We start from the raw sequence: 70,137 nt of genomic DNA on the forward strand, positions 1-70,137 counted from the left end.
CACTACTCAGACCAGTGCATCGGCAGTAGAGGAAGCGAAATTATGAGTTCAGAGTCATCGACAGCTACATAAAGAGTTTCACACTAAAAATAATAGTATAATAATAATAATAATAATAATAATAATAATAATAATAATAATAATAATAATAATAATAATAATAAATAGATAAATAAACTTTGAGACTAGCTTCAGCTACATCATACTGTCTGGGAAAACCAAAAAGGAATTTTTATTTATTTATTTATTTATTTCATTTATTTATTTTTGGTTTTTTGAGACAGGGTTTCTCTGTGTAGCCTTGACTGTCCTGGACTCACTTTGTAGACCAGGCTGGCCTCGAACTCACAGAAATCTGCCTGCCTCTGCCTCCCGAGTGCTGGGACTAAAGGCGTGTGCCACCACACCCGGCCCAAAAAGGAATTTTTAAAAGTTATTGCCAGGCACAGCAATGCAAACCTACAATTATAGGTACTGGGGAGTCTGAGTTACATTAGTCAAAGCCGAATTGCACAATTTAGAAGACTGTGATAAAAGGAAAATGAAAACCAGCTCACGAGCACATTACTTATCTCCATGCACAAGGTCCTAGGTACAATTCTCAAGAGTCCCAAGAAAGGGAAAAAATCTATTTCCATTTTTCCATTTTCTTTTCTTTCTTTCTTTTTTTCTTTTTTTTTTCTTTTGTTTTTGTTTTGTTTTTTGTTTTTTGTTTTTTGTTTTTTTGTTTTTTTTTTTTTTTTTAGTTTTTCGAGACGGGGTTTCTCTATGTAACTCTGGCTGTCCTAAAACTCACTTTGTACACCACATTGGCCTCGAACTCACAGCGATCCACCTGCCGCTGCCTCCCAGTGCTGGGACTGAAGGTGTGTGCCATTGTGGCCGGCTTATTTCCATTTTCTTAGACTTACTGTTTGCATGTTGTATTACTGAACATTTCTTAACATCATCCCATTAGAATCTTTTAATTGACTCTAGGAGAGACCAGGGTTGTGGGGTTTTTTGTTTGTTTGTTTGTTTTTGTTTTGGTTTGGTTTTTGTTTTTTTCCCCCTACCTTACTGAACTTTGGATTCTTCTGCTTCAACCCCAGAGGAGCTGTATTTACAGGCTTGTACCATGACACCTGACATTATAGGTATGTTATTTTCATTTCTTTCTTTCTTTTTAAAATCTCTTGTCCTCTTAACTTTCCAGAATGGATAATTTCTCTTCATCTACATTCAGGATTTTTAAAATTCTTTTTTCTGTGATCTACAATCTGCTGGAATGAGCATGTGAAAATTACACTATAGTTATTTTTTTCCAATTATGGTGTCATAATTAATTCTTTCTTCTTCAGCAGGATGGATCGTTTTAGGTAGGCTCTCAGTCTACACTCCTCAGATATTTGTAACTCACTATACAACCTAGCATGGCCATGAAATTGCAGCTTTCCTTCCATCTTGGCCCCTGGAGTACTGGGTTTACAGGCATGTGCCACTACACCTAACTCATAACTGCTTCTTTTCAATACTTTTTCTGTGCTCCAGCCACTCAAATCCACCCTTGTAACCTCCTATTAGTCCCTTTTCCTCTTCCATGAACCAATACTTCATCCTTCTTTCTTTTGGGGGGGGGGGCAGGGTTGAGACAGGATCTCTCTAAGAAGCTTTGCCTGTCCTGGACTCACTTTGTAGACCAGGCTGGCTTTGAACTCACAGCGATCTGCCTGTCTCTGCCTCCCGAGCGCTGGGACTAAAGGCGTGCACCACCATGCTCGGCCTACTTCATCCTTCTTATAACTTATTTTTATCCTTTTATGATCTACTTTCTAGTTGTTTTTAGGTTTTACCTATGTTTATACTTTACTTTTATATGTTTCATGTATATTGTACAGGTTAGGTACTGAATATGAGAGAAAATACAGTTTAACTTTCTTCCCCCCCCCCCCACAGAGCTGAGGACCGAACCCAGGGCCTTGCGCTTGCTAGGCAAGCGCTTTACCACTGAGCTAAATCCCCAACCCCAGTTTAACTTTCTAAGTTTGAGTCACATAACTTAATATTATACTTTCAAAATCCAACTATTTTCCTGAAATGTTCATTTTTTACAGTGATATAAAATTCCCTTGTGTATCCGTCATCTGTTGATGGACATTTAGACTGTTTCCTTTTCCTTTCTATGATGGATAGAGCAACAATAAACATGGATGTAAAAGTATCTCTATAGTCGGATATTGAGTTCTTTGCATATATGTCCAGGAATGTCATAGCTGTGTCATATGGTGGTTATATTTTTTAATGTTTTGGGAAAGCCAACATACTGATTTCCATTAATAGCTCTACTTGTTTGCACACCAAACAGCAGTGAATAAGGGTTCACGTCCCACCCCACCATCCTCACAAGCATTTGTTGTCAATTTTTTTTTTATAATAGCCATTATGACTGAGGTTAGGTGAAATTTCAAGGTAGTTGTAATTTGTGTATCACTAATGACTATGGATGTTAAACGCTTTTTTGAGAATTGTTTATTCATTTCACTGGCCTGTTTGTTAGTTGATTATCAGGCGATTTGTTCAAATGTTCAACTTTTGCCATTGTTTTTGAATTCTGGATATAGCTGTCTGAAATACAGCTGCTGAAGGTTCCTTTGCTGTGGAGAAACTTTTAAATTTCACTGTTTTCATACTTCTTTTAGTATTGTGTCTTTGTATTTTCTGCATTTTGATATGATAGAGTTTCCTCTTTGATCATGTCTTTGGGGGTTATGAATTCTCTTGTTTGTATTTCTACTTTAATCTCTAGATTTGGGGACTTTTCTGCTGTAATTCCCCAAATGATCTGTCTATTCCTTTAGACTTTATCTCTCAGCATCTTCTACACAACAAATTTGGCCTCTTGAATGTATCCCAGATTTATTGGAAATATTGTTCATATTCCTTAACTTTTATCCTTTTATCCTGTTTGTATTATGTCTTCATTATGTCCTTCACCCTGAAATTAGTTCTTCGCTGTGGTCTTGTGTTTTCACAATGTTTTCCAATATGGCTTTATTTGTTTAGCCATTTAGTTCATTTCCAGTATTTCTGCTTGGACCTTTTAAAGTATTTCTGTTTTCCTGCTGAAATTTTCCTTAAAAGTTTCTCCTCAAATATGCAAGCTATTTAGTTAACTTTCAAGATACTCTGTACATTTTCTTTATTGAAATTTCTATATAATCCTTAATTCTTTTTTAAAGGACTGAATTTTTTTCTCAGACATTTATTTCATCTATCTCTGAGGGTTTTAAAAAATTCCATTGGGTGACTGTGACAAAATACCGTGACTGGCTTCTAAAAGAAAGAGTTTAACTGAGCACACAGTTCCAGAGTGTTTGGGTCTATGGTGACAGAATGAAGACATGGCGACGAGTGACTGGAGAAGCAGCTGAAACTTACATATTGATCCATAAGCAGGAGGCAGAGAGCACACTAAGAATGGTGTGGGCTCCCCCCGCCCCAATGACACGCCTCCTCCAACAAGGCAACACTTCCTCACCCTTCCCTAACAACGCCACTAACTGGGGACCAAGTATTCAAACATATGAGCCTATTGGGACCGTTGTCATCCAAACCACCACATTTCACTCTCTGGACCCCATATTAGAACACAGAGTGCATTTAGTCTACTTTCAAAAACTCTTACAGTCTTTCAGTCTTAACACCGTATAAAGGTCCAAAGCTCAAAATCTAAGACTCTAAGCAATCCCTTAAGTATAAACCCCTCTTAAATCAAAATATAAATTACATATTTGCAACACACAATGTCAAAGAATATACACTACCATCCCCAAATGGAAGAATTGGAACACACTGAGGAAATATTTGACCAAAGTAAGATCAAAATCTAACAGGGCAAACTCCAAATTTTGTAGCTTCATGTCTAATGTCAGATGACTAGGTATTTCCACCCTTCCAGCTTTGCTGCTGGCAACATACTTCTCTCTCTTGAGCTGATCCCACTCCCTGTCTGTAACTGTCCTTGGTCAATAGCTCATGGCACTGGAATCTTCAACTTCTTAGGGTCTCTAACACAGTCTAGGGTTCATTTTCACAGCTTCGCGAAATGCCAGAACCATGAACCACATGGCAGATGCTTCCGCATTCTCCGGCCTGTTTGGGATGGCTCTTTGGCTCCTTTCTTGAATTATATTTGCATAAGCTTTCATTTGTTGTTGCTTTTTAGGAATGGAAAATTTCTCAGGCCTTTTCTTTTCACAAGCTGGAAGCTTAGCTGGATGGGGTTTTGCCCTGAGGTCACCACTCTCTTTATTTCATTTTGGATCAGAACTTTCCTTATCTTTTTCAGTCCAAGCCTTAGTTCCAACAATAAATTTCCTGATGCTCTTTTTCTCCTCAAACTGGACATTTTGTGTTTCTTATTGCTTCCCTTGCTCTTTTTTACTGTAGAACTCTGCAAGTGTGGTTAGTAATAATCAGGCAACAGGGTCAATATTAGACTGTCTTGAGAGCTCCTCTGCCCACAAAATGAGTCCAAAACTTTTCAGTTTAGCCTACAGTATCTTCTAATGTCAAGAGCAGAAAGCAGCCATATTCTTTGCCAAAATATCATGAGAATAATCTCTAGATCAGTTTCTGATATTGCTCCCCTTTGAAATTTTTTAAACTAAGCCTCCATAATTTACATTGCTCTCAGCACTATTGTCTTCCAAGCTCCTATTTGGATGCCCCATTATGCCCTAGTTACTGCGTTTAACCACCTAATATAAAGTCCCAAAGTCTTCCACATGCCTGCCAGAAACATTATGGTTAGGTCTGTCATAGAAATAGCCCACTCCCTGATGCCAACTGCTGTCTTAGGTTTTTCCAGCTGTGACAAAACACCATGGCCAACAAATGAAAAGCTTTTTTAGGGTTATGGTTCCAGATGGCTGGGGTCTATGATGGCAGAGTGAAGGCAACAACTGGATTGAGCAGCAGCTGAGAGTTCACATACTGATCCACAAGCAGGAAGCAGAGAGAAAACTGGGAATGTCATGGGCTTTTGAAACCACAAAGCCCACCCCAGTAACCTATTTCCTCCAACAAGGCCACACCTCCTAATTATTCCTAACCAGCTCCAGCAGCTGGAGACCAAGCATTCACACATATGAGCCCATGGAGACCAGGCTGCTGAAGGAGGAAAACAACACAGATTTAATAAGTTTCATTTCTTATATGTTTGTTTATTGTTGTTTTCAACAGTCTTGCTTTAAAGCCGTGACTGGCCTGGAGCTCACTACATAGCTCATGCTGACTATGATCTCTCGGCTATTGTCTCCTTCTTCTGCCTCCCAAGTATTAAGATTGTCAGCCTCTGCCACCTTGCCCAGCTGTTATTTAAGTTTAACAAGAACAGTTGGGCCTGTACAATTGCAAGAGCGCACAAACTGTGACGGGTTGAGTGAAGAATGTTCCCCATAGGCTCTAGTATTGAATTGGTCCCAACTGGTGGCACTCTTTGTGGAGGTTTAGGTGGTCCAGTAATGCTAAAGGAGGCATGTTGTTAGGGGTGAGTTTTGAGATTGAAACTTTCATGCTGCTTCCAGTTCATTCTTTCTGCTTCATGTTTGCAGTTGAGGCGTGTAAGCTTTCAGCTTTTTGCTCCCATCCCCATTCTTTCCCACTATGGTGGACTCTTACCCCTCTGCAGCCATCAACCATAATAAACTCTTGTCTTCCATCAGTTGTTTTTGGTCATGGTGTTTTATCACAGTGTCTTAGTGTCCTATTGCAGTGAAGAGACTCCATGAGGAGGGTGCTCTTATAAAGGCGAGCATTTAATTAGATCTAGCTTATCCTTTTAGAGGCCTAGTGCATTATGATCGTGGTGTAAACGCGGCAGCACTCAGGCGGACATGGTGCTGGAGACGCAGCTGAGAGTTCTACACCCAGATGCACGGGCAGCAGGAAGAGAGGGACACTGGGCCTGGCTTAGGCTTTTGAAGCCTCAAAGCCCACCCCCAGTGACACAGTTCTTGCACCAAGGCCACACCTCCTCCCAATCCTGCTCGAGTAGTCTGATAAGCATGTATTCAAATCTATGAGGCAGCGGGGGCATTCTTACCCAGGCCACGGCATTCCGCTCCCTGGCTCCCATAGACCTGTAGCCATAGCAGAGCGCAGAGTGCGTTCACTCTAGCTTCAAAAGTCCACATAGTGTACAACAGTCCCAACACTGGTTAAAAGTCTAAAGTCCAACGTCTCTTCTAAGACTCACGGCACTCTCTTAACTTTAACCCTTGTAAAATCAAAATTAAAAAAGAAAGCAAATCACACACTCCCAACATACACTGTCACATTACCATTCCAAAAGGGAGGAAAAGGAGCGAGGGGAGGAAATGCTGGACACCAAAGCAAGACTGAAAACCCGGCTGGGCCAACTCCAAACTCTGCATCTCGGTGCCTGACCTCCAGCTCCTCCAGCTTTCCAGGCCCAGCCTGCAGCTCTCCTTGGCGGGTACCCCACAGCTCTGGCATCTCGGGATGTCTGACAGAATCCAGGCCTCCCCTTCACAGCTGCGCACAGTGGCCCCTCTGGGCCTCCATGCAGGTACACTCGTGGTGTATGCCTGGCCTCGGGGGCTCCCTTAGTCGCAGAGGGAGATTCCACAACTCCGTTCTTGTGTCTTTGACTGTAAAGCCAGAGCCATGTGGCTGAGGTGGCCAACTTCTTCTGCTTGCTGGGGCTGGAACTTGGCCCTCTCATTCAAATACATTTCCACCAGCTCTCTGGTTTTCATGGTTTCTTTCACTGTTGGAGCTCTTATTTCCTTTTCACAAGTTGGAAGCTTAGCTGTGCAGGGCCTTTCCCTGATGTCACCACCCTCTTTATTCTATTTACCATCGGGATTTTCTTTAAACTTTTATCTCCCTGAGTACTGAACTTAGCTTCATTATACTTTCTGGTGCTCCTGTTCTTTTAAAAACTGTACATGTTTTAAATTTTCCTTGCCCAGCTTGCTGCTTTTCAATATAGATCTGCTTTGAAATCTTCTCTGCCAATATCATTAATCAAAAAAAAAATCTTTATTTTACCCTCAGGTAGATTTTTTGAGGCAGAAAACAGCTACATTCTTGACCAAAATATCACAAGAATGCTCTCTAGACCACATATTAATTTTATTCCTGTCTGAAACTTTTTTTTTTAAGTTTTAGTTTTTCAAGACAGGGTTTCTCTGTGTAGCCTTGGCTGTCCTAGAGTCACTTCATAGACCAGGCTGGCCTCAAACTCACAGCGATCCTCCCGCCTCTGCCTCCCGAGTCCTGGGATTAAAGGCACGTGCCACCACGCCCGGCCCTGTCTGTAACTTCTTGAGCCAGGCCCCACAGTTAAAATTGGTCTCAGCACCACTGTCCTCACACTCCTGCAATGACGGCCCATTAAGCCGTCATTCCTCCAAAAAACAGCAATATCCCAATCTCTAGCATGAGCCTCAGTCTCAGTTGGTGTTCTATTGCTGTGAAGAGACACCAGGATCACAGCAACTCTTTTATTTTTTTAAGATTTTTTTTTTAATGTATACAATGTTTTGCTTGCATGTACCCCTGCAGGCCAGAAGAGGGCACCAGATCTCTTAATAGATGTCTGTGAACCACCATGTGGTTGCTGGGAATTGAACTCAGGACCTCTGGAAGAGTAGCCGGTGCTCCTAACTGCTAAGCCATCCCTCCAGCCCACAGCAACTCTTATAAAGGAAAACATTTAGTTGCAGGTGGCTCAGTTTCAGAGGTTTAGTCCATTATCATCATGGCGGGAAGCATGGCAGCACGCAGGCAGACATGGTGCTGGAGAAGGAGCTGAGAGATCTTCTACATCTGGGTCCACAGGCAGCCAGGAGGGCTGGATTTGTTTCACATTGGGTGTGGCTTGAGCAGCTGAGACCTTAAAGCCCCACCCTCAGTGACACACTTCATCCAACAAGGCCACACCTCCTAATCCTTCCCTGATGACTAAGCGTTCAAATCTATGAACCTATGGGACCGTACTTAGTCAAACCACCAGACACAGCAACAGAAAAGTAAATAACACATTGGCTTCAAGTATTATTTCTTCTAACTAAATAATGGCACCTGATACAGAAATTTCATATGTGCCTAAAAGTGCTATTTTAGGAGATGAGCAGGCCCTAGAAGGGACCTGGCTCTCACAGCTCCAGAGACCCAAGTGTAAAGTCAGCGCACGCACTGCTTCAGAGGGGCCGAGGGAGGACCCTTCCCTCCTCTCCTAGCAGCTCCAGGTGTCCTCGGCTATGGCCACACACCCTTGCCACCTTGACTTTTCCTTCTGTGCGGCTCTGTTCTGCCTCTTATGGGGACCTCTGTCACTGGACTTGAGGTCACCTGGATGATCAAGGTGATCTCATCTCTCCATCTTTAATGGAGCAACATTCTCAAAGATCAGTGTCTCTTAGGCGGAGCATGGTGGTACATACCTTTAATCCCAGCACTTGGAAGGCAGAGGCAGGTGGATCTCTGTGAGTTCAAGGCCAGCCTTGTCTACAGAGCCAGTTCCAGGACATCCAGGGCTACACATAGAAACCCTGTCTCAAACAAACAAACAAACAAACAAAGTGAAATCTGTCTCTTGTGTGCAGCCACATTCACAGACACTGGGAGTCAGGAGGTGCACACATCACTGTGGGGGCACAGACCTGGGTATGCCTGTCCAGCAGCCCCACTGAGCAGACATCTCTTCACCAAAACCCACAAGTGAGGCTCCATGGGGCCTCGCAGCCTGTTCCAGGAAGGGGGCTCCAAAGTCAAGCTCGCCTTTGTCCCCTACAGTCTCCACCCTTCACTGCCCCTGCTCAGCTTTATAAGGAAAGATACAGCCCAGGCCCCAGCAGCCATGGTTGGGGGGCATTGGTAGGACCAGCAATATGGTTGGTTTTCCTTATTCTTTATCTTTGCCTGGTTTTCATACTGACTCTTCTTGGGAGATCCCCTAACTTTCCAGAGAGAAGTGTACAAGTTCAGCCCTTGGGTTTACATGTTGCTTACATGTGGATGGTGATCCATGGGGGTGCTGGCTTTCTGCACATAGAGTAACCTGAGAAAAAGACCTTATTGTGATAGCAGGCTACCAAGAAGAGGCTTGATACCCTATGAGCATATACAGGGGGAGGAGGTCCCCCTCAGTCACAGTCATAAGGGAGGGGAGTAGGGGGAAATGGGAGGGAGGGAGGAATGGGAGGATACAAGGGATGGAATAACCATTGAGATGTAATAAGAATAAATTAATAAAATAAAATTTAGAAAATTTTAAAAAGACCTTGTTGTGTTCAGTAGGTTGCCCCCACTTCTTGCACATCCTCTTTTCTCTTTGCCTTTCCACCTTGCCATTCCTTAAGCATCCCTTCATGCCCTATGCTCCCTTTGTTGTCCTTGCTTACCCTTCCTGCTCACAAGAATGGTCTATGGCCAAGCCTCTTGATGCTAGAGAAATAAATGGATGCATGCATGTCTGCATGGATGCATGAAATGCTCAGTGGTCTAAGTCATGGGAGGTGCTTCACCAATGATGTGGAGTCAACGGGGGTGGGGGAGCTTCTTTGTTTGCTTCCAGACTTTGATATGGTGACCATTACAACCCAACTGCTTCAGAGCAGCCCCAAAGGAAAAAGGAAGTGTCAAGGGTGTGTGGGGAGAGAGACTAGGCGCCTGAGTGAGGCGGGAGCCTGCCCAGCCGCCCTCCCGCAGCGCCGCGCATGCTCCTTGTTCCCCCTTGCAACCCTGTTCCCATGCCGCCGCCATCGCCCCCGCCCCAGCCCCGCCTGCTTGCGCGCACCCTGGTCCTCCGCAGCAGCGGCAGACCTGGGCTAGAGACCACAACGCAGGACGAACCTCTTGAACAGAGGTGAGGTCGGACAGCTCTGAGCCTCTCTGGGACGCCTCCCCAGAGAGCTTCTCAGTAGCAGCATCCTTGGCCTCGGTTCTGCCTGATGTAGGGGTGCAGAGAGGAGGCCAAAGCTGCCTAGCGTGCAGGTACACAGGCAGGCGGGAGAAGGGAGGCGCTGAGAGGTCGCTGGCCTATCTCAGCAGAAGTGCAGAAGGAAGGGCACAGGTGGCTAGAGGGTGGGAGGAGGAGAGGTGGTGGTGGCGATGCTTGAATTAGTCCTGGGCGATAGCCAGAGGTGGAAGAGCTGGCCAGGGTCGCTCAGTGATGCCCTTTTCTAGGGCCTGGGAAAGGAAGAGGAGCCTGCCTGAGCTGGGCTCTGGGAAACTCAAGCCTTGTTTGTTTTCGTGTTTCTCTGGATTTTCAGACGCTAATACTGGGGCACTGCACAGCTGATTTTCGCAGATAATTTCATTTTGCACCCCTGGATGTAGGAACTGGCAGGCTCGAGCTGTGAGGTCATGGCACTGTTACCCAACAGCCCACAGGCACAAGTTCTGAGGGTCCCCAGACTGGGACAGAACTTCAGAATCATGAACCTGTGGCTCTGAGAAGTGGAGAGTTGTGTCTGTCCACTGTGCTGACCAGTGTCCATTGCAGGGAGGAGCAGTAAGCTTAGCCAAGCCAATGCCTAGGGAGGTAACTCAGCGTGAATGGTGGGAAGGGGGTTAGGAACTGAAGAGCGCTGAGCAGTGCTAGTTATGACAAGCTCCATCTAACAAGGATCTGCCGAGACCCATTATGAGCCAGGTTGTTACAGACTTCTCTGAGATCTATCAAAGAAGGAGATGGCAAAAAATCCTCTCCTCTATGGCTGCAATTCTAGTGATGGAGCACAGGCCATAAGTCCTAACCCTTTTAAAATAACTACCGGGTTGAATGGAAGACAGTAAGAGCTGAACGAAGGAGGCCCAGTTGCAAGTTTAGGTGCTGTGACTAGAAAAGGTTTGTGTTTTCAAAGACAAGATTTCTGCCCAAAGTTGAAGGTGATGAAAGAATAAGCTGTGTGCTTCTGTTTTGGAAGAATATTCTAGGCAGAAGAAATAGCTGGTACCAAGCGCTGGGGTAAGAGTGTTGTGACTCATGAAAGGCAGAGCTCTGCACCACGTTTGACTGCAGCTGAGGGAGGGATTGGGAAAGGAGGGGCCAAATGGGCTCGTGGGTTTGTTCTGAGTGACAGCCTGGGTGAGAATGTGAGCAGAAAGGGGCAGGATCCTCGCCACTGTTTAGAGGATCCCTCAGCAAGCATTCATGTTTGGTGGTCCCTACCTGCACTCTCCCCCTCCTGGAATTAGTTAAGCCCGGAACCAGTAATTGCAAGGGAGATCTCTAAGGACTTTGGTGGCCAAGCTCCTCAGTTGGCCCTCTCTGGCCATTCTACCTGTGGAGCATGAGGAAGACAGGCAGGTAACTCGAGGTAGTTGGGGTCTAGAGCTGTTAGACCCCAAAGAACGTTCTACCCTTAAGTAACCTACATACTCCATCCTTGTGGATGAAAAGGCCCAAATTCCCCCTTGTGATGTGACTAAGGAGGATTCTGAATGTTTTCCTTGCTGTTTATTTGGTGGGTTTCTGGTTTCTTTGTCTGAGGAAAGCACCCCACCTTGTGGTAGCCTGTAGGATGGCTCTCCGAGTGCCACAGGTCCTGCCCTGCATTAGCTAGGTTTCTCCTTATCACCCTCCTCCCCTCCTGCTCCAGGCAAGCAGGGGTCAGGGAAACCACTATGATCAAGACCCCTGGCAGGACCAAAGTCTAAGGGAAGGTGTGCCTGGGTTTACAGGATGATCTGTTTCCAAGCCTGCTGAATGCCTCAGGCAGCCCCAACCTTATATGGTATCACCCTTCAGCTTATCCTGTGTTCAGGAGGCTCACGGGCTCACGGGGATAGGCAGGCCAGTAGGAGGAAGATGTTTTTCAGTTCCATCAAGCGTCTTCCAAATGCTTACACACACACACACACACACACATACACACACACACACACACACACACACACACACACACACACACACACACACACACACGCACACGGGCACACCTCCCAGAAGACTGGAACTAAGTTATCGTATGAGGACACGGTTTGCTGCGTCTTTGCAAGGCCTGAAATCATGACTGACTTTCAGAGAGGAGGTCTCAAAGCCAGACACGTCCCTTGTCTGACAGTCACCTCTAATGGGTCTATCCTTCCACGGGTAAAATCCTGTCCATGGGTCTGGCTCTGGGGCAAGATAACAGCAGTGTACCACATCAAATGTGGGGAGGAGTAAGCTGCTACTTGCTTCTGACATCTCTGAAATGAATAGTGTCATGGCAGTACCATTCTTGTAGTGAACAAACAAATTTTTGTTGTTTTTGTTTGGTATGTGCGTGACACAGAACGCACCATGATGAACACAAGATCAAAGGACAATTTGGGGAAGTCAGTTTCACCTACCATCTTGCTGAAGGTGGTGTCTCTCCTGTTTGTGCTGAGCTGCATACTCCAGGCTAGGCTGCCCCCCACGCTAGCAGCCACTCCTCCTGTCTCTGCCTCCCATCTTACCTTATGGGTACTGAGCTTAACAGCTTCACACTGTTGCGTGTTTTGTTTGTTTAAAATCTGGATTCCAGGAATTCAATCCAGTTCTACCTGTTGAGCTGTCTCCCTGGACCATGCTGTTGTCTAAAACAATCATTTTAATCCAAAACACTTGTAAATTTGGATCATCTCCTCCACACCCCTTTAGTGTTACAGAGTGCCCATAATGAAATGCACATGTATCCTGTGCACATACAAATGATGGAAGAACCCCTTTTGTCCTTGTCTGTGTGCGCGTCCATTTTTGTGTGAGGTCAGGTGCGTGTCGGCTCAGGGAGGCCAGAAGTCAGTGCGGGGAGCTCTCAACCTCAGGTCCTCCTACGTACTGAGGAAGCACTGTATCAACTGAGCCACCTTCACAATCTCCTTTCCCTCCTTTTTGCTTTAAGTGAGGCAAGAGTCATTTAACATAAAGGGTACCATTTCCAGGGCTAAAAAGATGGCTCTGAAGTGCACTTGTTGCTCTTCCAGAGAACCTGGATTTGATTCTCAGCACCCATATGGCATATCACAGCCATCTGGAACTGCAATTCCAGGGGATCCAATGGCCACTTCTGATCTCTGTGGGCACCAGGAATGCACTGATATGCAGACATAAATGCAGGCAAAACACCCATACACTTAAAATTATAAAATAATTTTTAATTAAAGGCACTATTTTAAAGGAAACTATTCAGTGATAGTCAGTTTCCCTGTGCTGCCCAGCCCTGCCTGTATCTAGTTCTAGAACGTTTTCATTGCTCAATGAGGAAAATCCTGCATCCACTAAGTCATTCTTTCTAGTTGGTTTATCATCCCAGCTTTATGGCTATGAATTTGCCTGTTTTGAACTCATTATCCTTTATAAAGATCTGGAGGATGGTGGTTCACTATTCAGTGACATTGCAGATTAAAGGAGACAAAACAGCCACATGGGGCCACACAGAGATGCAGCTAGGAACCAGGAAACTGTAAGGATAGCTTGTACCTTATATAACAGGAATTGGGCCAGCTCCCTGTGGATTTCCTGGTAGGAGCCCCCTAGTTTTCTGGGATCTAGTCGCTGACTGAAAACCTGAGGGAGCAGATGGAAGTACGTTTTTAGTGGCCTAAGACACAATAGGGATGGGGGCTTAGCAAACTGCGTAGAGAAGACAAAGATTTTAGCCACAACTAAAAACTAGGTCAAGGCAGCTCTTGTGAAATGTCATGGTACATCATATAAATGGAATTGTACAATATGTGGCCATCTGTGTCCAGCTCTGACATTTTTAACTTAGGAAAATATCCTCAGGGTTCATCCATGTTGTAGCATACATCAGAATTTCCTTCCTTTTCTGGTCAAATAATACTCTATTGTTTATATATAGCACATGTTTTTTATCCATTTGTGTGCTGGTGGATGTTTGTTTAGTCTGGTTCTGCCTTTTGGCAGTATGACTGCTATGAATGTGGGTGTATAGGTTTTCATTTAAACACCTGTTTTTAAAATTGTTTTGAGTACGCACTTAGGAGTGGAAATGCCTGGTCATGTGGTAATTCTGTTTAACCATTGAATATCCACTCAAATGGATTTGGTTTGCTCGTGTTGGGGGGAGAGTGGGCATTGTGGGTATGAATGCTTTGATCTATGAGGACTGTTGGTGTGTGTTTAAAATCTATTCTTATTTTGGGCTCCTTAAATCCCTTTCTCCCTTCTCCACCCCAGTCCCTTCCAACACCCCACCACCAGGTAGGAGAGAAAGAAGGTGAGTGGGGAGAGGGGGCGTGGTTTTCCTGAGCTGCTTCCTGCTGTTCAGGGTCCTTGGGTTCCTTGGGGCGAGTCCAGTCCTCCTTTCAGGTCGTCTCCAAGTTCTTCTCGTCCAAATGCATCAGCAGCAACCAGGAGCAGCATGGGGGAAGCACCAGCAGCCCTCTTCTTTCTCCGAGCCCCCGGTCTCTCTCCCCACTGACAAATATCACCACGTGCCCTCTCAGGAGCAGTTCTCAGCTGTGGAAAGACTGGAGCCGCCCCCCACCCCCATATCCCACACCTGGGATTAAAACAAAAACATGTTTACATGTCATAAACCAAACCTTCCACAACAGAGGACACACATGCATGACATTAAGTGTCCTCCTCAACCACTCTCCATCATATATATGGAGAGACAGTTTCTCACTTGAACCTAGAGCTGGCTAATTGGGTTAGTGTAGTTACTTGCACTAAGTAGTTAGTGTAGCTAATTAGCTTACTCCAAGGATCCCATGTCTGTTTCCTGCATACTGGGATTACAGATGGGCCACCACACCCACCTGGAATTTACATAGGTGCTGGAAATCCAGTCTCCAGTCTTGACACTTGAACTGTCTCCCCATTAGGCGATCTCCCCAGCCACACATGGTGTGTGTGTGTGTGTGTGTGTGTTCCTGTGTGTGGAGGCACGTGTGTGCATGCGCATATGAAGGGAAGAAGAGCACCTCAGATGTAGTTCCGCAGTAGCCATCTACTTTGTTTTTTGAGACGCCTCTCATTTAGCCTGGAGCCTGGAGCTCACCTAGTTGGCTAGGCTGACTGAGCAGTGCGCCCCAGGAGTCCACCTGTCACAGTTCCTCAACACTGGAATTATTAAAATGCACTGACAGGCCCAGGTTTTGCTATTTTAAAGGTTTGGTTATTTTACATGTATGAATGTTTTGCACATGCATGTGAATGCCTGTTGCTCTCAGAGGTCAGAAGATGGCACCACATCTCCTGGAACTGGAGGTATAGATGGCTATGAGCCAACATGTGGGTGCTGGCAACTAAGCTTGGGTCCCCTAAAAGAGCCCATTCTCTTACTCATTGAGTGATGGTTCCAGCCCCAGCCCTAGCTTCTTTGTATAGACTTTGGATATGAAACTGAGATTCTCATGCTTAGAAGCCAAATATATTACTAATGAACCATTCCCCAGCCCTAAGCAAATGGCTTCTATAGTTCTTTTTTTTTTTTTTTTTTTTTTTTTGAGCATTGTTATTCAGCTTCCTGTTACAGTAAGAAAATGCTTTATACAATCAGCTTATATAGAGAAACGGCTTGCTTTGGCTTACAGGTTTGGAACTGTCAGCTTGCTAATTGGTTAGCCATGCCTTTGGGCCTGTGGCAGGGCACATCAATGTGGTAGAGCAAAGCCACTCACAGTATCACAAAGAAGAAAAAAGAAGAGACCAGAATTCCACTCTCCGCTTTGAGGGTACACTGACAATGACATAAAGACCTCCACTAAGCTCCGTTGCCACCTGTGCTGGTTCATCTTCACTGTCGAATGGGCTGGATTTGGGATTACATAACAGATTCTGGGCATGTCTGTGAGGATGTTTACAGTGAGACTAAACTAAGGAGGGAGAACTCACTCTAAATTCAGGTGGCAGTGTCCCATGGGCTGGGGTCCTGAACTAAAAAAAAAAAGGGGGCGGGGAGAAAAGAGGAGCTAGAGAGATGGTTCAGCAGTTCGGAGGAGTGCTTCCTCTTTGTCCAGAGGACCCAATTTCAGTTCCAGTGCCCATATCAGGTAGTTCACAGCTGCCTTGTAACACCAGCTTCATGAGAATCCAAAGTCCTTTCCTGACATCTATAGGCTACTGCACTCGAATACACATACATTCCTCCCACATAACACACACACACACACACACACACACACACACACACACACACACACGGAGAGGGAGGGGAGAAGGGAGAGAGAGAGGAAAAGAATTTTAAAAACTCAGCAGTAGAATTCATCTGTCTCTGTTTCCTGGATGTGGACACAAGTAATCAGCTGCCTTATGTACTTCAAATTGTAGGTGAAAACAAGCTCTTAAGTTGTGTTCATCAGTTACTTTGTCACAGCAATGAAAAAAGCAACTCATGCTTTTCCCAGTATCTCCATCCTGAGGATAAGATGGTGATAATGGTAATACTTGGGCCTTTGTGTACCTTTCATATCCAGACTAGAGAAAACATGGTCAAGTGTACAGAGTGTGATGAAGGCCAGGTTTATCAGTGGTCACCATCTTGCCTTATTTGCTTCGTTGTTGTTGTTGTTGTTGTTGTTGTTGTTTCATGGAATATTTTAAATTGAGCAGCATACCATGTTTGTCCTCAACTATTTCAATATGCAAGTTTCTTTAAAAGGATATTTTTTTCCTGTGCCTCAGTGCTGTTATCCACCGAACACACGAACACTAGTGATTCCTCCTGCCTCATCCCCTGGTATCAATCTCACAGTCTCCATCATCTTCAGATTCCTCCTGCCTCGTCCTCTGGTCTCCACCTCACAGTCTCCATCATCTTCAGTGACCTTGATGACTTCATTCTTCATATCAACATCTTAGGACTAAGTCTTTTATCATCTATAGAAGTGCCTTCCATACATGATACTAGTTTGTAGAGACCTGGAGCTGGAGTTGCAGATAGATGTGAGATGTCTGATGTGGGTGATAGGAATAGAGCCCAGGTCCTCTGGAAGAGCATCAAATGCTCTGAACCACTGAGCCATCTCTCCAGCCCCTTAAATAATCTTTTTGTCTGATTCATAGAAACTTCATCAGAAACTTTATAATGGGTCATTGTTGACTTATCAGACCTGGGGGCAATTTAAACGCTGGGTAACTATGTGGCTTTCCATGTGTTCTCTGTACTCCACCCCCTCTTCTCTTGTGTGGACTTCTCACTGGCAAACAAACAAGCTGTAGTCATCCAACAGGGTATAATGAAAACTCTTGACCCACTGCCCCTCTGGACTTCCTCCTGGTTTCTCTTCTGCTCCATTCAGGACTTTCATGTTGTCAGTTTCAAGTCTGATAACAGCATTCTTGAAGCAAATGGTCATTTGCCTAACTAGCTTCTTTATAAGTTAGCTTTGTCTACTCTGTCAATCCTAAAGCCCTTGGCACAAGAACCATCTCCCTGCAGTCCTCACCCCGTCCTCGCTTCTGTCTGCTGTCTCAATTCTTAACACCGTCACTGAGGGAGAGTGATGTGTCCTGGGCCTTTTATTGCCTGTGTTCCCTTGCAACCACATTGCCACTCTCAGCCCAACATCATCTCTTCCGAGAGACCCCACCCACCCATCTCCTGTAGACCCCACTGCTCTGTGCCTCACAGTGGCCCGCTCTTCTCTTTATGCTTACTAGCAACTCTCACTCTGCACCTGGATGGTGTGTGTGTGTGTGTGTGTGTGTGTGTGTGTGTGTGTGTGTGTGTGGTTTTTTTTTAAGATGGATCAGACACTAAAGGAAAAGGAACCATAAATGGAGCATCCAGGAATGTCTGGGAAATTGGAAGAATAGGACGGTGGGCAGAAAAAAACAGATTTAAGAAAAAAAGGAAGTGAGAGGGGTTGGGGCGATGGCTCAGCAGTTTAGAACACTGACTGCTCTTCCAGACGATCAGGGTTTGATTCCCATCACGAACATGATGGCTCACAACCCTCTGCATTTCTAGTCCCAACTGATCTGACTTCCTCAGGCACCAGGCACATACATGGTACTCAGACATACATGCAGTCAAAATAAGATAAAATTAAAAATATTTTTTAAAAGAAGGAAATTATATATATAAAAAAAAAAAGAAAGAAAGAATAGGCTCTTTTGGAAGGCTGCTCAGTGGTCCCTGGCATGTGTGCAAATTTAGTGATGCCTGGATCTTGGCCCACTGAATGGGAGATAGAAAACCTGGAAGCTAAGTTTGAGAATGTGTTCAGGGCTAAATTGCATTGTGTCTGTAAAAATGATAGCTTGATGTCTTATCCCTAGCTACTTAGAAGTGGGTTTTTGTGAGTGTGAGTAAGGTTACAGTGAGGGTATATTGGAGTAGGGTTAGCCAAGACAAGGGAAATTTGGATCCAAGTGCACATAGAGAAGTCAGCCCTGTGAAGATTCAGGCAAAGATTGGAAGGATGCAACTGTAAGTCGAGGATCACTGGGTACCACCTGATGCCTGATAGAGGCAAAAAGAAGCAGTCTTCAGGAAGGAGGAAGGATGCACCAGCACCCAGATCTCAGGCTGCCATCTTCCAGAACTGATCTCTTTGCACTTCTCTCAACTTGTTTTCCAGCTGTGCTGTGCTTGGTGCCCTGACTATGGCAGCTATTCTCCTGAGTGCAAAGCCCAAGGTAAACCAGCCTCTCCCTCGCTGTCCCACAGTTCTCCCTGAGCAGCTTCCTTCTGCTGCTCTGCATGGCTCCTGGACCTCTCAGGCCAGGAGAGAGCTTTGCATGCTGCTTCCTGAGTTCCCTTTGACAGCTTTTCCGCTTCTGTCTGTTCCTCTTCCCCGAGATAGTGCTTTTGCTGCTGAGTCTCTCCTGGGATAGGGGACCCTGTGTTTCATTGTTTGCATCTAGGCTTAACCTGTAATTTAATTCCCTACTACATAAATGGCTTGTTTTAGGTGCCAGTATCTTTTGAGGATGTGTCTGTGTACTTTACAAAGACAGAATGGAAGCTTCTGGATCCCAAACAGAGGAACCTCTACAAGCAGGTGATGCTGGAGAACTACAGCCATTTGGTGTCCGTGGGTAAGTGACCCTACCGTGTGCACACACCCAGTCCCACCTACTCTGTCTCTGGACTCCAGGTCTGAATTTTTTTGTTTGTTGGTTGCTGTGAACCCAAAAGCAAGCACATTTCTTTATCTGACCCATACATACCTTATAGGCCAGCTGCCCTATCAAAAAGGCGTTCTTCTAAATAGTTGGGGCTTTTGAATGCGCAGGATAAAATCAGCAAGGGCCTAGTCAGGCTCATTCTGCACTTAAAGTCATAGATTGCCAAAACTTCTCTCTATTGAGAAACAGATGTCAATTACGATGGGATATTTACTTGTAGCATTTTAGAGGCATTTTTACAGAAGATGTATTTGACATTCAACCTGCTGTATAGAGCTTAGAACATGTTCCACTTCCACTGGCCATGAGGCCGCATGCTAAAGGCAGTCAGTGCACTTGGTTTCCAAGGCTGGAGAAATCTAGGCAGATGCTGATGCAACATTCTGCCAGCTGCTCTCTCCTTATTTCAAGATGACCCACTCTCCTATCTTTTTGCATCTATACGAGGATGTCCATCTTGCCAATTCCAGACAAAACCAACATTCATAGGCTTTATGGATGTGCTCAAAACCCCTGAGAAGTGAGTGACAGGAGTAATATGTCCCAGCTTCTTCCTCCAATAAACAGTGTCTAAGCTGGGGCCCTATTACCCTTTGCTGGCATCTTCCTAGCTGAGACAGCTCCCTGACCATGCCTAGCATCTGGCTCCTTGGATGGAGACTGGTTCTTTGCCTGGGTTCTCTCTGACCGTCAACAGAAAGTTGTGGCCATATCTTCCCAGAAGACTTATGGAAGTTGCCTTTGAGCTTAGTGGAGATGATCTTTCTTGGGAGTTCTTGGCTCTCTAAAGAACTGAAGTTGCCCGTTGTGGTGATTTTTCTGCCTTTCTATGAACAGGACTTGCTTTCTCCAAGCCGAAACTGATATCCCAGCTGGAAAAAGGGGAGAAGCCCTGGATTACAGAGGGCACAATGGATCTGACTGAAGAGCCCTGCACTGGTAAGCAAGACACCCTCAGTCAGCTTGCTGGAGTCAAGGGTAAAAAGTAAGAGCTGGCCTAAGGAAGGCAGTGTGGACTGGAACTTTAGTGCTCCCCTCCCTTGATGGCGCTGGCTCAACAGAGACCCATCTTTCCTGGTGTTTCCCAGCAGCTCCACCCTACTTTCCAGTATACCCTCTTTCAGCAGTCCCTTCTGCTTGCCTGATGGGTTGGTTGGTTGGTTGGTTGGTTGGTTGGTTGGGATTTTTTTTTTTATTCCCCAGTTCCTTGATGGGAAGATGAAAAGGGGATAAAACGCTCCACAGAAGCCCAGGGAAGTGACAGTTTGTGGCTGTGCCATTACAGGTAACAGGATAAAGAACAAGACTTTGACTACAAAGCCCAAACTTTTTGGAAGAGGGCTCCTCGGAGACACCTCAGGATTTTCTTTTCAGAGGCGTCCTCACGACTTCAGGCCAAATCCCATGATAAGGTACCAGCACTCCAGAATCGCCGAGAAGCGGTATCTGTGTCAGCAGTGCGGAAAATCCTTCAGCCGCAGCTCCAATCTCATTAAGCACCGAATCGTCCACAGCAGCGAGAAACCATATGAATGCAGCGAGTGCGGGAAGCTGTTCAGGCGCAGCTTAGCATTGCTAGAGCATCAGCGCATCCATAGCGGCGACAAGCCCTATGAATGCGGGGAGTGTGGCAAGACCTTCACGCGCAGCTCCAACCTCGTCAAGCACCAGATCATCCACAGCAGCGAGATGCCATTCGTGTGCCGCGTGTGCGGAAAGGTGTTCCGGCGCAGCTTCGCACTGCTTGAGCATGCGCGCATCCACAGTGGCGAGCGGCCCTATGAGTGTGGCGAGTGCGGCAAGGCATTCAGCCGAAGCTCCAACCTCATTGAGCATCAGCGCACCCACAGCGGCCGGAAGCCCTACGTCTGCCAGGAGTGTGGCAAGGCATTCAAGGGCATCTCGCAGCTCATCCACCACCAGCGCAGCCACCGTAGCGACAGGCCCTTCACATGCCCTGAGTGCGGGAAGGCCTTCCGAGGCCACTCCGGGCTCAGCCAACACCAGCGGGTGCACAGCGGCGAGAAGCCCTATGAGTGCAGCGAGTGCGGCCGGGCCTTTGGTCGCAGAGCCAACCTCTTCAAGCATCAGGCGGTGCATGGTGGGGTATGGCTTGAGCGCCGCGGTCGAGGGAAGGGGCTCCGTCGTGGCTGCATGCTCCTGGAGCATCGGCGGGGCCCCCGCGGGGCCCGGCCCCAGGAGGCTGGGGAAGGCAGCTCCGCCGACCCCCAGCATATCGACACCAATGAAAAGCCCCAAGTGTGTGAGCGCTGTGGCCAGGTCTTTGAAAACAAGTTGCTGTTGTGTCGCCACTTGCGCATCCACGACGACGAAGATGACAAGAAACAGAAGCCTATTACTGCGAGCGCCTTAGCTTTGGAGGAGGAGAAGTTCAGCCAACATCTGAAAGCCCAGCCCGAAGAGGAAAGCGACAGCGAAAGCAGTGAAGTTTTCCTGTATGGTGAGAGGGCCCAGGGCCCATGTTCTCCTTGAGGCTGGAAACAAGGCAGCGATTCAGAATGGCAGGGTGGCCCCTTCTCCCCCTCCCCGGTGTGAAACAGAGAAGCAATTCATAATGACAGGGTGCACCCCTCACGCAGAGTAGTCTGTCCTATTCCTTTCCCACCATGGAAAGGAGAGCTCCCTCCCTAGTCCTTGATGATATAATTGATGCTTAGAGATTGCACAGGAAGAAGTCTCAAGGCGCCTAGGCAGGGTTCTCCTGTGTGTGCTTGGGTGTGTGAGTGCCTGCATGCGTGGGGTGGGGTCTCCAGGTGAGCTGTTTACATAATCCAGAGTTGGTCTCCCCCAACCCATGAGAATTGCTTGATGTGGTTAGGAGGGAAGCAGCAGTGTCCAGCCAACTCTAGGCACCTTACCTTGAAGTTTACAGAGGGGTGGCCCATGTCTTTTCCCTTGTTTCATGTTGGGTGGCTCCCTCCTCTTAAGAGTTGTTTGTGTTTCTAGGTAGACTATACTAAACGCACTTTATTCTAGTAAAAATGTATAAGTTGAAGGGACTCTAAAAGTAGCCTGAGGTCCTGGAGCACAAGCTGGACCATGTGGGACAACTTGGACCCTATGGATGCGCCCCTGCTGCTCCTTGAAGGGTGTGTACTAAACCTGTCCTCTTGCAGAGAGGTTAAGCCCAAACACCCTGAGGATCTCCTTTTTTGGGAAAGGAGCCCGTTTCCTCTGGTCCAAATAGGAGAAGGGTCTAGGAAAGCCATGGCAGCATTTACAACCCCAACCCCTTGCTGGCTTTAGTCTCCTCCCTTCCTGCTTAGTGAAGGCCATACTGGCCTCTTCCTGCCACTCCTACCCTCTGCCCCAGTGCCTAAAGTTTCTCTGTTAATCCCATTGTGTGGTAATGACAGGTTAGGAATTTGCACTTAGATGGCCCTTAAAATGAGTCTGGCCAAACAGTTATCTTTCAGATAGATGACATTTCTTAGACTATTAATTGCCATTATTTTAATATGCTTTTGTTTGGGGTAACAGTTGAAAATGGAGCTGGATGTTCTTGTTCTTGTCGTTCTTGTTGCTGCTGCTGCTGCTGCTGCTGCTGCTGCTGCTGCTGTTGCTGTTGCTCTATGGGTGTGTTAGGGAATTGATCCTTTGTAAAAATTCCTCAGGCAGAGGGTGTGTGGCTCAGAGGTGGAGTATACGCCTAGCTGAATACAGGCTGTATGTTCCATCCTGCCCCTACCCCCAGAAAAGTTCAGACATGAGAAAGGGGTCTTCCCAGGCCATGAGCGATGAGTGTGGTGGCAAATCTGGCCCTCGGGGTCATATCACATTCCTTTCTTCTCTTATGTCTGGCTGACTTTTCAAATGGCACTTTACTGAGAACTGGGGATGGGGGAGTCATAAGGAAACCTGTGACAGTTCTATTCCACCTGTGCTGTCCCCAGAAGCCCTGAAGATCTGTCCCTTGGTATGGTCAGCTCAGCATCCTAGTCAGCAAGCTACTTTCCACGAGGAGAGAAAGATTTTTGTCACAGAAGCTACATGAGGGCAGGTTGGTGGTACAGGTTAAGTAGAGACTGCCCCTGGGCACTCCAAGGAAGAGTAAAGACATCTTTCCTGCCAGGGGAGAAAGGCTAAAGACAGTTGCCTCCTGTCAAGAGAGTATGGGAAGACCTTGAAACTCGGATGCTGGTCACAGAATAACTTGAGATACTCCCATGCACACACTTTATGTATATAAGATGTTTTGGGTAACGTTCTAGTTTGTGACTTGCTCTTCTGTCCGTGTCCTCCAAGAGATGCCCATCTTCATGTCCTGTGCTTGCTTTCTTGTGGTGAACCTGCGGCTGTGTGTCATGCTGGACACTAATGAAAAAGCCTTGAAAAACAGACAGCTACTTAAAAAGGAGCTCCCCCATGTAGAGAAGGGACTGACTCCAGAATTAAAGTAAACAGGTAGTGGGTTCAAGGTCACAAGCAAGAGTCAACTCTGAGCTAGAAAGAGCCTAAAGTGATGCTAGGATTAGTGGGGAGGGTCGTTTCTCGTGTGGGAGGGGCTACTGTTTCTGGGGTCTTTCTTTCTTATTTTCTTTTCTTTTTTATTTATTTTTATTTATTTTTTCTGCTACCAAGCTTCAGGCACCAACTCTTACAGTTTTACAAACAGGAAGTAAAATATAGGGACTTCATGTTGGGGGGAGGGGTTGCTGAAAAGTGCCTTGCTTAGGAGTGGGGAGGGTGTGGTGTATTAAGGAAGGCCAGAATTCACCCAGGTTTCTCTAGGGCAGTTCTGAGTCAGGATTCTAAACTAATCGAGCTGTAGAAATTCAGACTCTAGCTGGTCCCACATGAGGAGCAATTTCGCTAAACATAAAATGAAGAAAAGTTAGCGTAAAAGAGAATGGATATGAGGTGTGAGTTCTCTCCTCCCAGCCACTATGGTCAGAGATAGAAGAGGTGGTGTGCAAGAAGACTAAGGAATTTGGGGATCCTACCTGCATTTCTCCGAGTCCGCACTTGCGCTGGAATTTGTAGCTGGCTTCATGTTTTTGTGAGCCCCAGTTCATCTGTGATTCCACAAAACAACGGCCCTCTGAGACTCCTGGACACTGTTTGTGAGGGGATTTCTTTGGAGGGTGGTAGTGTTTTAAGCCTGTGTATCAGGGCTGGCCTTTGACTCTTCATTTTCCTGCCTCTACCTCCTAAATATTGGAATTACAGGTTTGAGCCACAATGTCTGACTTCTGCAGATTCTTATGTTTTTATATGGAAAGTAACATGAGGTTCAAGGTCTTGCATGTTGATGAGAACAGTGCCTCCTTTTGTGCTCAGCAGGGCTAAGCCTGGTCCCTCTCCACCACCTGGGACTGATGAAAACAGGACTGAAGGCCTACTGTTCATTTGGAAGCTTCTGGTGCATCAGTGTTCCTTGGCAGATTGATGGGGGTATAGGTTATACAGTTTAAAATGTACAACTGTGGAGGAGTTGTGACAGGTGTCTCTACCCTTAAAATCATCCCTCCTGTCAAGTCAGTGAACCTTCAGCATCTTAGCCGGAACTCCTCCTTTCTGCTCCTCCCTATCCCCTGTCCTTACAACTACTGCTTCCTATCACTAGTGATTAACTTCTGTATAAGTGGATGTCCACAGTGTGTATCTGGCCTCTCAGTGCCATTTTTCAGAGTTTCCAGGTGTTTGTGTATATATCCAGACTTTGTATTTATCCCGTCGTATAGATGGCCTCCAACACCTGTTGATGCCTGTTAATTAATATTTACATTCTTTCTAGCTTGAGACAAATAAAGCTGCTATGAGTATTTGTATGCACATTGCAGTGTGAATGTGGTTTTATTTCCCTTGAGTATGTAGGAGTGGAATAGCTGGTTCATATGGTGACGCATTGTTTAACTTTGGGAAAAATTGCCAAACTTTTCCAACGTAGTTGCATTATTTCATATCCGCAATAGTTGTTGTATGAGAGTTCCAGTTTGCTCCACCCTCACCAACACTTGTAGTCTGTCTAGTGTAGCCATCCCAATGTGTGGGGTGTTGTAGCTTACTGCGGTTTTGATTTGCATTTCCTTCATGACTAAGACATTGAACATCTTTGCAGGTACTTGTTGGCCTTTCATGTTTCCTTTGAGAACCGTGTGGATCCTTTACCCATTTTAACTGAATGGTTTGTCTTCTTACAAAGAATTAGAGTTCTAGACATCAGTTGTCATCAAGTATGTTTTTAACAAATATTTTCTTTCAAACTATATATTTTAAATTTTTAGTTTGTATTTTTGGGTTACAATGAACAACTTATTTTTAAAAATCACTGACACATTATCTTATGTTTGCCTATTGGGTGTTTTATGACTTGGATTTTGTTGTTGATAGACTTGGGGTTTCGTTTCGTTGGTTTGGGTTGTGTTTTGCCCTGTTTTATTTTTCAATTTCCCTATGTTACCTGGCTTGTTTTGAACTTCTAGAGTCAAGTGGTTACCCTGCCTCCAACTCTGGAGTGCTGGAATGTGCCACCACACTCAGCTTCAAACTCCTGGTGCTGTAGAACATTCTCCCCTTTGACTTAAAAGCTGCTATTTAAAATCCTGCATGAAGGAAGGAGGTCCTAATGCTAACCAAGGCCACTCACTACACAGGGCAGGAAAGTGGAAACTGAGAAAGCACCTAAAGCTGTAAGACAGGGACCTCTGGAGGGAAGCCAATGCCCCATCTGTGTGGCTCAGGGCAGAGCAGCCAGCCGACTGCTCTGTGATACTTTACTCTGGCACTAAGAATCCTAAGTAATAGAGCCATAAAGTCAGAAGTACATGCATATAGTGATCAGACATGTAACAGAAACCCCACTTGGCATGAAGGAATCCATGCCTAAAGCATCACTATGATGCAGTGTTAGCCTGCATGCTCCTGTAAATGTACAGATAGACTAGAAAGGCAAGAGCAGAGCTGCCCAGCAGCGTAATTGTCAGGCTGTATTTTAGAACTAGGGATAAATGTCAACATTTCTTAAGGAGACACATTTTCCAGGATCTAAAAGGCGTTTTAAAGTTATTTCTGAGCAGGCATGTGACCCACACCTGTAATCTCTGCACTGGAAAGACTGAAGCAGGAGGGTTGCAAGTTTCACGATGAAGTCTTACTGTAGCTCAGGTGCAGAGAAGATCAGGAGGGCAGGCTCTCACTTTGTGTGGCTGAGAGACAATAGATAGGGGAGTTCTTGGGTACAGATAGCACTTAGGGAGAGTGTCATGTGAAGATGAAAGCAGAAATTAGAGTTCTGCATGTGCAAACAAGCCACAGAATAGCCAAGGTTGCAGAAACTACTGGAAACCATGGAAGGGGAGTGGATCAGACTTCCTTGAAAGACTCAGAAGAGACCCACCCTGATGAGACCTTGATCTTGGACTTCTAGGACTACAGTATACTTTATTATGGTAACACTGGAAAACATAAGGCCTGCTCCAAACCCCACTTAAATGTGATCTGTCTAGTGAGAATTTTGGTTTCTTTAAAAATCCAGTTATGTGAATATGTTTTTGTTTTGATCCCAGGTATAGGATGTGGGGCTGCTTCAGATTAACCTCAGCAGCTGACTAGGATTTGTCTCATGCTCTAGCAGGGGTGTGCTTTTGCCAGTTGCTGTGGCTTGTCGTGGTTTGTTAAGTGACTGTATGCAAAGACACAAGAGCAAATTGAACATTCCTGCCAGCAAAAATCAACCCTGCCCCAAGGAACTGGATGCCCCTAATCAGCAGGAAGTAGTCTAAAGAGGTCTACACTTCTTTTCCCTCCTCTAACCTTCTTTCTAGCCTACCTAGTGTTGGAGAGTTGGAAGGGATTGGGGTGGAGAAGAGTAGTCAATATGGGAGCCCAATAAAGTAGCCAAAAGCCTAGGTACAGATTTGGGTGAGTGAGATGCTTCAGGAGGTAAAAGCACTTGCCTGGCTATCTGAGTTGGAACCCATAGTGGAAGGAAAGCCTGACTCCTTGAAAGTTGTCCTCTGAATTTAACAGGAGTATTATGTCATATTCACATTGGGACACGGACACACGGACGGACACACACATACACACACATGCATGCACGCACTCACAGGCACACATGCACACATTAATAATGATAAGGGAAATTTTCTTTAAACTTTCACTATTGAGAAGTTAGGACTACCTTTATAAGCATTATATTGTGAAGGAAAAGTAAAACCACGAGTTATCTCTAATACAAAGTGAAAGGGTTGTCTAGTGCAAACCTCTGGGATGTGGTCAGATCCTTGAGGGAAATTGTTATTTTTGAGGAGCTCGGTTATTCAATAATGGAGATGGTCCAGGAACTTAGTCTTCATCTCAGAAAATCAGAAAATAAAGTAAACAAGAGATGTTAAATAGATGGAAATAATCAAAGTAAAAAGTGATTTTAATGAAGCAAAAATATTTTAAAGTGAAAATTTAGTCAAAGCTCTAAGTTTGTTTTCCTTTGAAAGGGTCAGTGGGGGGGTGTGAAGCCTGCTCAGTGGTAAAGGTGCCTGTCTCACAAACATAAGGACCTGGATTTGTATTCCCAGCACCCATATAAAAACTGAGCAAGTTAACATATATCTGACTCAAAAATCCAACGTATAGAGTGACCTCTGGTGTCTACATGCACATGTACACACACAAACACACATACACACAAACTCAGAAGAAAGGACCAGTGAAACAGACAATCTTTCACAATCCTTGTTAATATGTGAGTAGGCATATGAAATGAGACATCGGTCTGCAGTGGCGCCACATACATGTAATCTCAGAGCTTGGGTAGGCAGAGGCAGGTGGATCTCTGTGAGTTTGAGGCCAGACTAGTATACAAAGTGAGTCCAGGACAGCCAGGGCTGTTACACAGAGAAACCCTATCTCAAAAAACAAAAACAAAACAAACAAACAAAAACAGAAAGGAGACAGCAACAGAGATACTTTAAAAATGAAAAATATAAAAGCCGGGCGTGGTGGCGCACGCCTTTAATCCCAGCACTCGGGAGGCAGAGGCAGGCAGATCGCTGTGAGTTCGAGGCCAGCCTGGACTACAAAGTGAGTCTAGGACAGCCAAGACTACACAGAGAACCCCTGTCTCAAAAAAGAAAAGAAAATAAAAGAAAAATATTATGTTAATCAACTTAAAAACAGAGGAAATTGACTAAACTGATTCAAAGAAGAAGGCATTTATGACTTTAAAGAAGCAATACGTAGTCAAATGTCATTTATTCAAATTTGTGAGTGTGTGGGAGGAAGATGCAGGGAAGAATATGAAGGGGAGAGAGAGAGAGAGAGAGAGAGAGAGAGAGAGAGAGAGAGAGAGAGAGAGAGAGAGAGAGAGAGAGGTGTGCATGCAGGGCCCTGTGTGTCTATTTGTGTGCTGTGTTGTGCTATTTGCTCCTACTGAAGTGCACGTGATAAAACCTGATCACCAAGGTATGAGGCATGGCCTTTGGGAGGTGAGTAGTCATGAGGGCAGAGTTCCCGTGAATAATATTAGCACCCTTAGAGGAAATTCCAAGGGAGGAGCCAGTCCTTCCCACCATGTGAGAACACCGCAAGAAGATGCCATCTACGAGAAATGAAATTCTCAGCAGACAATGAGCCTGCTTGGACCTTGATCTTGGACATCTAGGCTCCAGAATTATGATCAAGGAATTTCTGCTGCTTATAAGTCATCCAATCTATGGTACTTTTGTCATAGCAGCTGCAACAGAGTAAACCAAAATGCAAATAACCCTTCTTAAGTTTTCATCTCAAGTACAATTCTTAGCAGATTTACTACTCAAAGGAACTTTTTTTTTTTTTTTTTTTGCGGGCGGGGCAAAGTCTCATGTGTCCCAGGCTGGCCTTGTAGTTGAGGGTGCCCTTGAAGTCCTGATCCTCCTGTCTTCACCCCCTTAAGTGCTAGGGTTCTATGCCTGCACCACAACACCTAGTTTATTGGGTGCTAGGCATGGAACCCAGGGCTTTGTACACCCTATCAAGCATTCTCCCAACTGAGTGCCATCTCCAGTTCCCAGAGACAGCGGGCTTAAGCTGCGGAATCGTCATGGAACTTCAGCTTGGTAATAGAAATTAGGAAGGCATCCCTTGCCGTCTTTCCAGCTTCCTCCCAGGCCTTGTGCACACTCTGTCTGCCACATCCGTGTTGCATCCAGAATGCAGTCTCAGGAGCATCCCTGGCTCATTGCTGAGCAGCACCCTCAGATGCAGATGTAACATAGGTTGCACGTTGCACAACCAGTCATCCTACTGGGGAGCATCTGCCTCTTTCTACTTGAGGGCTCGTAGGACACAAGCTAGCCTGAATGTGTCCTGAATTTCTCTTGGGGAAACATATATGGGTGAAACCTTGGATCTCGTGATGGTTGCTCAGTTAACCCTTTCACACACTGTCCAGCTGGTTTCCTACAGTCTCATCCTTGGCTACATACGGAATATAAGACCAGTCTGGGATACATGAGATCCTTTCTCCAAAAACCAAAAATAAACAAATAATATAAATGAAAAATTAAACAATTTATATAAAAAATAAAAGAGCTAGACAAATCCGTCACATCTTAACTGGCCACATTTTACTATTACTGTGTATTGATGTACAACTCGCAGACCACAATGGAAATCAATGCTGTAGTGTGATGTCACACACCTATTCCTGTACAGCTTTGTGTACACTCTGTCCTCCTCCTGTGGGCCACAGTGAAAGAAGTATCCCACAGAGGTCAGTGGGCCAGGACACGGCAGTGCTCAATTTATTCCTGCTTTGCTGACTTCCCTGGCTTGAGAAAATAATGGGGAACATGTTAATACTGCAGATTAAATCAGAGTGCAGCCTCTGTGGCCATAGCATTGTGGGTAGTGTGAGCGTGTGAACTTTTAAGATATATCTCTGCTGCTTTACTTTCAACTTACTCATTAAGAGAAAGGAAATTAGCCTAGCCATGGTGGCACACGCCTTTAATCCCAGCACTCAGGGAGGCAGAGGCAGGGGATCGCTGTGAGTTCAAGGCCAGCCTGGTCTACAAAGTGAGTCCAGGACAGCCAGGGCTGCTACACAGAGAGCCTGTGTCTCAGAGAAGACAGAGACAGGGACAGGGACAGGGACAGGGACAGAGAAAGGAAATTGTGAGCTGAACAATGCTCATCATGGATGGGAAACAACACACATCGCACATGCACACGCACACGCACGCACATATCCACACAAGCATGTGTGCGCACAAGTGCATTTACTTTCCTGGAAAGTCAGTTGGCATGAATTCATCAGCACATCACTGGTTTGGAGGCAGGTTTCAGCTTGTCTGTGCCACATGCAAAGATGCTTAACGCTTAACCTGACCAGTCTGAGTGAGCAGGAAAGACTTGGGGACAACACCCAAGACCAGACTACCATGAGGCCAAGGGTTCTTGAATAAACCTCAGGGAGAGGCAAAAGCACAAAGCGAGAGCACTGTGGAGGTGTCATAAGGCACAGATAGAGCAGCTAGCTGCTCCTAGGGTTGAGCCTCTCTGACTTGTCATTATGGGAAAGCATAGTAGGGAAAGCATTCTAAGGCAGACACTCTTTGGTATAGACTGCCCACCTGAGCCTGGCCAGAAGGTAAAGGGATCAAGCCTGAGAAATACAACAAACACACGAATCTGACTTGCCTCTCTTCTAGACACAAGCCTCCGTGACCTCAGCCAGGCCATCAGACTATTCTGATGCAGCCATCACCAGCGCTCTGGCCTCACCTTCCTGCCTCCACACATGATGAAGCATCTCTAGTCATTTTGACCTACTTAGGGATCCCCAAACGGGCCAGGCTGGCTCAAGGCTGGAGGCTTTGCTCATATGAATCACTCTAGGGTGTGGCCACCCCACCCCTTCTTGCCTGCCCCAGCATTTGGTGACACAGCTCTCACCTGGTCCAACTTCCCACAAGACAGGAGTGCCTCAGGGTGGGGCTTCACAGCCAGGTCACCGGAAACCTGAAGTCCAGCTGAGGCAGCTAGTCAGAAGCTACCCTCACAAATCACTCTGGGAAGGACCTGCCACCTGTGATGAGTTCAAGTCTGACTAGCACCCTATGTGCTACCCCACCTCTCCTCTCCACCTCTGGTCAGCGTGGCACCCTAGTCTGCCTGGGTGGTCTCTCCTGTGGCATCCGTGTGCCATGACCACAGATGACTAGAGATGCCTGTTTCCCCCCAGTGCTCTATATCAGGTCACTGGTGCTACTTTGTAGAGTACAGACATAGGAGGACGAGGGTCGGGGCCAGAGCTGGGCTTCGAACAAGGCAAAGACTAACTTTGCAGGCTCATTTACCCCTCTCATTTCCCTCCCTGGGCCTAGCAGAGAGGGGCAACACGCAATGGGACCCTGAGATATACCAGAGAGATAGCTCCTACCTGCTGACATCTTCAACTCATAGAGCTCACCACAGGGTAATGATGTCTGTAGCTTAGTCAGATAATTTGGGGCATGGGCAGAGAGAAGTCTGGCCAGTAAGTCAGCTGGTAAAGAGTTGGTGGTATTTATTGAGAAATGGGAGGAAAGATGGAAGGAGCAACTTGCAGGAGCTCACAGGCTGGCCAGGTGCCCACCTGGAGGTAGAGCACAGGGGAGGCTCTGGCATCCTGTGGCCAGGGCTGAGGAAGGCCAGTGAGGTGCTGCAGAGAGCAAGAACAGCTCAGAGCTGGCTGAATGCATGCTGCTTGCATTCAGGCCTCAAGGCTTGGAGCATCCGGTGGCATGTACATCGGCTCAATGTCATCCCAGCTGCGGGCCTGCTCATCTGCCCAGGCGAGCAGCTCAGCAGCACGGTGCAGGAAGATGAGAAGCAGCGTGTGCACATCACCCTCTGCTGAATGGGCAGCACTGGGCTCAGCGTGGAAGTAGCAGTGGAAGAGACTGGCCAGGCTGTAGCTCTTGCGGCCTTGAGCCCTCGTGCCATGGCTGTGAGCACGGTCCAGGCCCCGCAATGCAGGCAGTGTGTCCAGGCAGACAGTGTCTCGGGGCAGGTGGGCACCCAGACGTTGTAGCTCTGTGCACAACAGTGGGAAGTCGTAATCAAAGCCATTGTGGGCCACAAGGCAGATGGGGCCCGCCTGGCGGCTCAGGAAGCCCTGCAGCGTCCTCACCACAGCACCATTGAAACCAGCCTTCCGGCAGCGCATCAGACCTTCGCTGCTCAAACCAGTAATCTCACTAGCCTTGGCAGTAAAGGGGCGTTCCGGGCACATGCACAGTGTGAGCTTGTCCAGAATACGGGGCAGCGCCAGGGTACCAGAATCGTCCCGCTCTGGGTTCTCCAGGGAAGAACGATGGACAGCAAAAAGGGATATCTCCGCAATCTCCGGATCCATGTTTGGAAGCCCAGTGGCTTCCAGGTCCAGGAAGACAAAGGTCTCAGGCCGAGGTGGCTCAGACATGTTGATGTTCTCACAGGAACAGTGAGGCCTAAAGCTTCCAGAACAAGTAGCATAAGCCAGAGGGCTAAAGAAATGAGAGCAAAGGCCCTACTGCCTACAGCCACCTCAGGTCAAAGCTCTATCACTCAGAGCCTCGCTTCCTGCTACTCCACCCCACCTCATGAGGCCTTCAGTGCTAGGAGTACTTTCCAAGGCTCATATACAGGGACACTTTAAAGGAGAATCCATGGGGCTAGGTTCGAGTGGTCAGGGTCTTTTACTGCTGTACCTCCCTCCTCCCCCTTTCCCTGGGTCTCTCTCCAGCCAATCGTAGTTCTGTCACCTAACCAAGCAGGCACAAAAGAAAGTGCCTAGACTTTAGCCCACATCCAGATCTAGCTATTGTTCCTATCAGGGAGGGGGCAGGTACAGCCCACAAATGGCACCTAGGCCCAGCACCTTGGTGGAGACACCTTGACTGGGAGCCTCAGGATTATGCCTTGCTTTCTATATTTGGGTAGCAGGCACCAGAGCAACCTGCCATGGGAACTCTGGTCTTCCCAACATTTTCTCTACAAAACAAGTGCAGCCTCAAGCTGGTTTCTACCTGCCTCCAGGCTCGTGGTACTGTCCACCCATCCTCCCCGCACGGGCTTACCTGGGGCAGGCTTCGGCTGGCTTCCTAGGCTGCTGGGCACCTGTCTCTGTAGAGGCTGCTCCAGGCAGCCTTTAATCAGAGGACACAGCCCGCCCCCAGCAGCCAGTTGGGCAACCAGGAGGCCTGAGGCCGCAGGACCTGTGCAGCCGGCTTGCTTGCCGCCCCCTCGTGAGCTTGCAACCACCAGGACACACGCCCCATGTTTACAGACTGGGAAGCAGGCTCTGGCTGTACACATGCTTCCAACGAGTGATGAACATCATCGTCATGGGCCAGACAAACATGTCCTCACAGGCAGAAGGAAGTCAGAGTGTGATGGAAGGCTGTGGCTTCTGCCAAGCCCTACCCCCAAATGTCATAGGACCTGGGATGTGGTTGTCAGACCTGGACAACCAGGTGTGATGTTTAGCCCTATGCAGGGACACATTACACACAGATAACAGGTCCTCTTCTCCAGGCCTTGGTTTCCTCCACCAGTGGGGACCTGGCTGCCCTTCATGAGGTTGCTAAGACCTCAAGAGTGACAGGGGCATCTATTTGTGTTGTGTTTAGCCTGTGGATGGGAAGACATGCTGAGGACAGGGCCTTGGTCTTGCTTCAGTGAACAGGGAGTGGTTTCAGGACATCTCCAAGGTGAACACTGCCTGGTCGCAGCTCACCCACCTTGTGGCCCCATCTTCCGGCAGCAAGAGGGGGTGGTCTGTGCTCTAAGGGTGTTCCAGGCATTTATTTAGTAGAGTTAGGAGGAAGTCAGAGAGAAAAGGGAGGCAAAGAGAGGCCATGAGAAAGTAAGGTCTGAGCCATACAGTCCCATGGGTATGACAGAGGCAATTCTTTAAATTTCAGAAATGGAAAAAGGTGACTAGGAGACCTCTAAGACTCTAAGACTGAGGCTTTCAGCTTTCCTAATGCTGCAACCCTTTAATACAGTCCCCCCCACTATGAAATTATTTTCATTGCTACCTCCTAACTGTAATGTAAATATCTGATACACAGGATATCTGATACGCAGCCCCCATAGGGGCAGTGACCCACAGGTTGAGAGCCCCTGCTGTGAAGTCTTTCCTGCCTCATCTGAGGGGCGCCATCAAGATGTGAGAGTGGCTGGAAAGCTAGATCATCCCTGGCCTCTCCTGAAGATGTCATTGCAGAGCTAGGTTTCCAACGTTGCGGGCCTGACCTTCCAAGGATGTGCCCAGTGCAGCCACTCCTGAGCCTGTCCATAGAGCAGTCGGTGCAGCAGGACAGGAAAGAACGAGGACCTGCTTGCCCATCAGCCATTCCCAGCAGGGTCCCAGCAGGAATGGCCTGGCACCCAGCTGTCAAAACCTACCCAGGGAGCCTGGGGGAGCCAAGGTGCAGCTACAGGAGCAGGGTGGGCCAGGCAGCCACAGGTATGATAATGGATCTCACCAAGTTGTGCCTGTTCCGGTGCTTGAAGGGAGGGAGGTGGCTGTGATAGGCACACTCCTCAAAAAGATACTGGGTCACTGTGGGAATCCCAGAAAGCAGTTTCCTGGATAACCAGTCAGGCCATGATGAGAATTTCTCAGTGGGTGCTAGCACCCTAGAAAAGAAGGAAGAGATTTGTTGGCTCCCAAGGACATGGCAGGGGGCCTCTTAGGGCTCTGTAGCAGGACAGAAAGTCAAGGGCACATGGTCAAGGAGAGGGATCATGTCAGTTTTCAGTGAAGACCTCTAGGGTTGGACATGCTTAAACTAACCAGGCAGTATCAGGAAGGAATAGAAGCAGCAGAGAGGAGACCAAAGCCCGCTGAGTTAGTGGAAGGGCTGCCACCAGGCTAACCTAGCAGAGCAGAGATGAGGACAGGAAGGGGCGCTGAGCATGCTAGGCTAGAAGGGAAGAGTGTGACATGCAGAAACAAACAACAGTCCGAAGACAGCTTCTCAAGAGCATAACGTTCCTTTTATTTCTAGCTGCCCGGCTCAACCTGCCTGCCTTCTGTAGCTCCCCCCACTCCCCTTCAAACCACAGGCACCATGCAGGCCACGAACACGACTCCAACTGCTCCCCGCCCCATGACAGCTCCAGGGAGGGCTTTAGACCCCCACATTATCTTGTGCCTCTGTGCAATCTGTCACTGAGGATCTTGTACTTTTGTGTCACTTCATCAATCCTGGCAGCTGTACAGAAAAAGAAACATAAACAGCAAAGTAAATTCAGGGCTTGTGAGCTTGAAAGAGGCAGAAGCTGACAGTCCACACAGGACTCCCTCCTGCCTTCCTATCCTACTCAGACTCACTAGTTGCCTCTTCCCACTCCTACCTGGTCCTCAAGGGGCTTGAAGCCTGGGGGTCCAACTTTTACTATGACCCAGAAACACTGATCAGGGAGCTACTAATGAGGTATCTTGGCTGGTGATGCTAGGCCAGCAGCTTACGGGTCCGTGTCTGGGTCACATAGACCATAGCACAGTGTCAAAGCTCAGGCCATGCTAAATGCCTGCCACCTCAAAGCCCAGGAACTGTTCTGGTTTCAATGTTGAGTTGTTCTAATCAGATACCAGTAACAAAGCCAGCACAGAACTGCTCTAAGGCTTTCAGATCAGTGGTTCTCAACCTTCCTACTGCTGTGACCCTTTAATACAGTTCCTCATGCTGTGCTGACCCCTAACCATAACATTATTTTCATCACTACTTCCTAACTGTAAGTTTGCTATGCTAGGAATTGTAAATATCTGATATGTGATTCCCAAAGAGGTCGCAAACCACAGTCTGAGAACTACCGCTTTAGAGGAAGCGCAGCCCCAGAACCAGCTGGCCAGCTTTGGGGGACATATGCTGTAAGAACATCCGCCTCTAGGGCCCTAAACAGACAACCACTGGGTATCCAGTAATTAAATTTCTGGCCAATTTAAGTTATTCTCTTGTTTGTTTTTTGTTTTGTTTTGTTGTTGTTGGTGGTGGTGGTGGTGGTGTTTTTTGTTTGTTTCTCTTGTTTTGTTTTTTTCCAGACAGGGTTTCTCAGTGTAGCCCTGGCTGTCCTGGAACTCACTTTGTAAACCAGGCTGGCCTCGAACTCACAGTGATCCACCTGCCTCTGCCTCCTGAGTGCTGGGATTATAGACGTGCGCCACCACACCTAGCCTCTTGGTTGTTTTTAGCATGTATTTCTGCTTTAAAGATTTCTTTATTTTATGTGTAGGAATGCTTTGACGACATCTGTGTAATTGCACCGTGTGCATGCCCTTAGTGCTTATGCGGAAGTCAAAGGACAACTTTCAAGGGTGATTCTCTCCTTTCACTTTGTGGATTCTGGGGATCAAAGCCAGGTTGTCAGGCTTGGTAGCAAGTGCCTTTAGCCAATGAGCTATCTCACCCCACCACATTTTTTGTATTCAGTGTTATATTAGGTTGGACTGGCACTTGACTTTCCTGCCTCAGCCTCCTGAATAATGAGATCACAGGCATACCAGGCTGGGAATTCCCAACGCAAATACAGACCCATTACTTTTTCTACCAGTTTATCAACCCTTTCTGTCTTCTCATGAGGAGGGAAACAAATCTCACAAACCATGCTGCCTGCCCCCTCTCTTCTACAGTCCTACTGTTAGCTACATTTTGCTTTTTACATGTCAACCTTATCAACAGTGACATTATGTACAGGGATAGCCCCAATTTATCATCATTTCACATCTCTGGAGCTTAGGACTCATGAGGTATGGCCATTATGAACAGCACCCTAAGATCCTTTCCTATTTGCTCTCAAGGTTTCCAGTGGTGCCCTAGCTGAAGAGCTTTCCAGTGGCAAACTGTGTCCCTCTGAAGATGGCACTTTGCTGGGTTCTGCGCTGCCCTTCCTCTGTGGCATATGCCTTTATCAATCCCTGGAGTGTAGCCAGAATCTAGACCCTGGTCCTCACCGTGTGCCTAGCTAGCAGCCCAGTAGCTCATAGCTTCCCACTTTGCCCTCACATGTGGACTTCAGTGTTCTCGGCCCCCGGGCCTGCTCCCGAGGCCCCACACTGGCCTCACACTCTGACCCTGTTATAGCAGTGTGGGTTCTGTAGTACATCCTCTGGGTGCCTCTGCTTGGACCTGAAACGAGGAAGCTCGCCTGCTTCACTTGTGTTTCTGTCTCCTATAGCTTGTGCTGACTCTTCCATCTCACCTCTCTGTTCCTAGAGACGCGCTACCTCACGTGCCACTGTTTTCTGGTCATTCCTCTCAGCTGGGCTTTCAAGTGATCCAGGTACATTTGCCTGTCATGTTGTTTAAAAGCTCCTGTGCATTCAGGTCTTTTCTCTTCACCATCCTGGTTCTTTGTACCCTGTCCTGCTCTGCCCTGGTGTTGAGGTGTGGTACCTGGGCAAAAGGTACTTCTCCCCCACGCTGTTCAGAGGTTTGTACCCTTCCCTGTGAAGGGGCCCTGAAGAAGAGTTCGATGGAAAGCAATGTTTCACAAGCTGATCTGCCTCACTGACAGCTGAGGGCCCTTATCATATGGCGCTCGAGGGCAAGGGGCAGGCTTCTCATCGCACGCTGCTCTGCTCAGTCACTGCCACTGCTTTCTCCACAGGCTACCTATGCATTCCCCATGAACACTTTTTTCTGGGGCAACTGCCTTTAGGTCACAGTGGTCTGCTATCAGAGCATCTGCCCCTACTACTCCCTTGGGTTGTTCTTTCAGTCGGCTATTCTGTAGCCTGAGAATTGATCCTGTTTGCTGTCTCTCTTCTACTCCTGTTTATCTCTCTTGTGGCATTTGTGCCCTCTCCCATTCTCAGCTCCGGCAGGGTCACTCTGTCCTGTAAATATATTGTTACACTCACACCCATTCGCACAATGCATAAGCCAGGACACACACAGCCTTCCAAAACACAAGCCTCTTACTTGATACTGTGGGACATGTCACCAACAGGGCTCAGCTACAACATCTGGATCAGTGAGGGAAAATGATAGAGAAACAGACTTCCCCCAGGTAAGTGGAAGGGAGCTTCTCATAGAGGCCAAGGCCCCTAATGGGTCAGGTAGAAAATGGGCAGCGAAAGGAAGTGGCTTTGGAATTTATTTGACACTGGTTGTTTTTTCAGGGCATGTCTAGTGCCCAAGAATTGTCTCAGAGCAAATCAGGAATTCACACTGACAAGAACTGAGTCAGGAGCCCAGCCCTGCTCTACTCACCATCTCCACAGCACTGAGGCTACTGGGAACTGAATGACAGGGTGGGAGTACCCAGGTCATACCAACAAACTTACTGCCAGTGCAAGTATGCCCTCATCACCAGTGAGCAGGCAAGGCTATTAATGATCATTATTGCAGTAATGACAGCATAGATTATGAACAATTTATTAATAGGAATTATATGGACTGCAATGAGGGCCACAGTGACAGTGGTGATTAGAGTAAATGTTATAATAAATTTTAAGAATGGAGGATCCTCTTGCGGCTCAATAAGTAACAAGTGACTCCCAAGTGTCTGGTGTACAGGTGACAGGTGTGTCACAGAAAGAAGGCCAGCAGCCAGGGAGAATCCCAAGAAGGTCTGGATATGCAGGCCTACAGTCCCAGGTATGTAATCTCAGCTACGACAGAGGATGAGAGAGAAGTGTCACAAGTTCGAGGCCAGCCTGAGCAACTTGGTGAGATCCTGTCTCAAAATAAAAAGTAACAAAAAGAAAAAGAGGTGGGAGAGAGAAGGCTGAGGATATGTTCAGTATGCATGCATGTATGTGTCTGTATATACATACACGTATGTATACATACATGCATACCTAACATATATAAGGACCTAAGTACTTATATATCCCAAGTTCCGAGGTGGGGGAAATCCCCAAAGGAGATGGCACAAAGGCCATGATCTAATACCACTACTTGGGGACAAATCAGTGAAAACAGTTATAGTCACGTGCGTTACTTGCTGCTCACTGAAACAGTAAGGGAAAATAATATAATAATCCAAAAGGTTGGAAGGAAAGACTGGGGAATAGAGGCCACAGAGGAGACCTAAAAAGGACATAAAAGGTCCAGCATTGTGGAAGTGCCCAGGAGAATCCGAAGAGAAGTGTTTCGCTATTGGTGAATGACGGGAAAGTTCAGAGAGCTCCAAAATGGGCGAACTACAGGTATTAAACTTAGAGACTTCACACCAAGACACATAACCGAACTAAGTCAGAACCAGCAGAAAAAAAGGCAAGTGAGGAGACCTGTTATGTACAAGGGCCTGCAAGAAGAACACATGTTGATTTAGAAGCTATGAAGGTCGAATGACAGTGGGCTGATATACTGAAAGTATGGAAGAACTGCCATCCGAGAGCAAAGAGCAAAACGACCCTTCAAAAGTGAAGGGGAACCCCAGACGCCTCTGAAGATTTCTGGGTAGTAGGTGGTGGTTAAAACAAAAACTCACAACTAGTCAAAGCACTGTGGAGTGCTAACTCACAAATGGGAAATGTGTGTCCCATCCCCAAGCCCCTAGGCTCAGGAAACATCAAGAAAGATGAGGTGGAAAGACTGTAAGAGCCAGAGCTTTGAGAGGACTCAAGCACAACAGTGTCTTCTGAACTCATGACTCACAGTGGCTGTGCTTGCTTACACAAGATCAAGCCTGTCAACCTTCTAGCATGAAGCCCACTGCCCTAAGGAAGGAACTGTCGACAGCTGGTGGCTGCTGCTGTAAGGATCGTCAGCTTACTTTAAAAATATGCCCCCTTGACATGAGAATTCAGACCTAGTCTTATTACATCTAGTTGGTCAATGTTTGGTTGATATTCCTGGGTGGCCTGCTCTTTTTCTGAAGGAAAACAGGAACAGAGGATCTGGGGTGGAGGAGAGATGGGGGAGGGGAACACAGGGAGGAGGAGAGGGAGGGGAGTCTGCCACTGGGATATGTTATATAAGAAGAGGGAAAAAGAATGTGCCCCACATAGGTCTCCCAACAGATGAATAAACAAACACATTCTACGTCTTCATCACAGCCATGTCAGCCAGACAAGAACGCAGCACATGGATGAACCTTGGAAATAGGCAAAAGGTCATATGTTGCTCAATTCTAGTTGAAGAAAAATGCCCAGAAGAGCCAAAGCTATAGAGAAAGACAGTAAGACAGTAGATCAATAGTTGTCAAGAGCTGGGGTTTAGATAAAGATAGAAGAGAGATTGCTAATGGTACAGCCCTTTTTTCTCTCTCTTTCCTTTTTTTTTCCAGAGACAGGGTCTCACTATGTATCTCTGACTCCTCTAGAGGTCACTGTGTAGACCATGGTACCTTAAACGCTCAGAGATCCACCTGCCTCTGCCTCCTAAGTGCTGGAATTAAAGGCAGGCCTTCTGGTATAGAACTTCTTCTTGAGATAATAAAATATTCTAAAAGCTGGAGAGATGGCTCAGAGGTCACTTGCTGCTCTTCCAGAGGACCTAGGTTTAGCTTCCCACACCCACATGGCAGCTCACAACTGTCTGTAACTCCAGCTCCAGGGGACCCGCTGGTCTCAGGGGGCACTGCATCCACATTGTGCACAGACATACATGCAGGCAAAACACCCATATACATAAAATAAAAAGAAATCAATATTTAAAAAATACCCTGGATTTAGCTATGATGGTTGGCAAGTATATGAATATCTGTAAAAAACTAGATTGGTCACTGTTAGAAAAGGGTGAGTTTTATGTTATGTGAATTATAGCTCAGTAAAGCTGTTGTTAATATAGGGCTTGGGTCTATCTCACCTTTACCTTATGGGTTTAATTTGTCATTTGTTTTCTGATCTCTATGGTGCAAAGACAGAAAAAAAGAGAAACAGGCTAGAATAGAGAACTCAGAGACCCATACATGTAGAACTAACATTTGATAACTAACATACATGGCGGGTTACAGACCAATAGGGAAAAGAATGAGTTTCCATGAGTGTTACTGGGATAGATGTGTATCTGTATAGAATAGAATGCGACTAGACTCCCATCTCATACCATGCAAAAATCAACTCTGGAGAGATTACTAACCTAACCATGGAAGGAAATGCTGTAAAGCCATGGGAGATGATGTGTTAGACTAGGAATGCTAGCTACACTACAGAGAAAGGATTCTATCCATAAGGAAATTATGGCTACATTTGACTACATGCAAAGTTTATAACAAATAACTATACATACAAGTTCTGAAAAGATAAGCCTCATTGTGGGGAAGATATGCATGCTACCTTAAGCATCCAAGGACTTGTGTATATATCTCTGAGTTATTCCTACCAAGAATGCTGGGTGCATTTTTTTCCAAGGGAAAGAAACATTACAAGAAAAATCTATGCAGCCAGTCTCCTAAGCGCTGGCCCAGCACAGAAAGAAGAGGCCCCACCACGGAGCAGACTTGGGCTAAGTAGCCAAGGACAGCTGCCCCTCAGCCCCTGGCACTTACCTAGGCTCATCCCAGAGTTGTTGCTGCCCCAACAGTTTGGGTCTTCTTGCTGCTTCCTTGCTACTTCCACAGCTTCAGCAGAGGTGTCTGCAATCTCCATGATTGCTCTCAACAACTGTCAAGATGGAAAGGACATGCAGGTCTCCGTGAGGCTAGTCTGAGTTACAGATGCCATCTGAATCCCCGAAAGACAGCTAACAGAAAGAGAGAGAACTCACAGCTGGAGAGTTGCCCCTCAAATCTAAGGCTCCTTCCTCCTGGGTCAGTGGGGCCTCCACACTGCTGTTAATCAGGTAGCCCTCAGCTCTTAGTGACCTGCTAGCACTGCGCATTGTGCTGCCTAAGCAAAGCAAATGGTGGGTGGAAAAAGAAATATCCTACCAAAAAAGTCCCTTTGTGGTAAGAGCTTCCCTCCACTGGGAGAGTCTCATGAGGGATTGGGAAGTCTTGGGTTGTCTTGCTAGAACCTCAAATCAACAGCATGGCCCTATGAGTCAGAGTCAGGGTTGCACACACTGTAGCTACAGTGATGAGCCTTGGTCCAGGTGCTGAGCCTGGCCTCTGAGAACCTCAATCTGGAAGAGCCAAGTGAGCCGTGTTTTACTCAGTGGCTTAGTCACATACCAACTGCGCCCCGCCCCCACTTGTTTGTCTGGCTAGTCTAGTACTCAGCCAGATACAAGACCAGAGGTAGCGAGGAACAGGACCCCATGCTGAGGGAAGCAGAACTCACTGCAAGTGATTCACGAACCTCCTAGGGGTAAGAGAGGTAAAAGAATGGAAACCTCCTCAGGAGTGTGTCTGGGAGACAATGTCCACATCAGCTCTCATCACCTCCCCAAGGCACCAGAAATGTCTATCCTCACCTGACCCAGAATACCATGTGATTGGCTGAGATGGAGAGGTGTCTTACTTGGCTACATGAACTAAGAGTCTGATAGACAGCTTGTATGATAGGGCCGCTTGGGTGCAGGCTGGGTAGTGGGCGCTGGCAGTACTCGCCCAGCTCGTCGTCATAGACTTGCAGGAAGGCCAGAATAAGCTGGTAGAAGTCAGAGATGACCAGACGGAGCTTCTGGTGTACGGTGCTGGTGTCAATCCCTGCCTTAGTCTGTGCCAAGCACTGCAAAACCAAGGGTGACAGTCACTTGAGGCTGTCCTGCCTAGCCAGCCTAGGCTGTAAACAGCCTACATAACATAGCGCAGGTTGACATAACATAGCACAGGTTGATAGGAAGAAAGTCTCCATAAAGAAGGAGATGGGGAGGGTGTGAATGGGGCCTCAGCCCTGAGGCTAATGTTTGCACAGGCCTCAGTCTCCATAGTCAAATATGTAGCCTGGTCAACAGATGCCAGTAGGGCTGAATTTGGGCGGATATGTGAAGGCATGCAGTTCAGGCCTGGTGCACAATTGCCATCTGAAGCACATCCTTTCCTTTCATGCTCGGACCCTCAGTACCTACCTCCATACTCCTGCTGCATCTCACTGAAGCCTCACAGCACACCATGCTGAGGGGGACAGCACTTGCCCTAGAACTCAGCGGAGCCTGTTCCCCAAGTCCCATAGTCCCCAGAACTGGTGCCCTTCACCTGGTCTCGGAGTGTCTGAAGCTTGTCAGCACTCTCCTGAAGCTGCCTGGCCAGAACTGCCACCTTCTCTCCCTCTGACTGGGCAGAGGAGCCATCCCTGTAGGCGAAAAAAGGGGTGATCCTGTCAGTGTAGGCAGTGGGCCACTGTATAAGGTCTGCCTTACTAGAACTATAGCCCTCCTGAACACCTACGTTGGCAGGTCATCAGATTGCTCGTTGAAAGAGGACGGCATGTCCAGGGACCGTGGCTTACTCTCCGGCTTCAAGATTGTCCACAAGTTATGGCTGGAGAAGAGCTCCCCCAGCAAGGCCTCATTCTTCTCGGTGGTGTTTTCAAGGTATTCCTTCAGGCTGCAAAGTCAGGACAGGCCCCGAATATACTGTTACCCGCAGGAGCACCGTTCCCCACAGAAGTCCCAAGGACAGGGAGCTCCACTGCCTACATCCCTCCCTGTCTCTGCTTGCTTTGGCCTCTCTTATACCCTCTTGTCTGCAGACATCCAGGTGCTAATCTCTCTCCTAAACACCTAGGTTAGCTCCCCCAAGGCCTATAGTGCAGGGATCTCAAGCTATGACCCAACATCCAAAAACTACAGCTACCCATTGCTGAGCCACTGCCTGGCCTCTGGGCAGCCAGCCTAACTCCCAAGACAGTGACTAGGGGGATCTGTCTCAATTTATCAGTCCTGTAACTCCTTGATGAATATGTGGTACTGTCACCAGAGGGGGACAGAGACCCCAGATGAAGGCACATTCCCTCACCTCCCTACCATCTCCATAGTTAAGACCAAGACTAGCTGTCAAGAGCACCCACCTATGCCAAGGACACCTTTACCTAGAACTACTGGAACATCCAGCGATCAGACTCCGCATCATATCCAGAAACTGGTCCATGAACTGCAGCTGCTTCTGGGGACACTCACAACCCTGGTAGGGAAAGCCACACACATTTGCCACTAGACCCAGCCAGGTGCCCGATCCTATGCTGCCCTTGCTGTGGCCAGTGGCAAGGAGCCTAGCCAGACTGTCATCCTCTTCCCTGTCCCTGACCCCTGCTGGTAGCTTCTAGAACTGGCTCAGAAATAGCATCCTCACACAAAGTGTTCCTTCTGAGGTCACAGTTCAGGTTGCAATGATACCTGGAAGCAAACTGCAAATGCAAAATGTTGTCAAAACATATTACAGTGTGAACTTCTCACACAGCTGGAGGAGAAGGCTTTTCCAGTGGGTGAGTAGCATGCAGGAGGGCCTACTAAAGCAGGCAGGACTGCCAGGAACACCTCCAAGTAAACATCTGCTATCCTCAGTCAGTCCCTCCTGGCCAAGGATAGCAGAGGCCAACAGGCACAGCATGAGGCCTGGAGGTGGCCTGGTCCCCAGCAGGGGCCCAGATTTTCCTCATGCAGAGCTGACCAGGCCTCCTGCCTGCCTATCTGCCCAGGTGATGCAGGGAGTTACCCAGGAAGAGTCCAAAGCTTGCCTTCTTTTAGAAAGTTGATGACCCCTGGGAGCAGGTATTATCTTAGAGGCCATGGCTGCTCCACAAACTCCTGTGCAAATAGGGCACCAAGAAATGCTTATTCCTTAAGTGTACCTTCTTACTCAGGCCTGGCACACCCTGATCTGAGGAAGAAAAAATAAAGAATCACTCAATCACCAGAACCAGCCTGAGAACAGTCCCCTTCAGGAAGAATAAGCATGGAAAGCTGGTACTGAATGCAGATGCTGAAGGGAAAGGACCAGGTGGCCCCTGGTGAAGAGAAGACTTGGGGACAGCACAGTTCCAAGACTCACAATTCCAAAAGACCCAACTGCCACCTCCAAGACTAAGTTAGCAAGACCCACTGCAAAGTCCCCAGTTCATGTCCTCAATCTGACACTGACTTCTGGGACCTTTTGTCCTCTTTCGTGTTGACTTGATCAACACATCTGCCTAAGAAACACAGTAGCAGGGCAGTCTGGGGTAGAAGGTAGCACACTATTTAAACTGGAAGCAGCCCAGACCAAAACAGAAGAGAGGTTTTCCTTCCAGATCCCAGTAGGCTCTGGCCAGTAGCCTGGGCCCCTGGGCCCATCATTCCCACTGAGTAGAAAGCTGGCTCTGGCATGTATCCCTACCCACCCAATGCCCTGCAATGGCTGTGGCGCCTGCTTAGCGTTGCATCATCACAGACTTCCCCTCACGTAGTCCTGCTCTGTGGCTCCTTATGAGCTCCCCAAAGTCACTTATAACCGTCCTCACTGGTCCCATTCTAGCCTCCAGCAGGCTGTCCGTGGCCACCTTAATGAAGCCCATCACTACACCATGCTATCTGTTTCCTCACTGCTCCCCAGCTAAGGGCAAGACCAATAATCGCACTCTGAAAAGGTCTGGAGATATGGTGAATTCATTCTCTAGACCTTTCCAGAGTGCAACTGTTGGGTCTTGCCCCTGCCTCTACCTAATCTACTGGGTCTGGCTGAACCTAGCCATTCCTCCCCTTTCCCCACTTCCAGTGCAATTTGTAATATCCGCTTACGTGGCTGGCCCCTGCTCTAGCCTACCAACAGGTCCCTCAAGCTTTACTCCATCCGCCCCATCTTCACACTGTCAAACTAAATAGAAATCCATGTTGCTGAGCTCCAAGTTCCCTGGTCCACCACCCTGTATACACTAAAGCTTCCTCCGACCTAAAAAGGCCATCGCATCTGTTCTGTTCCCTTCCCTTGTTTTCATTCTGATCTACCCCAACCAGCCTGATGACAGTTTGGTGAACACATCAAGCACACAGCACTCTATGTCCTTTGCACCTGCTGTTTTCCTACATGGTCTTTTTTCATTTCATTACACTGGTTTTTGTTTGATTGATAAATGTAATTCATTCCATGAATTTTAAAGTATATAGTGCGGAGGTTGTTAGAATAGTCAAAGAGCTGAGATGCCTTTATCTTATTAATTTTTAAAAATGTATTTATGCTATGTGTCTGGGTGTTTTTGCCTGTGTACCACATGTGTAAAGTACCTAAGGAGGCCAGAAGAGGCCACTGTAATGCCCTGGGAACTGCAGTCACAAGTGGTTGTGAGCCACATGGAGATGCTGGGCATCTAACCCAGCCCTCTAGAAGAGCAGCAAGTACTCTTAACCACTAAACCGTCTTTCCAGTCCATAGACACATTTTAGAAATATCTCTAGCACCCCCCAAAACAAACTCTAAACCAACAGTCACTTCTTACTGGCCCCTCACTGAGCTGCTAGCAATCAGCACACTCCTATTTTTTGTGTGTATATATTCACCTCTTCTGAACAGTCTACACACAAGGAATCCTGCAATATGTGACCATGACTTTAAACTTTTATTATCTGACTGGTTTTTTTTTTTTTTTTTTTTTTTTTTTTTTTTTTTTGGTTTTTCGAGACAGGGTTTCTCTGTGTTAGCCTTGGCTGTCCTGGGCTCACTTTGTAGACCAGGCTGGCCTCGAACTCACAGCGATCCGCCTGCCTCTGCCTCCCGAGTGCTGGGATTAAAGGCGTGCGCCACCACAGCCAGCTCTATCTGACTGTTTGTAACTTAGCAAAACATCCTCAGGGAGTTGTCACACGTACCATCTTCATTCTTCAGAATCACCTCACCGGTTGATGGCACTGTGGCCTTTCTACTTCTGGCCGCTCGATTATTCATCTATGAACATGCATTCTAGAATGTATGAGGGTTCCTATGTCTCCCCATCCTTGTCCAACTGTGTGATTTTCCTTCTAACTCTAGGTATCAGGGTTTGAGCTCTAACTTTCACTGCTCTTGTATCAGTGATAACAAGTGTCCTGCCATGACCCTCTTGCTAGCTTTTTTTTCTCTGCCCTCCTCCTACTAAATCACTCGTGCAAGGGGGGTGTAGCCAGAGGATATGAAAGGACACATACAACACATTACCCGACACATGAAAACCCATGAAGACCTCAACTTGCATGAGACAAGATGCTCGCTAGACGCCAATACAGAAAGACAGATGAACTGACAGTTTTAAGCAGCCATTAGAAATGCTTGTGGATAAAAAATTCAAAAGGCAAAGAATCAACAAAGAACCACATAACGACCTCCAAGCAGAAAACACAGAAGCACAACCCACCGGATACACTTGGGAGAGAGCATTACACTTCTCAGCGATGAAGGCTCACATGGTGCCAGCAGCAGGAAGGAGATGGGGATTCTCTGTTCTTGCTGCTCACAATCCCTGTGAACCTGCTCTACTTAAGAACAAGCCCTCACTGGAAAGACTGAAGAGCCCAATGGAGTACAGCCCCACCAAAAGTGGTTCATTAATTAGTTCCTAAAAGTTGAAACCACCAAATCACTACATATCTAGCATATACCCAAGAAATCTGACAATGGCGATTAAATAAAAATACAGACTGTCCACAGCCCCCATCAGCCACAATAATGAAAAACTATAAATAATTATTTCAAGTTTAGACATGTTAAGGGTTGGGTAGGGTTTCTCTGAGTTTACTATGAGGGGGGTCAGGGACCCTCGGGTGGGGTAAAGTACATGGATTTGGGGACCACAGTCCTGAGTTGGAGACTTCATTCTGCCAGTATGTGATCACAAGTAAGTTTCTGTTCCCTGCTAGGAAATGGAGCCCCAAAAGTATTATCTGCTCAGGATGGGTATGACAATTACTGGACTGTAAAAGCTCCTGCCATGCTACTAGCCAAGTATGATGCCATCAAGTGAGGACAGAATGGATGCACTGTGTCCTATTGGTCATCATGAGCCAGATACCTCACTGTATTTCCACCTCCACCATAGCTCTCCCCATTCTGTTTGACACTGCTTAGCCTGGGGATGCCTAGAGAAGCAGTCTGCAGCCAGAAGCCTCTCCATCCCATCCTCTCATCAGCCCAGGACAAAAAGCATCCCTGTAGGGACAAAAGAGGGTCCTTTCTTACCATCAGAAGATCTTGGTCATCTGGTGCACACAACATCAGTTCATGGCCTAGCTTCACCATCTCTGTTAGAATACAAAGACCTTATCACCACAGATATCCACCCAAAGAGAGGGGGATATCAGACATTCCAGAACTTAAAGCATATAGGGTACTATGGCTTTTTTCCACATAGCAAGAGGGAAGGTACAAAAGACCAAATGGACAAGGAAGCTGTGCTGCTACCTAGGTGTTCCTGTTTTCAGTAATAGCATCCCCAGGGAGCCTGATGAAGCCGAAAGAGGGCAAAGCCTTCATTGGGAGACAAGCCAATGGCCTATGAGGCCTGGCAGGACCTATCCTACCCCCTGTGATCCCCCTATTGTATTCTCCCTTTTACCCCAGTCATCTTCCAAGTTGCCAAGCACAGCCCACTTCGGTGTCTTTGCCATGGGCACTGCTCTCAGCTTGGCTCAGTTCCTGCCTTTTTGCCGTCTTCCGTCAATAAGATTACCCTTCTTCCATGTATCCCTAAGTGTCACCTTTCCCTTAACTTGGCAGTTTCCAACCCTTCTGAGCACCCGACCACCAAGACGTTTACAGCCTTGTTCTTCATCAGCTGTGCTCTCTATCCTGCAAGTTCCATGAGGGTGGCATAGTTCCCCGCTGGACCGAACACATCAAACACCACCTCACACGTCAGCAAAACTATTCCCTGTCCTCATTTCTCCTACTTTCTCTCAGACAAGTACCGAACACATTCTGAGAAGGTGAATAAGGTGGGAAGTAAACTCCAAACTGTAGATGGATGAGGACAGCATGCACACCAGGGCTTTCCCATGGACACCAGAGAAGTCAGGTCCTCCAAGCCGATGAGGGGAATCCTGACAGCAGGAAGGGATGATGGGATAAAAGCTTGGACGTTCTGATACCAGCAACCTCCTACACCCAAGAGGCCAACTCTCCCTAGATAACTAATTTGGCAGTGCCAGTTGGTGCACAGTTCAGGGTCCAAGCCCAGCTCACCCACCCCACAGTGGGGCGATGAAAAACTTAGCCTTTGGTGGTGTGCACCTCTAATCCCAGCACTTTGGAGGCAGAGGCAGGCGGATCTCTGTAAGCTTGAGGCCAGCCTGGTCTACAGAGCGAGTCCAGAACAGCCAGAGCTCTGTTACACAGAAAAAGCCTGTCTCAAAAAACAAAACAAAACAAAATTTATCAATGTTTGGCCACACTACAAGGAAGAAAGACCCGGCCACTGACACACATGGCACTTTTGCTCATCTTTATCCGACATTCACACCAGGTTAAGGATAGTTTCTACCAAAAAAAAAAAAAAAAAAAAGGAAAGAAAGAAAGAAAGAAAGAAACCCACCAAACTAACATAGTTACAAGGCAAAGCACATCAAAGAGCAATCTGGGGTCTCTTAGGAATAACATGTAGACAAAATATGCACCCCCCCACACAGACCTCTGATGACATCAGAAAGAACCATGCTCTCTACCTACTGGCACTGTGGTAAACCACTGTACTATTTGGGCCTGTGAGAAGCCTCCCATACACTGTCAGGAAAGGCCTTGTTTCAAGAAGACTCCAATAATATCTACAGAGTGTATACCATACAGAGTGAAAGATTAGTTAATGGGTATTTCACAACTCAGTGAGACACCGTGACCAAGCTCAGAATTGCCCAGAAGTTACCAGCAAATAGCACACTCTCATAAAGAGGCCTACCCTGTATCTTCAAATCCATTGCGGTCCCTTTCAGTGAGTTGAACTTGTCTTGCAAGGAGGGGCAGACCCTATGGGAAAACAGCAGTCAGTCATGTGCCTGACTCCTCACCACCGCCTCTCCATACCTACTCTCTAAACAGAGAATTACTTGTACACATGTTAAATGCCAGAGAAAAGACACTTTAAAATGATTCATTTGACAGCATGTGACTCTTACCATCAATTATTATGGGAAAAAACTTGAGAAATTTTTCCCTTAGAAATTCAAATATTCAAACTTCTCTCCGCCCCCCCCCCCCCCCCCCGCACCCCCCTCTCCCGCCCCCTCTCTCCGCCCCCCCCCCCCTCCGCCCCCCCCCCCCCGCCACCCCCGCCACACACACAAGTGATGGGTGTACAAGAAGGGAAAAGTGTAGTCATTTGCAGGAGAACTCGGACCCTGACAATGTGGCCTGAGTATGCACTTACCAGGGCACGTGTTTCCCACTCAGCCCTAGCATTCGGTCATAACTTCAACTCACTTTCTCAGCATGGCTAACCCCCACTATAAGGCCTTCCAAGGAACCATGCCACCTCCTTGACCAAGGTGCTCTACCCTTCCACAGGACTCTATCCTCTTGGAGTTAACGCTGGCTTTCCTTTGGATCTTTCTAGAGCCTGGCACATTTCTAGGTAGTAGTCAGCACAGCAGAGGAGGACAGTAAGTATAATGAAGGAGCAACCATCAGTAACCATCAGAAAAGGCCATTTTACACTTTCTTTCCTCCTCCTCCTCCTCCTCCTCCTCCTCCTCCTCCTCCTCCTCCTCCTCCTCCTTCTTCTTCTTCTTCTTTTAAACAGGTTTTCTCTACATAGTGCTGGCTGTGCTGGAACTCACTCACAGAGATCCACCTGCCTCCGCATTCTTCATGATGAAATTACAGGTGTGTGCCACTGAATCCTGCTTCGTTTTACACTTTTCAAAAAGCCCAATTCAACACACAGTTTAAAGGAGGGTTTATTGCTACATTCCTGATTTTGAGCTACCCTGGCAGGACTGACTTAGTGCATAGAAAATGCATTGCTGAGCTTTTGTTTGTTTGTTTGTTTTTGTTTTGTTTGATTTGGGTTTTCAAAACAGGGTGTCTCTGTGTAGCTCTGGCTGTCCTGGACTCACTTTGTAGACCAGGCTGGCCTCAAACTCACAGAAATCCACCTGCCTCTGCTTCCCGAGTGCTGGGATTACAGGCATGCGCCACCACCACCCCCTGGCTTTTTTTGTTTTTGTTTTTTGTTGTTGTTTATGTTGTTTTGAAGCAGGGTTTCTCTGTGTAGCCTTGGCTATCATGAACTCTACACCAGGCTGACCTCAAACTCACAAAGATCCGCCTGCCTCCTCTGCCTTCCAAGTGCTGGGTTAAAGGACTGCACCATCACCATCACGTGCCCCGCTGCTGAGCTCTTCTTTAACTAGAAGGCTCAGGTCACAGGGCTGTGCAGTGCTGGCCTTGAGGAAGGCACACAGATAATGAGAACAATGAAGCTCCTCAGTCAACATCTAGCCTGGAGAGAGCGCCTAGCTGGACAGAACCGGTTCCATAGACAACTGCCAGGAAGAAGTCCAACACCTCCCATGTTGTTGAAAAGGCCTATTTAGCCCAGGCTGCCTGAGCAGCACAGCCCTCAGGATGCAGGAAGAAAGGCCCTGGTTCTTTGCAAGTTGCGGTGGCTAATAAGGGCAATGACCTAGGGGGCTGCTTTCTGGGCAGTGTCCCTCCTTGCCCATCATATGACCACCAAGCTGACAGTAATCCCATCTCAGTGGCATGAGCTGCCACAGGAAATTCCTCAACACTATCAACAGCCCAGGTGACCTAGCACACAAAGGGCTTTCAGTAACGTTCCTGTAGTACTGCTAGGCCACCTCCCCAACATCTTGTTCATGGCTATTAACTAACCAACTCCTCTCTTGGAGCTGGCTTGGTCATAGACCTGCCTGAGAGGGCACATTCCCATCTCCCCCAGGAGACACCCCACGGAATATTACCGAATACACATCCATTCCAGTATGTCCAACCGGTACTTTGAGGGTCTACACAGCAGCTCCAGAATTGTCTTTGGTTCTGTAATATACAGCCCGTCGAGAAACGGGCAGTTTACACCCCTAAACAAGGAAAAAGAAAAGTCAGCAGGAAGCTTGTTACTATCAGCTTGCACCCCCTGACCCTCCCACCACCAAGATCACGGTGCCAGCCAGAAGCACCTCCTGGTATTGGCAAAAGTTCAACTCCCTCGTCTTCACCCCACATCCATCCCGTGACTTGCTACCCCCCCCCACTTTTAAGTGTGTTCCCTCTGTGCTCCATGGCCACAAAACTGGGTTAGAAATACTAAGATTAAATCTGAGGGGCAATGGAGGGAGACTGAAAGTGATCTCTGAGTTGGGAACGGGGGAGGAGGACTGGGCCTAGGATAGCTCCTCACTTCATGGGGTAATCTCCCTTACTGCTGCATGTACCTTAAAGCCACCTGGAGTCACCCCTGTCTCTGACCCCACAAAATGGCAATGTGTTTGGCCCACCTGTTCCCCAAAGCCAACTCCACCCACTTGCAGCTCTTTGAGACTGAGGCCTGCGCTGTCCATTTTTGCACATGTTTCAAATTTCCAGCCTCAGTTCAGTAGGTACAGCATAAGCAGAAGTCTGGGAACCCCAAAGAGCTAAGAAAGATAGTCTACATGTCGTCCCCAAGGCTCTGCCAGGACCCACCACCGTGGTCCCCTGTGCTGCGGCCAAAGTCCACAGGGAGCTCCAGAAGGCCCCGGTGCGGGCCCTGCCCGGGTCGCCCCCCCCCCCCCCCCCCCCCCCCGCCTCCCCGAGTTCACAGTACCTTCAGCTTCTCGAACACCTCCACAGCTGCCTTGAGCACCGGGTCATCACCTACATCTTCGTTGTAGCTGTCACCTGAGGCGCCGCCAGCGGCAGCGGCACTCTTCTCCGCCATGTTTCGCGCTCCGAACTAGAACCAGTTCACGCCCCCAAGCTTACAGGCCCGCTACACCGCTAAAGGCGCAGCAGTTACTTCGGACTTTACAAGCACCGCCCGCGCGCGGCAGGGGCGGAGCCACCCGTCGGACTGGAGTCACAGCTTCCCACCCCCTTTCTCACCGAGCCTTCCGATTGGGCTGCAGCTCGGTCACAGGCTGCGCGCGCCTCAGGGGGCAGAGTGCAGCAAAGAAGACAGGGCGAGGACCGGACGGAGGCGGGCTGAAGGCGGGGCTAAAGGCGCACACGCCATGGGGGCGGGGACGGGAGGCGGGGCGAGAAGCATTTACCAAAGCCGGCTTAGCTCCTTTAGAAGACCGAAGCTAGGGACTCGTAGAGTTCAGGCTCATCCAGGAGGAGGCGCTCCTACCTTGTTCGCGTTGTCTTGGCAGAAGCTAATAGAAGGCAAGCGTTAGTAGAACCAAGACCTGAGCAATCCATCTCCTGGCCCAGAGTTCTATTTTGTTTCCCTTGTGCACGAAGTCAGAAGGAAGGCTCTGAAATTCAAATCTGGCTCTGCCACTCACTGTGTAACTTTTGTTTTTGTTTGTGTTGTCTGTTTGCTTTTGAATCAGGGTTTGGCTTTGTAGCCTAGACTGCATTCAAACTTGTGATCCTCCTGCCTCAGCCTCAGAAGCACAGGCATACACCACCATGTCCAGAAAACTGAGTAACTTTGGACTAGTTACCTAACCTGTCTGAGCTTCCTTGCCCTCAGATAAATGTTGGATAATGAGAGGGCCTACGAAAATAGTGTCTGACAGGTTAAAAGCGCCTGGAAATGTTCATTGTTCTCGTTCTGCCAGGTCTGGCGTTACCGTCCTACCTTTGGCTTTCATGGATGCTCTTGTGCCTCATTGCTGCCCAGTTCACTTAAAAATCTCTCTGTATCTCGGGCCTCTAAAACTCAACACATTTGAAGAAATATTAATCACCCCCTGCCTCCTTCCTAGAATTCCAAAATGCCAGTTCGATATTCCAACCCTGGACCTGGGATCACATGATTGGATAAGGGCAAAAAGGAATTGAAGGCAATTGCTGCTCAGGAGGCAAGAGCCAGTAATAGTCTATTGCACTCAGTGTACACTGCACTGAGCAGATCAAGAGGCAAGAAGAAGCCAGATGTGAGGCTTGCCCCAGCACTTGTATGTGGACACAGAAGGATCACAAACTGGAGGCCAATCTCAACTTCACAGTGAGTTCCAGGCCAACTTTAGCCAGTTGGGACCCTGCGCAAAACAACAAACAAGTAAACAAAAAGGGGCACTGGGCTGAGACGATTCTGTCCAGTTGGTATGCTGCCGCTTCAGTGAAGACCCCGTTTCAACAGATAAGGTGGAGGGCTGGAGAGATATCTCAGCCATTAAGAGTGCTTGCCGCTCTCACAGAGGACCCAGGCTCAGTTCCCAGCACCTACATGGCACCTCACAACCATGTATAAGCCCAGTTCCAGAAGACTTCGATGCCCTCTTCTGTGGTGCATAGACAAAAGCGCAAGGAAAGACTCATGCACATAAAAATAAATATTTAAAAATAACATAGAGAACGATTGAAAAAGACACCCAACCTCCATTGACCTTTGGCCTCTATATACAAGTATACCACCCCCACGCATACACACACACACACACACACACACACACACACACACACACACACACGGGTGGTGGGGAGTTGTTGTTAGCAGGCAACTGAAGCCCTCTGACTGGAGAGGTCTCTCAGTGGAGTCCTAGATGGAGGGAGCAGGCAGGAGCTTGGGGCTAATGGAAAGGGCTCCCGGACTGGCCCTGCCGAGGGGCGAGGGCCTATTTCCTAAGTAATAATTTGCAATGTCAAGCTCTTTGGAAGACAAGACATGAATCCTCCCAATTTGAGGTGAAAAAAGTCTGGAAGGAAAAAGACCCAACAACTTGGCTCAGGGGCCCAGTTCATAGCAAGGTATATTAAGGCCCCTTTCTACCCTCCACAAGGATGCTGACTCAGACCCTTCTGAATACAGGGTGAAAGGGACTTTTGGTTGCTTGTTCATTTTAGTTTTTGCTGGGTTGATTTTTTTCCTGCCTTTCTGTTTTTGTTTTTTCTTCCTTTCTTTTTAGAAAATTTCATTTCAATCATGACCCTAACTCAGACATTCAAATTCTTGTGGGTTTTTCCTGTGGATCTTTCCTAGGACTGGGGAATTTGACGGAAGAAACCACTGCAGTGTGGCTGCCTCCCTCCACCCTTCCCATATCCTCTGCTCATGAATCTGCTCCTGAGGAACGGAAAAGAAACCAGCCTCTGTGTATTCTGGAAGAAAGTCCTCCTTCTCCACCCAGTCCTAGGGAGCCAGAGCACTGAGCAGGTCTTTCCCCAACTCAGCAGCTTTGTCTAAAGCTCCAGGTGGGGCCTGATGGCTTGGTAGGGCCTGGAGAAGCAAAGTCTTCTCACAGAAGCCATGGAGGCTAGCCTCCTGCATCAGTGCCACAGCAGCAGCAGGCAGCCTACCTTCCAATTCAGTCATGGTACTTCCACTGGAGACTGGGGTGGAAATGTAGAGTCACGGGACTACTCAGTAATGGGAAAGAAGAGGACCACTCATAGAATCTTCTGGAAACAGACTCAAACTCCACATGAGGAAGCATATCGCCAGAAAAGCCCCATCTAAACATCAGTTGGCAGGAAGGCTACTACGTGCCTAGGAAGGTGTGTGTGCCAGAGAACTGTGTAGCTACTTGGGAATGGGTTCGAACAGTGAAGGGGTGGAGAGTGAGCAGACCCCTACGGGCAATTCTGCCCAGAGGGTGTGAGTTCTCTTAGGGAGATGGGATGGAGATGAGGCATCAAGAGCCCATTGTGATGGGGCTAAAAGACCCTGGGGCCTAGGGAGGTTAGGGGCAGGCAGGAGCCTTGGACAGAACTAGGATTTATAGGAAGTAAGAGCCAGCCCATGTTCCTGAGAAAAACTTGGCAGTGGGTTGCAGCGGGGCCTAAGCCACGTGTTAATGCTTGGCACATAGGTTGGAAAGGAGAACAGTTGACAGGCACTAGGCAGCCCTACAGTGCCAAGGATGGGCTGGCAGGCTGTGGAGACATGTGAGACCCTTCTACTTGTGCAGCTGAGCTCCTGGAGCAGGCATCCTTGCCCCCAGAGCGTTGGGCTGACCCTAGAAGACAGCAGGATAATAAAATGTCGTGGAGCACTCAGGTTGCTTCTAGTATGCGACCCAGGCTTCTGTGCAGACCACAGCTGGAGCCCCCAGTGGACTATACTAATAGAAGACACTGGAGGGTGGGAAAAACAGGCTGGATTCTGCCGCCTCTATCAGAAAAGAGTAGAGATAGGCCCTCCAGAGGCAGAGCTGCTCTACAATGTGCTGACTAAACATTAGGCTATCTCGGGGCCAGGAGTAGTCACAGGAAGCCTTCAAGGGACCAAGGGCAACCTCCACTGCATCCCTATAACTCTCCAAGAAGGATATGGAAACCAAGTTCAGACTCAAAGAAACAGCAAGCTGGGTGTAGTGGCACAAGTCCTTAATCCCAGCACTCGAGTAAGAGGCAAGCAGATCTCCGTGAGTTCAAGGCCAGCCTGCTCTACAGAGTGAGTCCAGGACAGAGAAGCCTGAGGCTACCTGGGGAGACCCTGTCTCAAAGACAGAGAAGGAGGCAGGAGGGAGGGATGGAAGGAGGGAGGAAGAGGAGGAACAGCAAGCAGAGTCCTGACTGTGTGGGTTCCCATGCCCGTACATGTGCTTGTTTCAGGGAAAGCAATGAGGCCCCAGCAATGAGGGTCAAGGTGAAGATAGCCCAATTTGGGACTCTAATGGGATCCCAGCCCAGTCTCTAGGGTGGGCTCAGCATTTGCCCAGGTGTGAACACAGCCTGTGGGGCAGTGTGTATACCCAGGAGAGTGCTGATAGTAGGAGTAGCTACTCCCCAGGCCTAACAATTAAGGGCAGGGTCTGGACCCCCTGTGGGTTGTTGCACTCAAGCACATACCTCCAAGTACCACTCTGCCCTTTGCTGTACCTGTGAATGCACAAAGCAGGGGATGAAGTGTACAGTTGCACGCGCACAGGGCTCAGCCAAGGTCGGTGAGGAAACGGCAGCGGCGGCAGGATCACCCCCTTCACAGGGAGGCTCTTGGGTCTAGACTTCTTGGCAAGACCAGCAGGGCTGAGTCACATGTGTCTGGAGCTAGAGATGCGGGCGCCAGGACTGGAACACAAACGTGCCCACTCAGAGGGCCGCTGGGGAGGGGGTACCCGACTTTGCATTCTCCTCATAAGTCTCTCTTTTCCCCTAGCCTAGCCCCAGCTTCTGTCCAGCTTTTTGTCCTGTGCCTGAGGCCCCCCTGATAGGGTGCAACAGCTTTCTTGGAGAGTCAAGAGGAGCCCATGCTTTTGGCAGGAGTCAACTGGAACTTCGGGCTGGGGAGGAGAATGGGAAAGTGGTACCAAAGTCCTCCTCACTTCATCGTGCCCTCTCCAGGGCCCCTTCCACTGGCATCCTCCCCAGGGACACCCACACTCCAGCCAGAGAAGGCCTTGGGCCCTGCCTGTCAGTACCTTGCTCCCTCCATTTTCTCTCCGGCTAGCTCCCCAACAAAGGTTCTGTTCCCACCCTCCCCATCTCCCAGAGGATGCCATCAGTGTGAGTGTGAGTGGTCTTCTGTGTACAGTGCTCACAAAAGCATCTGCAAGAGTGCTGCTTTAATTGGGAGCAGATCCTCGGAGGTTTCAATGGCATTAATATAAGCTGGGTTTCCTCTAAGGAAGGGTCGCTGGCAGCAGGGGGAGGGCATGGAAAGTTTGACTTCTCTCTTCTAAAAGCTTTAAGAGGGAAAGGCATAGAACAGCTGCCTGTGTGTGTCCTGATGCCTGCCCACATGTATGTATGCAGACCCAGCATGTTTGTATACACATGCATGCACGCACACACGCACGCGCGCGCGCGCGCACACACACACACACACACACACACACACACACACACACACACACACACAGGGTCTGTTGTGCCCAGATAAGATGTGAGAGGCCTGGTTGGTGTGCCAAGCCATTGTTCTGCCTCATGTCGTGGCAGGAGTGAGGGTACATGGGAGAGACTCCATGCACTGGGCAAATCCCAGAACTTCCTGTAATGAGTGACAGAGCAGAAACAGCTATCAATACATCTCCCCTGAACTCCAGATACTTTCCCGGCAGCAGCTTGGATGTTTGCTAAGCCCCTTGCAATCCAGCTCCTGAGCTTAGGCAGGTACGCAGGTGACACTCAATTCACCCAGGCAAGCTAAGACCGACTTCTCCCCTAGACACCTCAGTCATCTGCACACCGGTTCCCACCTCTGTCTTTGTGACCCCAGTGATTCTGTGTTGCATCCGGCTGCCAAGGGCCAAATTTACAAGTTGAATCGTGCAATCCTTTTGCTGAGAAGCCCATGGTGGCTCTGTTTTCTTTGAGGACAAAGGTAATGTCTCCTGGTCACCTTTGACACCTTTCTCAAACGACCCTCCTGTCCTTTCCCAGTCTCAGTCCCTCACGCAACCTACTTCACTAGCCTTGTTATTCCTGAATGTAAGTCAAACCACTCCCCCAACACAGTCTTTGCACTGGCCAGCCCTCATTTTTTTCCCTGGGTTTTTGACACAGGGTCTCTCTGTGTAGCCTTGGCTGTCCTGGACTCACTTTGTAGACCAGGCTGGCCTCAAACTCACAGCGATCCACCTGCCTCTGCCTCCCGAGTGCTGGGATCACAGGCGTGCGCCACCATGCCCTCATTTTTGACAGACTAGAGTTCCTTCTGCGTGGGTGGCTTGCTTTCATTCATATCTCTCTCTGCCCAAGTCAACTTCTCAAGGCCTTTCTCAGATCTTCTATCAAAACACAAAACAAAGAACAACCAAAACCAAAGAGAACATGCTGCTTCCTCTAGCTACAGTGCTCAGTCTCTTTGTTTCAGATGGAATCCTTGTGCCTGCCCTTGCAGTGGCTCCGGGATGCTAGCTAAGAAAAGTATCTGTTCCCCAGTCCTCCCCTGATGAGAGAAGAGTCCAAGGCTGTACAGCTGTGGGGAGACTTGAGGGACACAAAGCTCTGCATATGGGGAGAGGGCCATGTGGAAAAAGAAAATAAAGTTGGCAAGAGACCTTTGGAATTCTGGAATTGTACAGCTACAGGCTATGGTGATTATACAGAGCAGATTCTTCTTCCTACTTGCAATCCATGTCTACAGCTTTCTAAGAGTTTGTCCACCATATTGAGATAGAGACACCGAGGCACTGAGCAGGGAGGCTTGTTCCTGAGAGCACAGGGCCAGTCAGGCCACAGCAGAGCATTGAGTCTAAAGCCCTTTAGTGCAAGCCCCAGGGCCTCATCCTAGTTCCTGGAAAATCCCAGTGTCCCTCCCACCCATCTCTCCAGACACAGGCTTAGGATCAGTGCTGGCCTGCAGCCCGGCCCTGGCTGGCTCAGTCTGAGTAGAGTCTGAGTCTGCGAATGAGCTGTTGGGGAGAGGGGGGCCAAAACCCAAAACTTGATGGGAACTGTTGATTCTGCTGAGCTCCTCCCCACACTCTGGTTCTGCGCTAAGGGGTTCCTCCAAGGCTCCAGAGTTGTCTGGGCACTCTGGCTGGTCAGAGTAGGTTGCAGAAATACCATTCCCCAAGTGCCAACCTGGGTCGCCCACTGCACTTCCCAACCAAGAGAAGCCAGACCAGGCCTCCATAGGGGCTGAGGAACCGGGAGCACCTCAGACTTGCTTGGGCTTCCTGCCTAGGTGGGAAAGACGGAATGTCCCTCCCTCTCTCAGGCTGGCTGTGCCAGAGAGACCTGGGAGTAGGCTCCCCCCACCTCCAGTCCAGCTAATGGGAACCAGATGGCAGGATGTTTAGTCAGAGCCTGGGGAGCTTCAAGAACAGGGGAAATGGGTAGGGGGCCAGAATTCCAGAAGCCATCTCAGTCAAGGGGCGGGGCAGAGCCAGGAGCATCTCCAGAGACCTGGATTCTAGGCCAGCCTCTCTGATGCCTAGATCAGGAAATTCAAGGACTTGAGAGAGTCTCCTGCCCTTTCTCTGTAAAATGGTGGTGGTGGTGGTGGGTGTTCCCTCTCTCTGGCCTTCCAGAATAAGGGAGGACTGTACACTTCAGGCCTATTAGCCTGAGGAGTCTCTTCTACGAGCTTCGGAAATGGCTTCTCAGACAGAAGACTAGGCCCAGGCTATTCTCAGGCAGTTGTTGGCGTCATCCCTGGCTCCCAAGACAGGCCCAGTGTCTGAGTTGTGTGGTGGCGTCCCAATTTTCGGGTCCTAAACCAGAACCCTGCATGGCAGAAGTGGAGAAAGAACTAGAGTGGATTTTGTGTGGTTCAGAGTGGTCCTGAGCAGTGACTTCCAGGTCCCTCTCCCACCAACTCTCGGCTCAGGTAGGGAAATGTTGAGGAACCCAGTGAAAATCTACTTGCCATGGACTTCTGTCCCTGACCCTTGCTCAGGGCCTCCCACACTGCCCTATGGCCCAGGACAGAGACTCAGACATACAGATAGAGCCCAGGCTTTAGCCCTTCTTTGCCTATGCCCCTCCCCATTACTTTCCTTTCTCCCCTTATCCAAGCCCACAATTAACTCATTTTTTTTTTTTCAGATCACTTCCAAGTATAAGTCAACACTGGACAGAACTGTAGGAAAAGCTTCCTCAATGCTGGCCCCAAACAGCTGTGCTGCTTGCCAGCCCCAGACGGCTGCCCCTTCATCCCCCAGAGCTAGGTTTGGAGCTGGGGCTGTGGGGATGCCCAGTGGCTGATGTCCAGGCTAAGCATCACCTTTGAGGGCTGTTTATCCACTCCTTTGCCTCTATCTGGCAGCACCTTCATTCAAGCCCAACCTCCTTCCTATCCGGTATTTATCCTAGCCCACAGGGGCCCCTCAGATTCCCCTGGTGCTGGGGAAGTACAGGAGCATATGTGGCCTAAGACCACTGATAAGAAACCTAGCAGCCTTGTGAGATGACACACCACACACACACATGCTCATGATGGATACAGGGTACATGTTGTGCCCATTTCACAGAGGAGAAAGTAGAGGCATAGAAAAAAGGGAACCGGCAGAAGCACTGGGATCTAACCCTATCGGCAGGTAGGGTAGTATCCAGGGAGCCCAAAGTCTCTGTTGTCTGTGGAATGGGAGGCAGAAATCCATGGAACGAACAGGTTCTGTCACCAGAACCTTCACTGCCCTGAGACAGCCCTGCCACCTGCACCATTTCCTGGGGACCCAGGAGGCTCCAGTCCCTCTCCTTTCCCAGCCATGAAGGTGGTGGGTACCCTGCCCTGTAATGGGCCTCAGGCCCACAGTGTATGGAAACAGATGCCCTATTCATGGAGGTGCTGGGACTGGGCCAGTGGAGAGTCAATATGGGCCTTACAGAGAAAGTTCCAGCTCTTGGATCCAAGAAAGAATCCCCATTTTACTCCTCAGATGGAAGCAGTGGACATTGTGGGGAACTGGGCACAAGGGGCTCCTTGGTTTGGTAGACAGGAACTGTTGAGAAGGGAAGGAGAGACAGAGGAGGCTAGGGAGGCTCCCCAAAACAAAGCCAGAGCTAGGGGCTCAGGCTGTCCTACCATCCTTGTGGCCACCATTCCACCTCTCAAAGCTCGTCATGCCCTCTGCTGACCAGTGGAGCCTGCCCATGGGGCACGACGGCTATGATGTTCTCCATCCCGGCTCTTTGGGTGGGGTGCTGTTCTGTAGGGGCCCTGGCTAGACAGGGGCTGAATGTGAGAGAGCCTGTGACCTCACCAGCCCCAGCAGCTTGCCCATCCTGCAGCCACCACTCATCCGATCCAGGCCCTTCAAAAGCTGTCACTGGCAGGAAAGAGCACACCTTGCTCTGCCTCTGGAGTGTCCTTGGGTTAGGGTAGATGGGGAAAGAGTCAGTTATTGGAGGCTGCCCACCTGATGCATCCAAAGTGGGTCAGGGCTTGCTAGTAGGGACAAGAGGTTCTTGGGAGGCTGGAAATGTGGGAGGGCATTGGCAGGAAGATCTGGGTTCAAGGGGCCCCAAGACAAGAACTAGGGTATGGGCTGCTTAGTGTTGTGCTTGGTGGCCTTGACCTAGGGAGGCTGGCAGCAAGGGACAAGATACATGCTGGCTCCCAGCTCACAAGTGGGAGATTTGCATGTCCTTGGTTGAAAAGATCAGCCTACTCAGATCTTGGGCCAAATCTCTCCTCAGTCCCTCTTCTCCAATGCCTCCCAAGGGCAGAGGGTGAGGGCACTGCCTCAGCATCCCCCGCTGCCCCCACTGAGTGCTGAGCATGCCTAGGTTCAACTACTGATAGGAAGCCACAGTGAAGCCAAATAGGGCTGTTCCTTGGCCAGGCTGAGCATAAAGTCATGCCCAGGAAAACTTGCGCCCGACCAGCAGCAGATAGGCCTCCGTCCTGCCTCCCCCCCCCCCCCCCCCCACCCCGCCCACACAGAATCAGAGGCAGCTGAAGCAGCTTAACCTGGGTGGAAACTCGCTGTCCACATTGGCAGCCTCCCCCCTGCATGAGTTCAAATGCAATGACAATTTCCTGCAGGGCGTCCAATACTGCAGCTTCTGGAGTGCAGACAAGGGGGATGGAGCAGGGCAGCCTGCGATGCAGCAAAGAAGCATAAGCAGCAAGGGGACACCAGAGTTGGCTCGCCCCAGCCAGCTGCTGATGTTGGAGGTGCAAGGGATGATTTGCACTACAGGGACATCTCCCCACAGGTTTTTTCACTTTAACACAAGTTAGAGTCGTCTGGGAAAGGGGAGCCTTGAATAACTGCCTCCATCACATTAGCCTATGGGGGTGTCTGTGGGACTGTTTCTTAATTAAAGAGTGATTTGGGAGGGCCCAGGCCACTGCAGGTTGCACCACCCCAGGCAGGTGGCCCTGAGCAAACTGAGAGGAGCAAAGCAGTAAACAGAATTACTCCGTAGCCTCTGCTTCAGTTCCTCCCTTGCCTTCCCTTGGTGATGGACTGTGAACTGGACAGAAACCTTTGCTCTCCACGTCGCTTTGGGTTATGGTGTTATCACAGCAATAGAACGCAAACTAAAGTAGTTGGCTTTCTTTCCTTCTCTATACAGTTTAGGGCCCCAGCCCATAGGGTGGCGTCACTTACATTCAGAGCAGAGACCTGGTCTCAGATGGACCTTCAGGGCCCTGTCACCACCTGCTCCTCTGAGCTGTTGACAATTTCTTTTTTGTTGTTGTTGTTGTGTTGTTTTGTTTTTTGATACAGGGTCTCTCTGTGTAGCCTTGGCTGTCCTAAACTCACTTTGTAGACCAGGCTGGCCTCGAACTCACAGTGATCCGCCTGCCTCTGCCTCCTGAGTGCTTGTTGACAATTTCTAAGGCCTCCCCCACCCAACACATCCCTCAACCTCAAGATCCTCCTCCTTCAGCCATAGCCATGCTTGCCCTGCTGGCACTCAGGAATCCCATGTGGAGCTGGCCCAGAGCTGGTTAGCTACAAGAAGGGACATGAAAGGGAGGGGCAGGACAGACACCAGTGGTGTCCCACAGCTGCCATCACAAAGCCCCACAACTGGGTGTTCTAACACAACAGAAACCTCGAATCTAGGTATGAGAGAGAGAGAGGGCCCATCAGAAGGCCCTAAGACACGATCCTTTCCTCTGATTTGGACAACTGGTTAGAGTGTTGGCACATACAGACTTTTCACCATGACAATGACGGGAGGTCACAGGGTTAAGGGGACAGGATCCAGTTCTGGAAAGAGTGGACCAGGCTAAGGGAGGTTGGAAGACAGCTATCAAAAGGCCAATGAAGAGCTGCTGATCGCCAAGACAGGACAGGCTGGAGTGGGGACTGAAGGCAAAGGGTCCACAGACAGTCCCGCCCATCATCCCCAGGACCAGAGCCTCCCGCCCTGTGTCTTCATGTTCCAGGAAAAAGTTACCAGGACGTTTGGGTTTAATTATTCTTTTTTCCTCTCCCCCTCTTGCCAAGGGGGCAAAAGAAAGCAGACAGCAGCCTGGGAGGGGCCACCCAGCTGCTTTCCACTCTCCTCTCCCCGCTGCCTGCCGATGATGTGGGGCCTGGGCAGGGGGCTGGCTGCTAGTCAAACACAGGCTCAGCCCTTGCTTCTCCTTGACTGCAGCACTGTAGTGTTTTCTCTGCCGATGGAAGGCACGGAGGCTGCAGGGATAGGAGACAGAGGAGCTGACTCAATGGGTTGCTTCACAGGCACTGGGGGGCAGGGAGAGAGGTCACTGACAGAAACCACTTTTCCTGCCTTCCCTCATTCTGGCCATTACCACCTTCTGTTCTTTCAAATCCTGCTTGCCAACAAGAGTCAGGGCCTCGGAGATACACCATGAGGTGATAGGGGCTCATAGTGGCCTAGAGAAAGTGGCCACCTGATTTTCTTCACTGTCACCCTAGGCCTCCCTAAATCCCTCTGCCTCAGTAGTCTCTCTCTGTCTCTGTCTCTCTCTTTCCCTCTCTTCCTCTCCCACCTTCCCTCCCTCTCTCCCTCCCTCCCTCTCCTTCCCTCCTCCCACCTTCCCTCCCCCACAACTGATTTCTGCATGGTAGAAGCTAAGCTCCACTTGATCTTTGCACCCACTGGGACAGTTTTGGATGGCCCCATTTCTTCACATGATAAATGAAGGCATTTTCATTCAAATGGCCCAGTGGAGTTCACGGGGCTGGGGGAACACTGGCTTGATGAGGCAGGGACAGGATTAGAGGAGCATGGGAGAGACAGAAGGAGAGAACTCTGTGGCCTAGAACAAACAGGGATTGGTACAGATTTTAGTCTTTGTTAGGTGCCAGGCCCAAGAGGCCAGGAGGTCCTGTGACAAGGCACAGATGGAGGAGAAGGGGTAGCTGTCTACACCAAGGACTGGTAGGCTAGTACAGCAGAGAGAACAAAGACCTCTCTCAGTCCTCCTCCTTTTCAGAGGTTCAGGGGTCAGAGGTAGAAACAGCCTGACTCAGGAGTACTATGTGTCCCTGATGAGAAGAGCTCCGGGTGGCAGCTGCCATCTAGGGACATAGCTTCATGCTTCTCTTAGGAATGAAGTCAGGGCTTCTCTGGGGTATGGCTTTCTAGTCTCTAGAGCTCCCTTGATAGCTGTGCTTAATACACTGGAGCCCTTCAGGCCACCAGCTCTCTCTGTAACTGTGCCCTACCTTACAGGATGCTGGAGACCCTTGACCTGTCCCACAACTAGCTGGTGCATCTTCCCTCCTTTCTGCAATGGAGCCTGGGGCATCTCACAACCTCATTAAGCACATCCCAGGCTCTGTCTTTGCACACGTGAAGCCCGGTCTGGAGTTCCTGCACCTGTCCCACAGCATGCTAAGTTTCCTTGGGCCTGTACACCTCCCTGGCAGAGCCACTGCTAGGTCATAACCAGTTTCAGGCAATCCCACCTAGCCTCCTGGAGTTCAAGGGTCGAAAGGCGCCAAACCTAGCCACAGAAAGATCAAGTAGGGCCACCTGCCCATCTGCACCCATGTTTACCCCAGTCAAGGGAAGAAGATGCAGGCCACATCCAAGAGCTTGGGCTAGGGTTGGTGCCTCGCCCTCAGGCCTCAGAGCAAGAGGAAGAGGAGGATTCTCCTTTCTAGGCCAGGATGGAGCACAGCCTGTGATTTGCAAGCCTGGGTAGCCAAGGTAGAGGATTTCAGACAGCTGAACCTGGGCAGTGGATGGGAGGGGGAAAGCAGAGCTCTTACCCAAGTCAGCAGGGGCTAGAGGTGGGTCCCAGGTAGTAAGCACTGAGTTGGAGGCGCTGGGAGCCCATCTGACCCTCCTCCCAAGCCCCATGCCTCCATCATATTACTTCTTTCTCTCTCAACTGTGAGCTTCTCCCTGCCCCTTCTTTCTCTTTCTTTCATGATGCTTGATCTTTTCTGAATTTTTCTCTCTTCTTGCCACTATTTTCACAGACACATGCTCCTTAATTCCATTTGTGACACACATGTGGCCAAGGACTCCAACCTATTAACACACACACACACACACACACACACACACACCTAGGCAATAATGCCATTGATCTGTGTTACCCCATCCACAGCCTTCTCCTGCATCCAGGCCTATCACAGTGTGGTCCTTCAGCCTTAGCAGAGAAAAGAGGGTTCCTAGCCCTGCCCTGCAAATCCTCCCCATCCCACACCACTTATTGGTGGGGAGAGAAACATCCAAGGTAAGTTTCACTTGATCTTCACACCACTGGAACAGTTTTAGATGGCCCCACTTGTTCACATGGTTGATAAAAGCCCTTTAATTCAGCAGATGACCTGGTGGAGTTTAAGGGGCTGAAGGACCACTGGCTTGTACTTTAACACAATAAATGTACCTCATTCAAGCCTCTGGCAGCCCCTCAGATTTAAGCTGCATGCACTTAGCTCTAGGGCCCCCTGCCATAGAGTCCCTGGCCATATTCATCAGCAAAGGATTCAGAGACCTGGTTCCCACAGCTCCTCTGAGAGTCTCCCTACATCTCTGTCCTCGTCACAGTTCTGAAGCCTGGCAGCTGGGACCGTCTCTGGCTGAGCCTTCTTCTCTGTTGGGTGTCCCTGTCCCAGGCTAGGACCTACCATAGCATTTGTTTGCTGGTGCAGGTTGGTAGGGAAGCATGAAACACCTGCCTCTTGCCCTAAAGCAGCCAAGAGCTGCTAACTGCTGCCTATTAACACCCTCGAGGCCCCTTCCCCATTTCACATCCCATGACCCATCCCCAAGTCAGCCTGCCAATCCCAGGATCCTACTCACAATTTGAGGATGGGAGACTAAGATGCAGGCAGGTAAAATCATTTGCCCAAAGGTGTACACCTTGCTTCCTGTGGAATCAAGTTATAACCCATGTGGCCTGATGCCTTCTAGAGAAAGGAATTGTCACATTCACCCAGCAGGTACTGGAGACTAAGTCTTGCTCTGTGCAAAGCCATGCCTGCCTCAGTGGTCCAGTTCGGTGTATCTAGCAATGACTGTTCCCAGATACAAGTCACTGACTGAGTACCTGACCAAGTCTAGTCTGCAGTGCCAGAGTGGTAACGGCTCAGCCCTGCTGAGTTCTGAAGACAGGGGTGGCCAGTTGTACTGGGTTTGAGATATTGCTCTGAGGAGCCCCATGAGGCCACTGGAGCCATTGTCTTTGAGAGGATTCTGGCCAGCCTGAGCATGGCCGCCACGGCTCTGGCAGGCCCTGGGCTTCTCCCAATTCCCTCTGCATTGCTAAGAAAACCTTAGATTACATTCCTAAAGCCAGCCACGGTCTGTTCCCTTATTTGGCCACTTCCTCCTCCCAGGCCAACTACCAAGGTCCAGCTGTCAAAGTACTGACGTCCAGCAATCAGAAATTCCCTTTGGCTCACCTAATTAACATGCCCAATCAGAATTAAACACCTCATCCTAACATGGGGGGTCCCCTTTTTACCTTTATAAATTGCCATTTGTCTATGGGCCACATCTGTCTCTGTCTCCTCTCCATCCAGAGGAAGTCCTATGTCCCCCTGGGACAAAACACTCTGTCGCCTTCCCCTTCGCTATCATCCGCTGTCTCCTGTCTTTGTCCCTTATCCCTGCTCTCTGTCCCTCTGGGGCAAATACATCTCGCTTAGAACTTGGTCTTGGGGGTCCTGGGCCATACTTTTTCTTTCACTTGCTTGTGCTAAGAGAACCACAGGGAAAAGTCTGGGGTCCCTGCTTCCATAGCTTCCGTGACCAGAGAGCATCAAGGTGACAAGGCAGGTAGAATGCTGCAGGAGAAAGACTGTCTCTGCTTGGGAGTAGAAGCAGAGGAAGGGCACAAAAATACCTACTACAGAGACCTAAAACTGTGATCAGTGCCAGCTGGGCTCTGGGCCTGCGGATTCAGCTTTGCTTTGTCTCATTCTGCAGCAATTCCGTCCTACCCCACCCCACCCCCACATTCTCAGCAGAAAAAGGACAAGCAGACTGGGGGTGGGGGTGACTAGGAAGCTGGTGGAATGTTTGCTTTGGACTCATCCCGGCATTCCTTCTCCTCTGGGGTCCAGGCCCGCAGATATGGCACTTCCTGTTTGGGCTGGGTCAGAGGTCAGCAGCCCTGGAGGCGCTGGACCTGCTTTCCCAACTTCTTCCCAGCCTAGCCATCCCAGGTCCCACCCATCCTGCTATGGCCTTCTAGTCTATCCAGCCGCACCCTCTTCACAGTCCGAATTCAGACCCAGAAGGCACAGGGTGTGTGAGCTAGGTAGCTCCGACATCCCATCCTCCCTATTCTTAACCCTGCTGAGCTAATGAGTCAAGGAGGCCCAGTGTGTCAGGGCAACAAGCTGCAGGCTCTGGTCTAGACCACTGAGGACAGGGTAGGAATCCCTGCACAGGTGGAGAAGAGCAAGGGACAGGCACCCCTTAAGGATGGCTCCTGAGTTGCTTCCAGTTTGTCTATGAAACTGCTATGGGGTGGCCGAGTCTGGGGCAAGGAGCATACCTGCCGTGACATTCCAACACAGATGCAGGGGATTTAAATGTAGAAATTCTATGAAATGATTCACTGAGTCACCTCCTGATCAAGCTTGAATTTGGACTGTGATCAACCTAGCCTCTACTAGCCCAAAGAACAATCTAGAACTGGGATGATACCAAGTTGAGACAAAGGGAACATGGCTTTAATGTCACCATATCATGACCCAGTAAATAAAGCACAGCTGAGGCAAGGATGACCTAATTCTCCAAGAGAGCCAGGATCTTGGAACTAGAGGGTCCCAGCAGCAGGAGGCCACACCCTCAAGTCCTGTGGTGATGTGGGAGGGGCTGGCCAGCAACAAATATGGGCTGGCAGTATAAGGGACATTCCCCAAAAGAACCCCAGGTAGGGCTGAGCTTCCCAGCATCCTCTATTCCGTGATGCCATGCTTACTTGGCCTACTTCTCCTTTAGTTAGTCACTTGGCAGGTACCAGCAGTATAGGCAGTCCAACTAGGAACCTCAGGGTGCTGAGCCTCTAAGAGATTACAACAGTAGCAATGTAGTTGGTGGTGATGGGTGGGATGGAGTGCCTGGGATCATGTGGCAAAAAAGGAGACACTCATCAATCTCCACATTAAGAGGGGGCACTGAGGTACAGAACAGACTGAGGGTAATGACAATGGGGACCAGAAGGTTACTCCTATGGCTGTCAAATTCAAGTGGGAAATGAAAATGGGGCACAATGGGGCTGACCTGTATCTCCAACAGGGGACCTTGCACCTCCACTCCCTTTTTGCTGTCCCCTATGCAATCAGCTTCCAAGTTCTGGAGCCTACCAGCCTCCATGCCTGGTCTCCCCACATTCTATTACACCAAATCTCCCTCTTGCTTTAAAGCCTAGGTCTGGGTAAGGTTTGCTCAGCATGCTATGCTTGGTACCAAGACTGCCCCCAGCTACTAGTCCCATAGCAGCGGCCACCGCTTGGGAGATGCTGGGTTCTGCAGTCCTCGGGCTATGTACTATCTTGTGCCAGGAACCTGGCTAGAAGTCCTGAAAGGCAGGGCCTGCCCTGCCCTTCCCCAAACCTCCTAGACTCCAGCAGAGTAACTAGAGCCTTCAGGTTCCATAGGCCACAGGCAGAGCCAGGCAGCACTCCCTAAGGTCTAGCCTTATTCAAAGGAAGAACACAGACTCCTGGGGTGCCTCATGGCCTCTTTCTGGCTCAACTTGAAGACCATCCACATAGGCCACAATTCAGTCCTGGTCCACTTTCTCTCTTCTGGCCATGCCCCAGACTGTGCCTCTAAAGATAGCTAGACACAAGCAGGCTGGGTCTTCAAGGAGCCCCCTTCAATCCCTGAAATTACAGCCCTGGTGGCCCAGAGAGGAGAGATGCTGTGTGATTATGTCCTCAGGGGAAGGTCAAAAAAAGCTCCTGGTGTAGAGTGCCAGCTTTCACCAGCCACGCCTTGGCCATCAGCACTGGGAAGCTTCCAGACAGTAGAGGCCAGGATCACTAGCTACTTCAGTTATCTCTTGCGTATGTTGGCCCCACCTCCTGTACCCAGAGGGTACCCTCATTAAACATCTGTTTCATACCAGCTGAGGCTCCCGTAGCCTCAAGTAGCCACTATAGCAGTAGTAGGGCTACACTCTAGAGTCTGCGGGCCTCATACCCTGACTCTGTTCAGCCATCAAGGGTGTGGGCATCAGCCATGAACCTAGCCAGAGGGCTGGGAGTGAGGACCTAGCTTGGGCCATTCTGTTCAAGATGCTTGATAAAGAAGTGGCCCTCCCACGCATGTGAGATGTCTGTAGCTGGCCACTGTCCTTGAGGTTGAGACCTCTTGCTCAGGGATGGCTTTGTGGGAGCCCACAGGAGCACTGCAAACAGTGATGACACACAGCCTAGGATACTGCCTTCTCTGCAAGTCTTCCC

The 70,137-nt window shown here is 48.7% G+C and overlaps 3 protein-coding genes across 5 annotated transcripts; 1 reads left to right on the top strand and 2 right to left on the bottom strand.

Moving 5' to 3' along the window:
• The first annotated feature begins 9,766 nt into the window (after positions 1 to 9,766).
• Zfp92 (ZFP92 zinc finger protein) lies at positions 9,767 to 21,680 on the top strand. Of its 2 annotated transcripts, none has more exons than XM_051142061.1 (5): positions 9,767 to 9,877; positions 18,538 to 18,595; positions 18,871 to 18,997; positions 19,925 to 20,026; positions 20,373 to 21,680. In XM_051142061.1, exons 2-5 carry the CDS (start codon positions 18,563 to 18,565, stop codon positions 21,578 to 21,580), a joined length of 1,470 nt encoding a protein of 489 aa, XP_050998018.1. In that variant the 5' UTR covers positions 9,767 to 9,877; positions 18,538 to 18,562; the 3' UTR covers positions 21,581 to 21,680. The 2 variants fall into 2 exon arrangements, with proteins under 2 accessions (XP_050998018.1, XP_050998019.1); XM_051142062.1 differs by having other exon boundaries at positions 9,813 to 10,005.
• A 9,872-nt stretch (positions 21,681 to 31,552) lies between these two features.
• On the bottom strand, positions 31,553 to 33,740 carry Trex2 (three prime repair exonuclease 2). Its single transcript, XM_051141441.1, has 2 exons — positions 33,133 to 33,740; positions 31,553 to 32,529 (listed from the first exon to the last, which is right to left on the bottom strand). Exon 2 carries the CDS (start codon positions 32,493 to 32,495, stop codon positions 31,785 to 31,787), a length of 711 nt encoding a protein of 236 aa, XP_050997398.1. The 5' UTR covers positions 32,496 to 32,529; positions 33,133 to 33,740; the 3' UTR covers positions 31,553 to 31,784.
• Positions 33,741 to 35,086: 1,346 nt separating this feature from the next.
• Haus7 (HAUS augmin like complex subunit 7) lies at positions 35,087 to 52,712 on the bottom strand. 2 transcript variants are annotated; one of them, XM_051141389.1, is made up of 10 exons: positions 52,598 to 52,712; positions 51,757 to 51,871; positions 49,731 to 49,798; positions 48,020 to 48,081; positions 43,929 to 44,020; positions 43,286 to 43,444; positions 43,094 to 43,190; positions 42,417 to 42,626; positions 41,504 to 41,618; positions 35,087 to 35,277 (listed from the first exon to the last, which is right to left on the bottom strand). In XM_051141389.1, the coding sequence occupies exons 1-10, from the start codon at positions 52,710 to 52,712 to the stop codon at positions 35,207 to 35,209; spliced, it is 1,104 nt and encodes a 367-aa protein (XP_050997346.1). In that variant the 3' UTR covers positions 35,087 to 35,206. The 2 variants fall into 2 exon arrangements, with proteins under 2 accessions (XP_050997346.1, XP_050997345.1); XM_051141388.1 differs by lacking the exon at positions 43,286 to 43,444.
• Positions 52,713 to 70,137: the final 17,425 nt, after the last annotated feature.

Source organism: Acomys russatus, chromosome X, assembly GCF_903995435.1.
Source record: "Acomys russatus chromosome X, mAcoRus1.1, whole genome shotgun sequence".
NCBI classification, from domain to species: Eukaryota; Metazoa; Chordata; class Mammalia; order Rodentia; family Muridae; genus Acomys; species Acomys russatus.

Bases quoted from the DNA above. Each gene is read 5' to 3' on its own strand.
- Zfp92 (XM_051142061.1), top strand. From the start codon at position 18,563: ATGGCAGCTATTCTCCTGAGTGCAAAGCCCAAG. The intron at 18,596-18,870 runs GTAAACCAGCCT...GGCTTGTTTTAG, and splicing joins TCCTGAGTGCAAAGCCCAAG to GTGCCAGTATCTTTTGAGGA. The intron at 18,998-19,924 runs GTAAGTGACCCT...TTCTATGAACAG, and splicing joins CAGCCATTTGGTGTCCGTGG to GACTTGCTTTCTCCAAGCCG.
- Trex2 (XM_051141441.1), bottom strand. From the start codon at position 32,495: ATGTCTGAGCCACCTCGGCCTGAGACCTTTGTCTTCCTGGACCTGGAA.
- Haus7 (XM_051141389.1), bottom strand. From the start codon at position 52,712: ATGGCGGAGAAGAGTGCCGCTGCCGCTGGCGGCGCCTCAGGTGACAGC. The intron at 43,191-43,285 runs GTAGGTGTTCAG...TTTCGCCTACAG, and splicing joins CAATCTGATGACCTGCCAAC to GGATGGCTCCTCTGCCCAGT. The intron at 35,278-41,503 runs GTAAGTGCCAGG...TTTTCTGTACAG, and splicing joins CAACTCTGGGATGAGCCTAG to CTGCCAGGATTGATGAAGTG.